This window comes from Staurois parvus, unplaced genomic scaffold, assembly GCF_062004578.1.
Source record: "Staurois parvus isolate SC_StPar_1 unplaced genomic scaffold, SC_StPar_1.0 ptg000454l, whole genome shotgun sequence".
In the NCBI taxonomy this organism is placed as follows: Eukaryota; Metazoa; Chordata; class Amphibia; order Anura; family Ranidae; genus Staurois; species Staurois parvus.
In genome coordinates this window covers 1,099,516-1,171,604 of record NW_028318250.1, presented here as the reverse complement: position 1 = coordinate 1,171,604, position 72,089 = coordinate 1,099,516, and the positions used below count along the sequence as shown (strand labels likewise).

General features: G+C 44.8%; 1 protein-coding gene across 1 annotated transcript; it reads right to left on the bottom strand.

The window, feature by feature from the left end:
* Nucleotides 1–12,911: 12,911 nt before the first annotated feature.
* Nucleotides 12,912–56,915, bottom strand: MYCBP (MYC binding protein). The gene is made up of 5 exons (XM_089688783.1): nucleotides 56,774–56,915; nucleotides 28,256–28,328; nucleotides 24,985–25,033; nucleotides 17,877–18,006; nucleotides 12,912–13,101 (listed from the first exon to the last, which is right to left on the bottom strand). Exons 1-5 carry the CDS (start codon nucleotides 56,786–56,788, stop codon nucleotides 13,057–13,059), a joined length of 312 nt encoding a protein of 103 aa, XP_089544909.1. The 5' UTR covers nucleotides 56,789–56,915; the 3' UTR covers nucleotides 12,912–13,056.
* Between the last annotated feature and the right edge of the window lie 15,174 nt (nucleotides 56,916–72,089).

Here is a 72,089-nt window from a genome sequence, read left to right as displayed (position 1 = left end):
TGGGTGTTGCAATTTTTTACATCGCATAGTATTTGTGCAGCAATTTTTCAAACTCAGATCTTTTGGAAAAAATACACTTTTCTGAATTGTAATGCACAAAAAAACAATATATTGCCCAATTGTTTGATAATGTATAAAATATGATGTTATGCTGAGTAAATAGATACCAAACATGACATGCTTTCAAATTGTGCATGCTCCTGCAATAGTGACAAAGTACATTTAAAAATGTGATTCTTGTGAGCTACTATGGTGTATTTTGTACATATATGTCTTAGTAAAGTGAATCAATAAAATTAAAAAACAATATAAATTTATAAAAATATATATAAAAAAAGGTTAATATTTGCAAAATAAATTGTGCTTGTGTGTAAACTTTAAATATATGTTAATTAAATAAATAATAAAATAAGTGAGTGGGTTCCCTACACCATACACATACTCATATAAGTTTGTCACTATAATCAAATGCAAATGTGTCGTGCTTTAATAGAGTTAAATGTAAAATATGCAAAAAAAAAGGGTATATACATAAATTAAATAAATCAATAAATATAATTGTAAATATTTTTAAATGACATAAGTGAGTCCAACTTTAGTTTGCATTCCTGCTAAAGCTGCGTGCTAATTTCAAATCAACCATGACTTATAGTGTGTATTCCACTAGTGAAAAGTATATAAAACATTTTTTTTAATATATATAAAAGTCCACAAAATCTTTATCTTGAGTGCTCCTTCACCAGTGTGTGCTCACCTGACTTATATGACCAAACCGTTAAGTGAGGTGAAAAACAGCTTGTGTCTCTTTAATTGGACTTGGAGATGAGTGGATATCTGTATCCCTGGCCCAGATGGTTGGATAAATGAGTGGAGTATTTCCTTTTTCCAGCAGGGGGTCTCATTGTTTCCTAGAGACCTATTTCCTGGAGTTGGATGGATGGCGTTATCCCTCTTCCCTCTAGGGCAGCGGTTCTCAACCTGGGGGTCGCGACCCCTTTGGGGGTCGAACGACCATTTCCCAGGGGTCGCCTAAGACCATCGGAAAACACATATTTCCGATGGTCTTAGGAACCGAGACACCGCTGCAGTCTCCGGCGATGTGTGGGCGGGATGATACGCTGCTGTCACCTGGCCACACCTCCGAGATCGCTCAGCAGCTCCGCCTCCTCGCCGCTGATTGGCCACCGGAACTGTAGCTCAGGAGAGGCACACAGGCGGCCAATCACCGGCGAGGAGGTGGAGCTTGGAGAGGAGGAGCCGAGCGGCAGCGCGCGTACATCAAAGAAGACCGAGGGAGCTGCCGGAGCGAGTGAAGAGGAGAGCGGCCAGAGAAGGAAGACAGCTGACAGGTAAGTGAGAGAGCGAGCCCAGGCTGGAGCAGGGGTCAGCAAAGTAAGTATCATTGGTGTCAGTGGGAGGAATAGTGCCCCATCATTTGTGTCACTAATACCAACGATGGGGCACTATTCCTCCCCCCACTGACACCAACGATGGGGCACTATTCCTCCCCCCACTGACACCAACGATGGGGCACTATTCCTCCCCCCACTGACACCAACGATGGGGCACTATTCCTCCCCCCACTGACACCAACGATGGGGCACTATTCCTCCCCCCACTGACACCAACGATGGGGCACTATTCCTCCCCCCACTGACACCAACGATGGGGCACTATTTCCCCCCCCCTGACCCCAATGATGGGGCACTATTCTCCCCTCCACCACACTGACATCAATGATGGGGCACTATTCCTCCCACTGACACCAATGATGGGGCACTATTCCTCCCCCTGACACCAATGATGGGGCACTATTCCTCCCCCCACTGACACCAACGATGGGACACTATTTCCCCCCCCCCCTGACCCCAATGATGGGGCACTATTCTCCCCTCCACTGACACCAATGATGGGGCACTATTCCTCCCACTGACACCAGTGATGGGGCACTACTCCCACTGACACCAGTGATGGGGCACTACTCCCACTGACACCAGTGATGGGGCACTACTCCCCCCACTGACACCAGTGATGGGGCACTATTCCCCCCACTGACACCAATGATGGGGCACTACTCCCCCCACTGACACCAATGATGGGGCACTACTCCCCCCACTGACACCAATGATGGGGCACTATTCCTCCCACTGACACCAATGATGTGGCACTATTCCTCCCACTGACACCAGTGATGGAGCACTACTCCTCCCACTGACACCAGTGATGGGGCACTACTCCCCCCACTGACACCAGTGATGGAGCACTACTCCCCCCACTGACACCAATGATGGGGCACTACTCCCCCCACTGACACCAATGATGGGGCACTACTCCTCCCACTGACACCAATGATGGGGCACTACTCCTCCCACTGACACCAATGATGGGGCACTACTCCTCCCACTGACACCAACGATGGAGCACTATTCCTCCCACTGACACCAACGATGGGGCACTATTCCTCCCACTGACACCAACGATGGGGCACTATTCCTCCCACTGACACCAACGATGGGGCACTATTCCTCCCACTGACACCAGTGATGGGGCACTACTCCCCCCACTGACACCAGTGATGGGGCACTATTCCTCCCACTGACACCAGTGATGGGCACTATTCCTCCCACTGACACCAGTGATGGGGCACTATTCATCCCACTGACATCAGTTATGGGGCACTATTCCTCCCACTGATACCAACGATGGGGCACTATGCATCCCACTGACATCAGTGATGGGGCACTATTCCTCCCACTGATACCAACGATGGGGCACTATGCATCCCACTGACATCAGTGATGGGGCACTATTCCTCCCACTGACACCAGTGATGGGGCAGTATTCATCCCACTGACATCAGTGATGGGGCACTATTCCTCCCACTGATACCAACGATGGGGCACTATTCCTCCCACTGATACCAACGATGGGGCACTATTCCTCCCACTGATACCAACAATGGGGCACTATTCATCCCACTGACATCAGTGATGGGGTACTACTCCTTCCACTGACACCAATGACATGGCACTACTCCTCCCACTGCAAAATTACAGTTATGAAGTAGCAATGAAAATAATTTTATGGTTGGGGGTCACCACAACATGAGGAACTGTATTAAGGGGTCGCGGCATTAGAAAGGTTGAGAACCACTGCTCTAGGGGGTCTCTTCACTCCTTTCTAATTTATCTCTCCATATGCATAAGTGCCATGTAAAAAAAGAGTAAAATATAGTGCCTTATCTTCTTCATAAAGTATTTCTTAAGCCAAAATATAGTGCACTCACATGATATAAATAATAAAATCTCTTTTGTATGCAATATTGTATGATCCTCTATGTGTTTGCCACACTCCTAATACTTGCTGTATATTTTCCTTTAAGCATTGTGACGTCAGAGCCACTACGCGTTACGCCACTGGGTCACATGGCTTCATCAGGGGAAATGATTGGACGACACAATGCTCATTGATTTATAAAGGAACTATGGGCGCCATTTTCTAGTGGACTGCATGGCGGCGGCCATTTTCTTGGGGGCAAATTCCTATTATATTATAAAGATTTTGTGGACTTTTTATAGATAAAAATTTTTTACTTTTCACTAGTGGAATACACACTATAAGTCTCGGTTGATTTGAAATTAGCACACAGCTTTAGCAGGACTGCAAACTAAAGTTAGACTCACTTATGTAATTTAAAAATATTTACAATTATATTTGATTTATTTATGTATATACCTTTTTTTTGCATATTTCACATTTAATGCTATTAGTGGAGCGCGACACGTTTGCATTTGATTTTGATTATAGTGACAAAGTACATACATTTTTAATATCGATAGGCGACGCTTTAAAAGCCTTTACAGGTCACCATTTTATATTTGGACAGGAGGTCTAGTGCTATAATTACTGCCCTCAATCTAACGTTTGCGGTGATACCTCACATGCATGGTGCAATCTCTGTTTACATACCGATACAGGACCAACACCTGCATTCGCCTTTGCGCACGGGAATGGGGGTGAGTTTTGTTTTTTTTTAAACCGTCCTTTTCTTTTTTTTTTTTTTGATCACTTTTATTGAAATATAAATATCCCCTGTGATAGCAATAGGCAAGAATCCAGCGAAACGGAAATGATGAAATGCTCGTAGCTTACGATTTCTTAGACTATAGAGATGATTGGATTCTGGTCTCTGGATGATTGGAGCCATTCTGGTTGTCCTGTTTATAGGTTACATTAAAAGTGGAAAAAATTCTGAAATGATTTATCTTTGTATCATTTTTTTTACATCACAGAAACCTGACATTTTAAAAACACTCTGACTCTGTCAGATTGCAAGGGCATCTCCTGGTCACAGCCCTCTTCAGATCACCCCACAGATTTTTGATTGGATTCAGGTCTGGGCTCTGGCTGAGCCATTCCAAAACTTTAATCTTCTTCTGGTGAAGCCATTCCTTTGTTGATTTGGATGTATGCTTTGGGTCGTTGTCATGCTGAAAGATGAAGTTCCTCTTCATGTTCAGCTTTCTAGCAGAAGCCTGAAGGTTTTCTCCCAATATTGACTGGTATTTGGAACTGTTCATAATTCCCTCTATCTTGACTAGGGCCCCAGTTCCAGCTGAAGAAAAACAGCCCCAAAGCATGATGCTGCCACCACCATGCTTCACTGTGGGTATGGTGTTTTTTTGGTGATGTGCAGAGTTGTTTTTGCGCCAAACATATCATTTGGAATTATGGCCAAAAAGTTCACCCTTGGTTTCTTCAGACCATAACACATATTCCCACATGCTTTTGGGACACTTCAGATGTGGTTTTGCAAAATTTAGTCAGGCTTGGATGTTTTTCTTCGTAAGAAAAGGCTTCCATCTTGCCACTCTTCCCCATAGCCCCGATATATTAAGAATTTGGGAGATTGTTGTCACATGTACCACACAGCCAGTACTTGTCAGATACTCCTTTAGCTCTTTTTTTTGTTGTAGGCCTCTTGGCAGACTCCCAGACCAGTTTTCTTCTCATCTTTTCTTCAATTTTGGAGGGATGTCCAGTTCTTGGTAATGTCACTGTTGCGCCATATTTTCTCCACTTGATGATGACTGTCTTCACTGTGTTCTATGGTATATCTAATGCCTTGGAAATTCTTTTGTACACTTCTCCTGACTGATACCTTTTAACAATGAGATCTCTCTGATGCTTTGGAAGCTCTCTGCGGACCATGGCTTTTGCTGTAGGATGTGACTAAGAAAATGTCAGGAGAGACCTACTAGAATGGCTGAACTTTATTTGGGGTTAATCAGAGGCACTTTAAAATGATGGCAGGTGTGTACTGACTCCTATTTAACCTGATTTTGAAAGTGATTGCTAAATTCTGAACACAGCTACATCCCCAGTTATGAGAGGGTGTGCACACTTACGCAACCACATTATTTTAGTTTTTTATGTTTACTCCCCCCCCAAAAAAAGATTTCAGCTTGTCTTTCAACTGAGTTGTGCAGTTTATAGGTCACATTAAAGGTGGAAAAAGTTCTGAAATTATTTAGCTTTGTCTTATTGTCTTACATCACAGAAACCTGACATTTTAACAGGTGTGTAGACTTTTTATATCCACTGTTTGTGTGTATATAAATATACAGTTGTGTTCAAAATAATAGCAGTGTGTTGAAAAAAAGTGAATAAAGCTCAAAATCCTTCTAATAGCTTTTATTTCCATACACACAAATGCATTGGGAACACTACACATTCTATTCCAAATCAAAACATGAAAAAAAATATATCAAATTTGTGTTCCTCTAAAAAAAAATTGAAGAAAAGTGAATATTAGACTATTAAAAAAAATAGCAGTGTTTGTATTCTTCTTTACAAACTCAAACATTCACTATATAAACTGAAAAATGTTTGAAGATTTTGCTTTCCTTTGAATCACTTAATTAATATTTAGTTGTATAAGCACTGTTTCTGAGAACTGCTATACATCTGTGTTGCATGGAGTCAACCAAATTCTGGCACCTGTGAACAGGTATTCCAGCCCAGGATGATTGGACTACATTCCACATGTTCTCTATTTCTTGGTTTTGCCTCAGAAACTGCATTTTTGATGTCACCCCACAAGTTTTCTATTGGATTAAGATCCGGGGATTGGGCTGGCCACTCCATAACATCAATCTTGTTGGTCTGGAACCAAGATGTTGCACGTTTACTGGTGTGTTTGGGGTCGTTGTCTTGTTGGAACAGCCATTTCAAGGGCATTTCCTCTTAAGCATAAGACAGCATGACCTCTTCAAGTATCCTGATGTATTCAAACTGATCCATGATCCCTGGTATGCGATAAATAGGCCCAACACCGTAGTATGAGAAACATCTCCATATCATGATGCTTGCGCAACCATGCTTCACTGTCTTCACAGTGTACTGTGGCTTGAATTCAGTGTTTGGGGGTCGTCTGACAAACTGTCTCCGGCCACTAGACCCAGAAAGAAGAATCTTACGTTCATCAGTCCACAAAATGTTGCGCCATTTCTCTTTAGGCCAGTCAATGTGCTCTTTGGCAAATTGTAACCTCTTCAGCACGTCTTTTTTTCAACAGTGGGACTTTGCGGGGGCTTCTTGCAGATAGCTTGGCTTCACATAGGCATCTTCTAATTGTAACAGTACTCACAGGTAACTTTAGACCTTCTTTGATCTTCCTGGAGCTGATTGTTGGCTGAGTCCTTGCCATTTTGGCTATTCTTCTATCCATTTGAATGGTAGTTTTTCGCTTTCTTCCACGTCTTTCAGGTTTTGGTTGCCATTTTAAAGCATTTGCGATCATTTTAGCTGAGCAGCCTATCATTTTCTGCACTTCTTTATATGTTTTCCCCTCTCCAATCAACTTTTTAATCATGATACGCTGTTCTTCTGAACAATGTCTGGAACGACCCATTTTCCTCAGAATTTCAGAGAGAATAGCACTGTAACCAGCATGTACAATATTTGCTGCCTTCCTTCCTTAAATAAGGGCAATAATTGCTACCTGTTTTTCAAAGAATGAATGACCTCACTAATAGAACTCCACACTGCTATTATTTTGAACATGCCCCTTTCAATTAGTGATTCAATTACACAGAATCAGCAGCATGCATGTCATGACTGTTGGGTCTGTTGGATTTCTATTACTCTACTACACCTGCTAGTAAATTATTTGCCATGTAGAAATATCATTTCTACCAAAAACAGTGATTGATCAGGTTAGTGATGTCTGACTATTATTTTGAACACAACTGTATATACAGTATCTCACAGAAGTGTGTACACCCCTCGCATTTTTGTAAATATTTTATTCTATCTTTTCATGTAACAACACTGAAGAAATGACACTTCGCTACAATGTGACGTAGTGAGTGTACAGCTTGTATAACAGTGTAAATTTGCTGTCCCCTCAAAATAACTCAACACACAGCCATTAATGTCTAAACTGCTTTATTTTGATATATATATAATTTTATTTTATTTTTTTACACAGGTACCATAGTAACATTGTAATACACTGGGGAAATGATCAAGATTTTTTTTTTTTTTTTTTTTACACATTATGATTGCTTATACCAGTTAATTTCAATGTTATAAGCAACCATTTTTATTGAATGAAATTGATTCATTCAGTGTTTACTATTGTGGTTAGCTGTGATTTATCATTTTTTTTGTAACAGAGCCTTATTTTGGTGGTATTTAATCACCTCTGGGTTTTTTATTTTTTTATTAAACAAACCAAAAATTACTGAAAATTTTGAAGAAAAAAAAAAAAGTTTTAGTTTGTGTTATAAATTTTTGTAAATAAGTGATTTTTCTCCTTCACTGATGTGCGCTAATGATGCTGCAGTGATGGACACTGATAGGTGGCACTGATGGGCATTGACAGGCATCACTGATGGCCACTGATAGGCAGCACTGTTAGGTGGCACTGAAAGGCAGCTCAGATGTGTGCTGGTAGGCACTGATATGTGGCATTGATGGGCACTGACAGGTGGCACTGATGGGTCTACACAGGTCACCAGGGCACACTGATCAGCTGTCAGCGTGACAGCTCGTGAGGAGAGAAATGCCGATAACCATCATTTCCCTATTTACATGCGATCAGCTGTGATTGGACACAGCTGATCACATGACCGAGCCGGCTCTTTCCGTTGATCGGTGATCCGCTGTGTCCAAGGGACACCGCGCACCACAGATCACCACGCTGCGTGCTTAGAATGGACGACATCATATGATGTCCTCCCAGAACGAGAGAACCGCCTTGCGCCCGTCATAACACTATATGGCGGGGGGCGGTTAATCTATTTTTTTTAATGCTTCTTCAATTACTTCTAGGTTTCTTGCCCAGACAAATTATGACATACATCCCAGGAGTCTTCAGGAGGAGGGGTTTTCTCAGCTAGGAATACCTTCCTGTCTGAGCTATAGGCAGTTGGATTCCAGAAAGTAATTGCTACATGAATCATCGGCACATATGCCAGTGTTTTTCACAGTGATTTCACAGCAAAATGAAGCATGGAGACATGGATGGGTAAGTTTGCTTTGAATATTAAAAATAAAATTAATATAATAAAAGCATAAGGTTTTTGTTTCAAAAACAAGCATTCAGCCCGGTAGGTCACGAAAGGAGGGGGACAAGCAAGCACCCCCCCTCCTTCCCCCCTGAACCATTCTAGGCCACATGCCCTGAACATATGGGAGGGGGTGCTTTGAGGCATCCTCCCCCCAAAGCACCTTGTCCCCATGTTGATAGGAACAAGGGCCTCTTCCCCACAACCATGGCCAGTGGTTGTGGGGGTCTGCGGGCAGGGGGCTTATTGGAATTTGGAAGCCACTTTTAACAAGGGGGCCTCCAGATCACACCCCCCAATGTGAAGGAGTATGGGGTACACAAAAAAAAAAAAGTGTAGTGTAAAAATAGACAGTCTTTGACAAGTCCTTTATTAAAAACAAAAATTAAAAAATGGCTGACAGATCTAAAAAAATATTTCTAAAAGGAGAGTCAGGAAGTATACCTACCTGTTTCCACTCCTGCTATATGCTCCAGGATCCTTATCTGTGGCCCACCTCTCAAACTGCAGCCAGACCTTTTGTGCCACCTTGATTATTTATGTACACCACTGATGTGCATCAGCAGGGTGCAGAGAACATCTTCACAGTCAAACAGGGTAACGTCTGTGATGAGAGTCTTACAGCAGAGAGGCAGAAAGGATCTACCCCAAAACACCATCATGACAGATGTCACAACAGCAAGGACACTTTCATTGGTAGCTCAAGGCAGATCACCCTGTCCAAATAAAAGGGAGAGGTGTTCCACTTTGGGTGAGGGGGAAGAGACTGCTTCAAAGGATGACACCAAGGGGTTTATTTACTAAAGCTGGAGAGTCCAAAATCAGACTCACTTCTGCATAGAAACCAATCAGCTTCCAGGTTTCATTGCCAAAGCTTCATTGAACAAGCTGAGGTTAGAAGCTGATTGGTTTCTATGCAGAAGGGAGTCTGATTTTGGACTCTCCAGCTTTAGTAAATAAACCCCCATGAGACAAAGGATGACACCATGTGCCTTTTTGGGGAAGAATTTTCCTTCTGGTCCCAGAAAACAACAACAAGAACTGAGAAGAAATCTCTACAAAGCCAGAATAATTCCTCTCATAGACCTAGGTAAACTGAAGTGTTAAGGAATAAACAATAAAAACCTGACAGCTCCTCACCCTTCTTCACTCTAGCCAAAACTAAAAAAAAAAAACAAAAACAAAAAAAAAAACGTAAGTTTTGGTTTCAAATACACTAGAGAGCCCATATACTTATTGTGGTGCATCGACTGAAGTGCGGTATGTCATGTTTTAATATGCAGTATGTTAGACACCCTAAACAAAATAAATAAGCTGTGAATGCACCCCAATGTCCACAAAATTGCACATGACCCTTTTTTGTAGCACAACACACTAACATACGTTTCGGCAGGCTACAACACAGGTGCAGACAGGAATTTGAAAGTTGTCATTGGAAGTCTTCACTTTGACCTCCAAGTTAAATAACATTATATTGTTTGGGAACGTTAAAAGAGAAGTACGGGCTTTAGAAAAAAAAAAAAAAAAAAATTATACTCACCTAGGCGGATGCTGCATCTGTCCCCACCAGCTCTGCACTGAGAATGAAGCAAACAAACACCGCTGATCGCTCAGTTCTCCCCCTCCACTCTGAGTGAGACTGTCAGTCTCAAGCTCTCTGTTCTACTCCTCTGGGAATGCTGGGCTGTAAAGTAGGTGAGAGGGGCTGACTCAGGCTCTCAACAGCATTCGTAGAAGCTGAGCCAGATGCCGGTCCAGGCTTCTGGGTGAATCCCAACCATATAGTCGGGATCTTTTCAAAGCCTGGACAAGCTCTGTGATGTCAGCGGACAGTAGTCTTTACAAGAACTGCATTCCTGTGATCCATAGAAGTACAGCCAAAAAAGCTTTGGTTATATTTTTTTAAATCTGAAGAAAGCATGGGCTTTAAATGGTAAATACTAGAACAGATCCACGTGCTGTGGTCCTAACACTACTAGTTTGCCTGGTTGTCTCTGTCTTTAATACTCCGAATCATTGATACCGAATATGAATGAAAATTAGGTCAGTGAATTCTAAACTGCTGATGTACATACAGTATTTAATCCGTGTCAGTGCATCAGAAAGCTTCAGATGGAGTGGTCAGCAGCGGCAGTTTTCATATTCGCTTAGTACAGGCTTCCTTCAACCACCTCCTGCTGGTGTCACCGTAATTGGGCACTTAAAAGTGGCCAAGTGTATTGGACAGCAGACACTAGGGTTGATTTACTAAAACTGGAGCGTGCCAAATCTGGTGCAGCTCTACACAGAAAACAATCAGCTACCAGTTTTTTTTTTTTTGTCAAAGCTTAATTGAACAAGCTGAAGATAGAAGCTGATTGACTACCATGCACAGATTTTGCACTCTCCAGTTTAAGTAAATCAACCCCATTGTCAATTGTGGCCTTCAGCTCTGGCTTAGGGTGTGCTGTTATCAGTGTTGTTACCAAGATTGTTTGACCTGACCACTAAGTGAACTTTGCTTTTTCCTGACCTTCTACTGGGAAAGACATTAGCACGGGAGGTAGGTTTAGAGAGAATTGTTACAAAACACGAAGTGCTTTGTAGCAATTATCCTTTGGGAAAAAGTTCACCTTTGGGAACATGTTACATGTTCCACCCATTTTTAAAGGTGGAACATGTAACATGTTCTCATAACCGCAGCAGCTGCCGCCCGCCAACCCCCCTCCCTCTAACAAATAATGCGGGGAGAAGTCTCCCTGCACTGTCAAATTTGAAAACAGTGCAGCTATGCGGGGCTCCATCCACACGGCTGCATCATTCATTCAAAGACTTCCGTGAATTAGTGGCTGTCAGCTTGTAGTTTTCAATTAACTACCACAGCACTGTGGAGCGCCGTGGTAGTTCATTGAAGCTTCCTGTCAGTATATCTGCTTGCTCGTACATCCTGTACAGCAAGCAGATATTCTGACAGGTCTGCTGGAGACCTGCATGGCATCAGCGATCTACTGATCGCTGGTGCAATGCTTTCCAGGCTCCTGTAGACAAAAATAATAAATGCACATTTTTTTACCTGCAAAATAATCTGCATTTATTATGTTTGTCGAAAAGGCGAACTTATCCTTTAAAGTGTTAAACCCAGGACCCTGCATTCACTATATCCAGTCTTCCACAGTACACAAAACATGAAAATGCAATTATTTTAGTAAATATAAACTGCTAAAAATACCTTTTCTCATCAGCAGTATATAGCAATCTTGTGACTTCTAGGACAGTCAGAGAATTAAAACTCCTCCCACAAGGCTGCATGACCCCTGACCCTCTGCCTGGACAGTGCTGATTTGGCCTGTGCCGATCACATACATTCTCCCCCCCAAAAAAAGAAACTCCCTAGCAATACACACCAAACTGAGCATGTGCAGAGTGTCTCCTAGGGCTCTGTACTATCAGCAGATGGATTGGGGAATGTGGAAGAGGAGGATCAGAGAAGACAGGATCAAACAGCCTTTTTACATAATGCATAGGATTAACCCCTTAGGTTCCACTGTGAGTATAACAAACATGCTTTACTACATATACAGACCGATTTTACTTTCGTTACACTTTAAGCTGGCCATACATTATACAATTTTCTTGTTCAATTTGATTTAGATTTATCTTCAACCATGTAGTGCAAGGGCTTTCCTGATTGCAAGTTAAAGGAAAGTTGTACAAGAAAATTGTTTAATCTATTGCCAGTCTTAAAGTGACACATATTGCAACAAGTAACTGCTCACAAGCCTACCCATTGGCTATAGTGCTGGGCTTTCAGGTGCCAGCATAGGATCGAAATTTGTCAGCGTTGAAAGTCCACATAAGAGTCTGGCTGCACACCAAATTATTTAGCGTTTGGAAAAGCTTAATTTTTCCTGAGACATGAACAGAAAGCCCAATCTGGGACCTCCTTCTCTGGTGAATTTTCCCCAAAAACAGTCTTAATGGTAGAAGTCATTAGCAGTACAGGTGGGTTTAATGAGAATTGTAACAAAGTGACAGGTTTACTTTAAAGGGGCAAAGAAGAAGCACCCTGTTACAAAAGGAGGAATAATACCTGTAGAGGAAAGTGTTGGGACACTTACGCTTGTGGTTCCACTTGTTGGTCGCTATATCACTGCAGAACAGTAATGGATATATGGGCAGACTTCAGCAACACAACCTTTCTATACAAAAAAACGGCAACACATAAAACTCTTACTTTTATGACTGTTTAATCTCTTGCTAGTAATGTCTAGGATACAAGATAAAGTATTTATTATCCCACCAAAATAATAGAATCAGTGGCCAAAACATATTTACATGATACAGAAAATGCCAAAACTATAGTTTTTCACAAGTTGTTTATTTAAGGTAATCAAGAAAAATTAAACAAGTGTTCCCAAGTACCAAGAAACAGAATAAATCCTAGGTGTATATATTATTTACAGTTCCAGTGCAGCATTTAAATAAGGGAATTCAAAATAGCTTGTCATTCAGCTCGTTTTTCATCTGTTGGAGGTTCGTGTTGGGCAAGCTGCAAAAATGAACAAAAAAGAATTAGATGGTGTTATATATATATGCACACACTGTATTATACTGTTGATTATATATATATATATATATATATATATATATATAAATAAATAAATAAAAATCAGCAATGAGTACACACTAAGCTAAAAGTGAAGACAGAGTGCACTTATGCTGAGACAATATCATTATACCAACGGCAATGTCAAGCAACAAATTCCATGGTATTGCAATTGATTTGACTGTCATACAATATGCCAAATTTTTCAAATAATCACAAAAATGACCTATCACGTACAGGCTCTAGGCAAGAAAGTTATTTTGTAGTAGTAAAACCACCTCTCCTTCCTGCACAAGCATCATTCTGTGGTCTGAACTGGAGGTGGGTTTACTTTGCTTCTCTAGTAGGAATACAGGCTGGACATCCGACTGGTTCACCATCCACCCTCTATGGTTTCTTCACTTCCTAGTAGTGCACAACATACACACACTGCTCCAACAATACATTGCGTGGGCCAACTGGCCTTGTCATACTGGGGGTATGCATGTGGTTTTGCAAACTAAGTGACTATAATACATTTGCTTTTGCATATTTAAGCTGACATACAGTAGCACTAAATTAGCGATGTCTGCTAATTTGTGAGGGCTGCCTTCCCTTTGCTAAAACACTGCGCTGAATATGGCGGAAAAAAGTGTGTGGGAAAAAGCTAGCTAATTACATTTCCCTTGTTGCTGCCAATGGCACCTAGGCATGGGCTATGTCACCATCCTTTCAGTGAGACCTCAGAGAATTGCAGAGTATCAAAATCTCATGACAGTCTTGCACCGTGCTGGAGCAACATACTGTGAGATTTGGGCTCCTTGGCATTGGCTTGAGATCTCCTTAAAACGATGATGATATCAACTTCCCCCCACAGGAAGCATGGAAGCTGGAGGAAATGAATATTAATCACTGAAAGACTAGCAACGTACTGTACATCGCTGGACTTTGAGTGGTTATAACAGGATGATGCCTGCAGCTGCAGGCATTATCTCGGTGTATATATATTTTTTTTGCTGGCGATCAACTTTCTTGTAAGAGCAATTCTATTGGCTAATTAGCTGCAGGATTGTTTTTGCAAGCAGCAGGAGCAGCCTCCCCCTCCGCGGTTCTCCCATCCCACCTGGAGACCCAAGCTTTCAGCCAACGGGTTCCACTAGCTGACTACAGAGCTAATCAGAAAACAGAATGGCTCTGATCAGCTCTGTGATGCGAAGAGCAATTAATCAGTTCTGGTTTCGCCAGCTGTAAACAAACCCTTAGGGGTTTGAAAAAAAACATCAGATCATACAGTTCTTGGCATGATCCATAGCTTTTAAAGGACAGAGGGGAGATTTGGGCCCTAATAGACCAGAGAGTGCCTGTCACTGCTTCTTGCTATCACAGGGGATATTTATATTCCCTGTGAGAACAATAAAAGTGGAAAAAAAAAACAAAAACAAATTAAAGATTGTGTAAATTAAATGAATAATAAAAAAAACATCTGAAAGCACCCACATCCCCCCCCCCCCCCCCCCCGTGCTCGCACACAAAGGTGAACAGAAGCGTTGTGCGTGAACACATATCTAAACAGCAATTGTACCACACAAGTGAAGTATCACCGTGAACATTAGATTATGGGCACTAGTTCTAGCACCAGACCTCCTGTGTAATTCTAAAGTAGTAACCTGTAAAGGCTTTTAAAGTGCCTATGGATAATAAAATTCCATTTTTCGCTGTTGCACGGGCTTGTGCAACTTTAAAGCATGTTTGGTATCTATTTACGCACCATAACTTCCTTTTATATTTTACAAAACAACTGGGTATTATATTGTGTTTTTGTTTATTAAAATTCCAAAAAGCTTATTTCTTCCAAAAAAACTGCAATTGAAAAACCGCTGAGCGAATACCATGTTACATAAAAAACACCATTTCTCTTGGGCCTCTGCTTAAAAAATATATAATGTTTGAGGGGTCTAAGTAATTTTCTAGCAACAAATACCATTTTGTTACTTGTAAACAAAAGTGTTGTTAAATTAGTAAAGCCCCCCCGATGCCTCAATACAGCCCCCCCCCCCCAAAGCACCTTGTCCCCATGTTGATGGGGCCTCTTCCCCACAACCCTGGCTGGTGGTTGTGGGGGTCTGCGGGCGGGGGGCTTATCAGAATCTGGAAGCCCCCAGGTCCCACCTTCCCATGTAAATGAGTATGGGGTACATGGTACCCCTACTCATTCACGAAAAACAAAAAGTGTAGTGTGAAAAAAGACAGGACACGGTCTTTGACAAGTCCTTTATTAAAAGAATAAAAAAAAGAATGTTCCCCGCAGTAGATCTGCTACTGGACCCTGGCTTGTTCATCTTCTGTTTGGGCTATCCTGAGGACCAAGACCTGGTACTAACACACAGCAAAACCCATCTCCACCATCAGGAGTTCTGGTAAATACTAGCTAGTACTTAGACCCCGCACCTCAGATAGGTTCACATCATCTGCAAGGGTGACCTGCTGGTGTATTTACAGTTGTGTTCAGAATAATAGCAGTCAGACATCACTAACCTGATCAATCACTGTTTTTGGTAGAAATGATATTTCTACATGGCAAATAATTTACTAACAGGTGTAGTAGAGTAATAGAAATCCAACAGACCCAACAGTCATGACATGCATGCTGCTGATTCTGTGTAATTGAATCACTAATTGAAAGGGGCATGTTCAAAATAATAGCAGTGTGGAGTTCTATTAATGAGGTCATTCATTCTTTGAAAAACAGATGGCAATTATTGCCCTTATTTAAGGAAGGAAGGCAGCAAATGTTGTACATGCTGGTTACAGTGCATTGCTCCCTGAAATTCTGAGGAAAATGGGTCGTTCCAGACATTGTTCAGAAGAACAGCGAACCTTGATTAAAAAGTTGATTGGAGAGGGGAAAACATATAAAGAAGTGCAGAAAATGATAGGCTGCTCAGCTAAAATGATTGCAAATGCTTTAAAATGGCAACCAAAACCTGAAAGACGTGGAAGAAAGCAAAACACTACCATTAGAATGGATAGAAGAATAGCCAAAATGGCAAGGACTCAGCCAACAATCAGCTCCAGGAAGATCAAAGAAGGTCTAAAGTTACCTGTGAGTACTGTTACAATTAGAAGACGCCTATGTGAAGCCAAGCTATCTGCAAGAAGCCCCCGCAAAGTCCCACTGTTGAAAAAAAGACGTGCTGAAGAGGTTACAATTTGCCAAAGAGCACACTGGCCTAAAGAGAAATGGCACAACATTTTGTGGACTGATGAAAGATTGTTCTTTTTGGGTCTAGTGGCCGGAGACAGTTTGTCAGACGACCTCCAAACACTGAATTCAAGCCACAGTACACTGTGAAGACAGTGAAGCATGGTGGTGCAAGCATCATGATATGGGGATGTTTCTCATACTACGGTGTTGGGCCTATTTATCACATACCAGGGATCATGGATCAGTTTGAATACATCAGAATACTTGAAGAGGTTATGCTGAAGAGAAAATGCCCTTGAAATGGGTGTTCCAACAAGACAACGACCCCAAACACACCAGTAAACGTGCAACATCTTGGTTCCAGACCAACAAGATTGATGTTATGGAGTGGCCAGCCCAATCCCCGGATCTTAATCCAATAGAAAACTTGTGGGGTGACACCAAAAATGCAGTTTCTGAGGCAAAACCAAGAAATAGAGAAGAACTGTGGAATGTAGTCCAGTCATCCTGGGCTGGAATACCTGTTCACAGGTGCCAGAAGTTGGTTGACTCCATGCAACACAGATGTACAGCAGTTCTCAGGAACAGTGCTTATACAACTAAATATTAATTAAGTGATTCAAAGGAAAGCAGAAAATCTTCAAATATTGTTCAGTTTATATAGTGAATGTTTGAGTTTGTAAAGAAGAATACAAACACTGCTATTTTTTTGAACAGTCTAATATTCACTTTTCTTCAATTTTTTTTAGAGGAACACCACAAATTTGATATATTTTTCTTCATGTTTTGATTTTGAATAGAATGTGTAGTGTTCCCAATGCATTTGTGTGTATGGAAATAAAAGCTATTAGAAGGATTTTGAGCTTTATTCACTTTTTTCAACACACTGCTATTATTTTGAACACAACTCTATCCCCCTGATCAGTGGGAGCCTCTCTACAGCAAGAGCTACTGGTCTCTGAACCTGACCGTGACACTGTGCTTTACTCTAATTCTTTGTTAATTTCCATTGCTGGTCTGTATATGATAGGAGACTATGGGTATTACAGACAGCTCTAATTAAAGATATTTTAAAGCCAATGGTTACTCTAAGTTTTATATGAGAAAAAATATCTGCTTTATTTGGTTAATTCATGTGTGTCAAACTATATTCAAGTAACTGCAGCCTTTATAAAACTTGGAGAACATCTTGGAACTCATTCGATTTAGATCCTTAAACCAGCTGAAGGCCATAAAGAACAAGCAAGAAGGACACATATAGTAAAAAAAAGTGCCAATTTGGCAATAGCAACATAATGCAGCAGAAAGTCTTGTCATACTCAAATATAAAATAAAACAAAGGTCAAATACCATAGGACAGTTATTTTTCCTCTCAGAGTTTTAACTAGCACAAACATATTTTGGCATGTTATAAAAAAAACAAAAAAAAAACAACAACAGTACAGTTTATAAAATGTAGATTAAAACTCAAAAAAGTATAGAACAGCCATAGGAGAAAAGAGAAATGAAGTACTCCAAAAGTAAAAACACAAACCTTTGCTTTCAGTTCTTTATTTTCCTCTAGAACAGCTTCATACTTTTGTTTCAGTTCTGCGACCTCCAAACGCAAAGCTTCCACATCTGGTGTTTCTGGGCCTGCAGCACCTAAGTGCTGTTTTAAAAAGCTGATTATACAGATCAGGAAGAAAACAGTCACTGATCTTGTGACAGTAACATTTCTCAGTCATGAATGTCTTTTAGAGCAGATTGGAGAACTCTAGGATAAAATAGATGGAAGAGAGGTGAGCTTGAGGGGTGCAGAGCAGACAAAGCTGCAGAGCCTGGAATCCCTCAGATTAACAAGTCACCATGCCAGCACAAAGGTAAGCAAGGGCTTTTTCCTTAGGCAGCTCTCAATCCCCTCATCTATTCATCTTGGTGTTCTGTACTTTTGCACTATATTATTATAAAAACATTTCTTCAAGTGGTCCTTTCACCTACATGGGAATCAGAATGAGATGCTGACATAGAATAATATTACACACAATCTGCATCCTATACTATATAAAATATATTTTTATGTCTTAGTGAAGTTTATATTGGCTATATTAAAAATATGAGGTCTGCCTGATCTTTCTCTCAAAATCTACTATCTAGGACAACAGATATGGTCATTTTTTTTATACACTGGGATCCTTTCTTTACATGTATATGAATTTTGAACATCTGGATTTTTATTTATATTTATTCACATTTAGAACATTTGTGCTGAATAGTAGATTTTGGGGGAAAGATATATAGAGTATATAAAGCACTGCACGTTTTGAGGTGTTCTCTTGTATTCTCTAATGATGTAAGAAATTCCCCTTGTCTGAGGGAAGGACACATCTTGTAGATTCCATCTGGAATTTTATACACAAAAAAGTCTGTTTAGGGAAGCTGGAAGTTACTGAAGTAGACACCACTACTTCGGGTGGGGAGGTAGAATGGTAACACGAAGCTCTCCATCTCATTCAAAGAATGATTTGCATTCATTCAGATAATGGATAGCATTTTCAAAATGTGGTGTGTGCTGAGCGGCCAACCTCTTGTATTCACAATGCATCAGGCTGGCCACTCAGCACAGGACCTGGACGCAAGCAGAGATCACTGAAGTAGCATTTCCAGTCTCTCTGGGCATCAGGCAGGCATGGTATACACAGTTACCTTGGTCCAATTTAACTATATAAAAAAATATACCATGCCTGAAATGATTGTTTAAAGCAAAAGCCAGGCCTAAAACTAACTGTGCTTTAAACTATTCCCACCCACCAACTCCTATAATAACTTGTAAAAAAAAAAAAAAAAAAAAAAAAATGTATATACTTACCTATTCTCAGAGCACTCCAGGTCGGTCACAAGACCTCCCTAGTAGCCGGCATCAGAGGAGAGGAGAGAAAGCCGACAACAGATGGAATACCTGGGCAGTGACGTCACCCATAGGCTAACTATGGGGCATCCGTTGTTAGCTGTCCCTTCCCTTCCCTGAAGCTGCTGCTAGCTGAGAAATAAAAAAATAAAGACAGGCTCACGAGACCAAACTGGTGCTCCCTGAGAACAGGCAAGTAAAAGCATCTTAGTAGTTAGTTCATATAGATGTTAGAAGAGGGGGTTGGGAGCAGTTTTAAAGTGGTTGTAAAGGCTGAAGTAAAAACTCTGTTCAGCATCCCCCCCTAATACTCACCTAAGCCCCTCTTGATCCAGTCTCGGTTATTCAGGGATTCCCTCTCATTGGCTCCCGCTGCTGTCAATCACAGCCAGTCAACCAATGAGAAGAGAGAAGGGGCGGGGCCAAGCCACGGCTTCATCTGTGAATAGACACACGGAGCAGCAGCTGGGCAGTGCGCTTGCTCGGGTGCCCCCATAGCAAGCTGCTTGCTGTGGGGGCACCCAACAGGAGGGAGGGGCCAGGAGCACCAGCGGGCGACCCTAGAAGAGGAGGATCCAGGCTGCTCTGTGCAAAACCACAGCAGGCAAGCAATCATTTTTTATTTATTTTTTTTAATTTAAGCCTTTAGAATCACTTTGAGTTTAGTTAGGACTAGCCTGGACTTACTACTTTTAGTAATGGCAACCTCCATATTGTCTCAGTAGAGGTTTCCGTTAACCACTTGCCTAACCAGGCACTTTTACCCTCTTTCTGCCCAGGCCAAATTTCAGCACTGTCTCATTCTCAATGACAATTGCGCGGTCATGGAACACTGTACCCATATGAAGTTATCTTTTTTTTTTTTTCACACAAATAGAGCTGTTTTTGGTGGTATTTAATCACCACTGGGTATTTTATTTTTTGCTAAATAAACGAAAAATTTGGGGGAAAAAAAAAAAAAAAATTTTTTCTTAGCTTCTATTATAAAATTTTGCAAACAGGTAATTTTTCTCCTTCACTGATGTGTGTTGATGAGGCTTATCCTTGAGAAGCAATACTGTACTTTTTAGTGGCAAAGAACACTTCTATAATACGATGTTCTCTCTTTGACCCAATGCTAGTCTAATGTAGCAAATTTAATTTTTGCATTAGGCCTCTTACACACTGCAGCTTGAAAGCAATGTACAGTGGTTTTTCTTTTACTGATGTAAAATGCAGCCCATTGTTTACAATGTGCCTGTACGCACGTGTGTAAACAAGCACTGCATATTCTTGAGTAAAATAAATAAATAAAATGTGCTTTCCCTATCAGAAATTTGTGTCTGTACGTGCCAATACACACATATGAGCATAAATATTTAGAATTTTCATAGATTTTGCCATAGGGAATGTATTGTATACGCGTAAATACATGTAACACACATGCCTGAAATTACATCCAGAAATACTAATGTTCAAACTTCATTACCGTGTGCAACAGCCCTTACAGTCTTCAATCAAGAAAGCATGTCTTAGAGAGAACAAATGTGCTTCTTTGGCATATTTCTATCTAGTGCCCTTTTCTCTAAAATAACTTTACTATCATATTTCCAAAAGCCCCTCGTTAGCCTTCTACACTGTCCCATGAGAAAAAAATCTAATGCTCATTAGTGAGATATTTCTCTCAGAAGCTACAGATACACTAGTTTTCCATTATAAACCCCTCATGGTCAGAAGTAGAACTATATCAGATTAACCCGTATATACTGTCAGGCACTGGCTGGCAGGATTTTGGATGGGTGTGTGTTACTTAGGTTTCTCACCTACAGTTAATGAGGGACTACAAGATTTGTGTCTGTTGAAGAAAACAAATTTTTGTTTGCTCAGAATCTTAAAGTGGAACTTCACTCTCTCAATCAGCATTGACTATTTTTAATCCTTATGCTGCTTGCATTAGTAAATAGATAAGTAATTATGATATACTTTCCTGTTTTAAACTTTTTTTTGTTTTTGTTTTACAATTCTTCAGTTACTTCCTGGTTTCAAGGCCTAGGAAAATGATGTCATACATCCCTATAGTCTTCAGGAGGGTAAGAAGGGTTTTATCAGCTAAGCACACCCTCCTGTCTGCATGCCTGAGCAGATAGATTCAAGGATGTAAATGCTACATGAATCATCTGCCCTTACTCAAGATGGCCACAGCCAGAAATGCTATGGGATGTTTTTCAAAAGCGATTTCTCAGCAGAATAAAGCATGGAGAGCCGGTTCACATATATGCGAATTGGATGCGGTTCAAACCTTATCCAATCTGCATGACATGAAATACCATTGCTTTCTATGGTGCCTGTTCTCATAGGCAGTGTGGATTGAAAAAGAGTCCTGTCCGATTTCTGAGCAGTGCAGTCTGGTTCAGGTGTGGATTACAGGCTCACTGACTTCTATGGGAACTGCTTCTGAATCACACGTCATGAGTTTGCGAACAGAGTTTCAGGTTTTCTCTCCTGATCCTGACATAAACCTGCCCCGAACTGCTGAACAACTACTTTGTCAATTAGCTCTGAAAACGGAGCTTCAATCCGCACAGCACATGTGTGAATCTACAGAGATGGATGGGTTTGCTTTGAATATTAAACATTAAATAGCATTTTTGCTTTTTGGTGCTTAGAAGCAGTGTTTTGGGTCCTGAAGCCCAGAGGATTTATAGATCTTCAGGCTTACATATGGTAGTCACAGCTCATTATCAGTCTCAGTTGTATATAGGCCTTTCAAATATGTGAGTTGACTGATGTCCTGGGTCTCTCTCTCTTAGGGTCGGTTCACACTATAGAAATGCAGTCCGGATGCAATTCTGCGGGTGTTTTTGATGCATTCCAGTGCACTTTTAATGTGTTCCAGTTAATTTTTTCCCCTCTCTTTTTCTTTAATTTAACCACTTGGTAACCACACTATAGCCGAATGACAGCTACAGCGCGGTTACCCAGTTCTGGGAGGATGTCATATAAAGTCCTCCCAGAACACGCCCTCAGGGCCACGCACCCGGCGATCTCCATGATCTCTGTGTCCTATGGACACAGCTGATCATGTGATGAGGTAAAAGGCCAATCACAGCAGCCTTTTACCACGTGATCAGTTGTGTTCAATGACACAGCAGATTACGGAGTAAATACAGTTTCCAGTTATCGGCAGCACTTTCGTCAACTGTCACAGCGTGAGGAAAGTACTGCCAATAACCAGCAGCTGTCACAGAGAAGATCGGCACTGATGATCAATACCCTGATAATCAGTGCCCTGCAGTGCCACCCATCAGTGCTGCCCAGCAGCGCCGCCTATCAGTGCCCATCAGTGCTGCATATCAGTACAGCCTTATCAATGCCCACCAGTGCTGCCTCATCAGTAACACCTCATCAGTTCAGCCTATCAGTGCTGCAAATCCGTGCCACCTCATCAGTGCTGCCCATCAGTGCAGCTTCATCAACGCACATCAGTGAAGGAGAAAAATGACTTGTTTGCAAAATTTTATAATAGCAACTAAGAAAAACTTTTTTTGTTTATAGTACAAAAAATAAAACACCCAGTGGCTATTAAATACCACCAAAAGAAAGCTCCATGTGTGTTAAAAAAAAATTATAAAAATTTCATATTGGTAGTGTTGCATGACCGCGCAATTGTCATTCAAAGTGCGACAGTGCTGAAAGCTGAAAATTGGCCTGGGCAGGAAGGCGGTATAAGTACCCTGTAGGCAAGTGGTTAAATAGGGACATGTGCGTTTTGGTGCATTCCATTACAGTTCTGTGCAGGAAAAATGGAGTCTGTTCTACTTTTTTTTCTGCATCCAGAACTGCAAGCACGGATGTGAATTATGACATTGATAACCTACTTTCTGTGCATTTTGGATGCAGAAAAAAAAAAAGCACACTAAAATGCATGTAGTATGCACTGGCCCTTACTCTTTCAGCTGTGAGAGCCTTCTGTTGCTGGGTGAAAAGGCTGACTGTTGCTAGAATAAAAAGGTATATGCGCTTTGGGAAACCCATTACGGGGCATCCTGCTATTCAGGAACTGACATAAGTTTAGCCAATGACGCGGATTAGCTACTGTTCTGTTTGTTTTATACTATAAACTTACTGTACAAAGCCCTCCTCTTTTGAAACTGTGTCTGTTAGCTGTCTTGCTAAATAAAAGCGCAGGACAAACCTTCTTGGACTGTTCCTGGGTGTCTGTCTCATTCATAGTTTACCAATGTCACTACCTGTTTACACTTGAGCCTATTCCCTTTGCAACACACACACACACACACACACACACACACACACACACACAGATGGTGTCCTGGGGTATTCCTTCCAAATCCAGACCAGGGCATCACTGAGCTCCTAGACAGTCTGAGGTGCAACCTGGCAGCGTCGGATGGACCAAAATATATTGGATTTAGGTTAGGGGAGTGTGGGGGCCATTCAATGGTATCAATTCCTTCATTCTCTACAAACTGCCAGCATACCCCTGCCACATAAGGCCGAGCATGGTCGTGCACCAGGAGGAACCCAGGACCCACTGAACCAGCGTAGGGTCTGACAATGGTTCCAAGGATTTCATCCCGATACCTAATGGCAGTCAGGGTGCCATTGTCTAGCCTGTAGAGGTCTGTGCATCCCTCCATGGATATGCCTTCCCAGGCCATCACTGACCCACCACCAAAACGGTTATTCTGAACGATGTTACAGACAACATAACGTTCTCCACAGCTTCTCCAGACCCTTTCACGTCTGTCACATGTTCTCAGGGTGAACCTGCTCTCATCTTTGAAAAGCACAGGGCACCAGTGGCGGATCTGCCAATTCTGGTGTTCAATGGCAAATGTCAATTGAGCTCTATGGTGCTGGGTAGTGAGCACAGGGTCCACTAGAGGACGTCGGGCCTTCAGGAAATCTGTTTCTGATTGTTTGACCAGACACATTTACACCAGTGGCCTGCTGGAGGTCATTTTGTAGGGCTCTGGCAGTGCTCATCTCTTTCCTCCTTGCACAAAGGATCAGATACTGGTCCTGCTGATGGGTTAAGGACCTTCTATGGCCCTGTCCAGCTCTCCTAGAGTAACTGCCTGTCTCCTTGGAATCTCCTCCATGCTCTTGAGACTCTGCTGAGAGACACAGCAAACTTTCTGGCAATGGCACATATTGATGTTCCATCCTGGAGGAGTCGGACTGCCTCTGCAAACTCTGTAGGGTCCAGGTATCACCTCATGCTACCAGTAGTGACACGAACCCTAGCCAAATGCAAAACTAGTGAAAATCACTCAGGAAAGAGGAGTAGGGAAAAAAAATGTCAATGGTCTCCACCTGTAAAACCGTCCCGGTTTTGGGGGTCATCTCATTGTTGCCCATCTAGTGCACCTGTTAATTTCATTAACACCAAAGCAGCTGAAACTGATTAACAACCCCCTCTGCTACTTAACTGACCAGATCAATATACCAGGAGTTTAATTGACTTGACTCTATACTCTGTATACTGCTCAAGAAAATTAAAGAAACGCTTTTAATTCACACACAAATGCAAGCTAAGGATCAATACCTGCACATTCCTCAACTGATCCCAATTCATCAAGCTTAGCATTACCTAAAATTTTGAAAGACACTCAAGGAAAGGACATGAACTAGAAGATTTTATGTTTTCAGTTCAATTACATAGAATGCCAGGAAAAGTGTGTTTTGCGGCACCTAAATTAATAAAAGGTTTTAATAAATTGAAAAAATTACAATAAATACTTAGAAAGGATACTCCAGTGCATTGTTCGGCTTCTCTGGTTCTTCATACAGCTCTACCAATACTGCAAAAGATAAGAAAATGAAAAATTCACTCATCTAAATCAGTAGCAATCTTCAAAACTTTTTATACATACACTGGAAACTCCAAGTGAAGTTAGCAGGCAGAATTTGGAGGGTAAGTGGACTAGTAAACATTGGCAATACAGTGCAAATTAACAGGTTTGCTGAATCTCCTGGTCTCCGGTACCACATTCTTTTCTTCACTTCCCTGAAGCTCTGTTTATCAGAAAGGAGTCACGGAGCATGTGAGTGATGGACCTGTCACAGCACATCACATGGAGAGAGATCATAGCACTGTGTAAGCTACGACTTCATTTATAGCTCCTGGCAGCTGAAATGAGTGGCAAGAAAAAAAAAAAAAAGTGTGTACTATAAGGAAATTTGCTTTGCCTAAGCACATGTTCACTTTAATGGGTTAGTTCACCTTTACTAAAAAAAAAATGCCTATGCAAGTGAGGGGCGCCTGTAGATAAAAACAAACTGTGCAGCTTTGACTAAAATTGGATAATGCCCTGGTTATAGATGTAGGCCATCTATGTATCTCCTGAAGTCTGGCTGAAGAACTCCACAAGATGGCTTCTTCCATCCTGCCTTGTTGCTAGCACACCCCCACCATCATAGGATTGAGCTCTAAAACCCCTGCACATGTGTGGTCCAGTCTCTCCTCTGTTGCAGCATAGCTGAACTCATTGCTACTGTGACAAGGGAGAGAGCACACATGAGAGAGGGTTTGAATCAGCTAGGAGTATCATAGCAACATCCAAGCAACAAGGCAAGACAAGATGATGCCATCTCTGGGAGTACATAAATAGCCTACTCCTATAGCAAGGGCATTACTGACCTTTCAAAGCTGCACAATTTGTTTTTATCTACAGGCACCCCTTACTTGAATAGGCAATTATTTTTATAAAAGAGTACTAACCCTTGAAATTTCCAATGAGAGTGGCTTCCAAGGCCTTTAGTCACAATCCCTCTTTGCTAGATGTCAGTCCAGAACTGTTAGTGTATGCATGACATCCATAGAGCCAATAGATCACGGATTAGGGGATAAACACATGAAAGGATGTATGAGCTCCTTAATGGCCTGTATAGGTCTGTATGTTGATTTACTCAAACTTTATTATGCTGCTTATTCAATTGAGAATTGTGCAACAACATTTCATATTTTCTTCGGCTACTGCAGGGATCAGCAACCAGTAGATCACGGCCAGGTGACTGGTAGATCGCGGTCTAGGCTTGCTGACCTGCCAGCCCAGAGCATCAAATAGATTGCAATGCAGAAGGACTACTTGTAAAGTTGGAGCTGTAGTAGGGAGCAAGAGCCGCATAAGCCGATGCCTTCTCTGTAGTGCTGGCTCCTGTCCCAACCGCACTCCACCTCTTATCCTGGCTAGCAGTCTTCAAAGTGGTGCCAGCAGCAGGAAAGAAGAGATGTTCAGGTCAGTGTGAAGGAATACACTGAGCATAATAGTATAGGGCTGCTTTCACACTGATTCGCTGCAGTTTACCCACACCACATGTGCAGTGCAGCGTACCTGCAGCTTTCCTATACTTAGCCATAGACTTCTATTATATCCTAGAGGTTTGGTGCACTTTCTGAAAGCACACCAAAACTCTTTAATGCAGGAGGTTTAGTAAGCTTTCAGAAAGTGCACCACACCTGCAGGATATAATAGAAGTCTATGGAAAAGCACAGCTAACCCAGGAAAGTCACAGAAGCAAGTTAACTGCAGCACATCAATGAGAAAGCAGCCTTATAGGCGGCTCACATCAGTAAGAGTTAATTTACATTTGCAGCTTGGGGGGTGGTAAAACCCCATAGTAAAAGGTGTGTTTTTACCACCCTCTGCCCCAACCACACCTCCTTTTGATGCAGGCCAGGGGTGTACACGTTACAGCCACAGCAGGAGATATATGCCCTGTCATGGTTGGTGGGTATAGCACTTGCCAAGTATGACCCATTCAAGTGAGTGAGGTTGCTCTGCAAGTGCCCTGCAACCTTGTTCAGTACAGCAAACAGGGCCTTAAAACAGGCAGTGTTGTGTTTTCTTCTCACCACCTGCTTTAACCCCTCAGACCCCACAGAAACATGCAGTTGCGAGGCGCTTGCAGAATGGCCCCATTTACTTCCTTAAAAAGCTTCCACAAACCCATCAAATCTTCCTAAAGTTGACAGTACATTGATGCATTTTTTCAGCATATGGCATGGATGGATGAATGAATCTCCCACTACAGCTATTGTATTTTGACAGCACGCCCTGCTGGCATCTAAATAAATGCAGCCACTGTTCAGCCGGAGGGATTTTAGGCAAGTGGCAGCCAGCAAGACCACCAACTGAGCAAATTTCAGAAGGTTCTTCAGGAACCTGCCAAAATTCAAACCGCGAATGGCTAGTCTACACAAATCTACCCTTTTCCACTTTATAGAGAGGGAAACATTGCGTTTCTTTGTCACTTCCATCTTTCTCTGCAAAGGGACAGCAAACTTAAAAGGATGAGTTCACCTTTTAGACAAAATAATAAAATGTGCATTTATTTTTGTCTACAGGAGCCTGGAAAGCATTGCACCAGCGATCAGCAGATCGCTGATGCCATGCAGGTCTCCTGCAGACCTGTCAGAATATCTGCTTACTGTACTGGGTGTACGAGCAAGCAGATATTCTGACAGGAACCTTCAATGAACTACCATAGCGCTCCACAGTGTCGTGGTAGTTCACTAAAAGCTACAAGCCGACAGCCACTGTCTGTCTACTATGGGATCATGTTCCACCCTAAAACCGGGTGGAACATGTAACATATTCCCAAAGGTGAACTTATCCTTTAAAGATGGTCTGCAGCTTTGAAAGCAGCTAGCTAAGGCAGTACAAGGGCATGTCAAAGTGGCACAGTGCAAGTCTAATGCCTTCCTGAATACCTGTAGATAATGAGTCATTTTACCAACTTCTTTCAAACTGACGTAGTAGTATCTACTAAAGATTTGTAGTCTAACAATAAAACAAATAAAACCACATAACAATAAAACAAATAAGACCACAAGTCTTTAGTAGCTGCAGCTGATACATAATTTGATAATTTCCCTTTTGACCAGTTGGTGCAGACCTGTTGTGATATTGTTTGTGGCGTAGTAGTATACCAGAGTACAAATCTGACCTAACAGAGAATCGCATTTCTCACTGACCTGTAGAGATATTTTTAGGCAGAACAAAGAATTGTAAAATGCTCACTTTTAGTAAGCGTGTCGAGCACTCCTGCCTTCTCCAAGTATCTTCTAAATTGTTCCCTTTTAGAATCACCAGCCTAAAAATAAAAATATATTAAAAAAAAACAAAACAAAAAAAAAAAAAAAACACAAAACTTCAATAATGAGCAACTTTAATTTATTATAAAGCTGTTTTTCTATGTCAAACCTGATTTCATACATTAAACATGTAGCAATCACAACACAATACAAAAGAATACATGTGTGGCTAATACATACAAAGACATGGGGGTGGGGGGGTAATCAAACAGAGAGCAGAAAATGGAATGACAGATACTTACCGTAATTTTCCTTTCCTAACAAGCTCCGTGTCAGCACAGCTAGGCAAGGGCCCGACCCCATGCTTCCATGGCCTAACTCATAAATTTGAGCCCACCTGCAGCCTCAGTGTTCTGTAACTAGTCGTACCAGGCTGGGTGGGAGTTGTGCTGACATGGAGCTCGTCAGGAAAGGAAAATTACAGTAAGTATCTGTCATTCAATTTTCCGTTTCCTGACAGCTCCATGCCAGCAAAGCTGGGCACTAACTAGCCAAAAAAGGGGAGAGATAATTTAAGAACTGAGCTAACAACTAGCCTGAAGTTATTATGGGAAAAGGTTGTTACTCAATCTAACACACTGTCTGTTGAACATGAGATACGGCCACTAGAGGGCGCCATCCAACAACTTTCTTCCTCATATGAACAATTGAGTACTGTCTGTGATACTTTTTTTATTTGCGCTAACATACAATTTTGAGGACAAGCTTTCGGGGAATGTCCTCTTCTTCAGGTCTAAGCAGTACTGAAAAAAGCTTAGACCTGAAGAAGGGGACACTCCCCGAAAGCTTGTCCTCAAAACTGTATGTTAGTGCAAATAAAAAAACTATCCCGGACAGTACTCAATTGTTCCTGTCACAAATGCACTAATACGGCTACAATCACCTGCCTCATATGAACAAATTCAATAATGTTTTACAGAGTATGCACATGGAAGATTTGTTAAAGGAATTAAACAGCTTCAAGGTTCTTAATCTAGAAAAGAGACAGTTTTACCCAGCAAACCAAATTAAAGGCAGAAGCAAAGATAAAGCTGCTACAAGACACTGCATCTCACAGATCCGTTTCTAAAAGCCATTCTAAAAAGTCCTCTAAATCTAATAGTTCAAGACACTCTGCACCCAGTGAGCGACTTATTAGTGCCTGTGCTGAAGTGGAAGTATATGCAAAAAAGGGAGCAGAGTTAGAAACTCAGTCAGCACACCAAAGAGCAGCAGTAGAAATCTTAAATGAACAGTGTAAACATGATACAGCTATGGCAAAACTAAGGATCCTAGAACAAGCTATCACTGCAGACGGAGGTGCAAGGAGAAAGACAGCATTAACCTAAACATAGCAGATATGGAAGATCCCCTCAAACGCACTACAGACTATGCCATATTGTGAGCTCGAAAGAGCAGGGCCCTCGATCCCCTCATGTTTGCATTGTATTGTTCTGTCACATGTTCTGTCCCCCTTTGTAATGTACAGCGCTGAGCGAACTATTGGCGTTTATAAATACTGTATAATAATAATAATAATGCCATAAGCTACTGCAGTGTACACTCTATCATCTCCAATGCTCCTGACAACACAGAGACTTCTTTTCAGCGTAAAGTTAAAGAGGTTCCAGCAACTTCCTGCATGCAAAAATCACTCCAACACCTTCCCTGCCTATTTACCCAACCTTCCTTCATATGTCACAAGCAAGTCATCAATCTTCTGTCATCAGTACAGCCTCAAATAAACGTACTATTGAAGCAACTGACTTCAAGCAAGAAACTCGCCTGAATGCATCTGCTGCACCATATTTCCTTGTGTCTTATAACAGCTACATCAAAGATAGCACAATCAGCACTGTTCAGCCAACAACATCTTGCATAAAGTCAAAGACAACTAAGACAGCAGAGTTTGTTAGGTACATACTTCGCAGAGAGCTCACAAAAACTGGTCTGTAGTTTTCAAGTTGGTCATCAAAACTTGTAAGAAGTTGGAAATGTGCTTTCAGAACTGCAGTCAATGGTCTTGGTATTACAGCTGCTGAAGAGTTGGATCTGCTGATCAGATGGCTTGGTCCTCTATCTGCTGCACGTGTTAAGCCATTAAGATCAGTTTTCATGGACAATCCTACAGCAGGCCTCACAGCTGCATGGGATCGATTAGAGCAACGTTATGGCAGTCCAGAAGCTATAGAAAGTGCTCTGTCTAGAAACTTTCCCAAAGATATCTGGTAAGGACAACAAGGATTTCCAGGGACTGAGTGACCTTCTCCTTGAGCTTCAGCTAGCCAAGGCAGACCCAAAACTACCTGGACTCAGTTACCTGGACACTGCCAAAGGGGTAAACCCAATCGTCTCCAAGCTTCCATATGGTTTGCAAGAAAAATGCAAGAAAAATGGTCCGCACTAGGGTCATCATACAAAAAACAGAACAAGGTTTCCTTCCCTCCATTCTCTTTCTTCTGCAAATTCATCAGGAACATTGCAGAGACCAAGAGTGACCCATGTTTTTCCTATGCCGAGTACAGTCTCTTTTCATCCTTTCCTAAGAGCACCAGTCTTGAGGCCAACTATAGGAACCGTAGAGGCCCAGTATCCATAAAAAGACTGACATCCTCCCCACTCTCACCACAGTTGTGGCTGCAAAAATAGAGTAGGAAGATTGAAAACCCTGAGAGAGTGTCCCATTCACAAGAAGCCACACTCCCTCAAAAAATGCATCGGCTTTAGGAAAAGGCCTCTAGAAGAGCGTAACAAGCTTTTAAAGACAATCAGGGTATGTTTCAAGTGTTGTGCTTCTACTGAACATTTTGCTAAGGACGATAATATGTCCATCAAGTGCATACAGTGTGGCTCAGAAGAACATTTGCAAGCCCTCCATCAACTTGAGCCCAACTCTGCACAACCTGTTAACTCTCCTCCCAGATCAATGCAAAGCTGGGAGAACACAGATCAAGTGCCTGATTCCACCAGAATTTCTTCATCCTGCACTGAAGTTTGTGATAAGTCGTGTGCTAAGATATGCCTGGTGAACATATATCACGAAAATCAACCAGAAAAGACTCTAAAGGTGTATGCGATCTTAGATGATCAGAGCAGTAGATCACTTGCAAGATCAGAACAGTTTGACCTATTTGAAATAAAGGGTGAAGCTCATCTTTACACCTTGGGTACTTGTAGTGGAACTACAGAGGTTTTTGGAAGAAGGGTTCATGGACTCATGGTATCTCCTCTCAAAGGTAACCTGCAATTATTCCTACCTACACTTGTTGAGTGCAACCAGATACCTGCTAACAGAGAAGAAATCCCTACACCAGCTGCTGCCTTCCAGCACCTTCACCTGAAGGTAATAGCAAATGAGATACCACCGCTTGACAAAGATGCTTAGATCCTTCTTCTGTTAGGAAGAGACATTCTAAGGGTTCACAAGGTACACAGACAAGTCAGTGGAGCCCCAGATGCCCCATCTGCCCAGCACACAGATCTAGGTTGGGTCATCATAGGTAAGCTCTGTACAGGCAAGATGAAGAGACCTAGCAACATTTCATCATTAAAGACAAATATTCTGCCAAATGGCCGAAACACTTACTTTGAGCCATGCCCACATCACTACTGGGTGAAAGAGAAGATAGCTAGCTGCAAATGACGACATAGTGTCTCAGGCAACACAAGCCCTTTCTCTTCCCATGACGATGACCTCGGCTCTACAGTGTTTAATACGGGAATAGTGCCCCATCGTTGGCGTCAGCGGGGGGGAGGAATAGTGCCCCATCGTTGGCGTCAGCGGGGGGGAGGAATAGTGCCCCATCGGTGGCGTCAGCGGGGGGGAGGAATAGTGCCCCATCGGTGGCGTCAGCGGGGGGGAGGAATAGTGCCCCATCGGTGGCGTCAGCGGGGGGGAGGAATAGTGCCCCATCGGTGGCGTCAGCGGGGGGGAGGAATAGTGCCCCATCGGTGGCGTCAGCGGGGAGGAGGAATAGTGCCCCATCGGTGGCGTCAGCGGGGGGGAGGAATAGTGCCCCATCGGTGGCGTCAGCGGGGGGGAGGAATAGTGCCCCATCGGTGGCGTCAGCGGGGGGGGGGGGGGAATAGTGCCCCATCGGTGGCGTCAGCGGGGGGGGGGGGAATAGTGCCCCATCGGTGGCGTCAGCGCGGGGGGGGGGGGAATAGTGCCCCATCGGTGGCGTCAGCGGGGGGGGAGGGAATAGTGCCCCATCGGTGGCGTCAGCGGGGGGGGGGGGGAATAGTGCCCCATCGGTGGCGTCAGCGGGGGGGGGGGGGAATAGTGCCCCATCGGTGGCGTCAGCGGGGGGGGGGGGGAATAGTGCCCCATCGGTGGCGTCAGCGGGGGGGGGGAATAGTGCCCCATCGGTGGCGTCAGCGGGGGGGGGGAATAGTGCCCCATCGGTGGCGTCAGCGGGGGGGGGAATAGTGCCCCATCGGTGGCGTCAGCGGGGGGGGGGGGAATAGTGCCCCATCGGTGGCGTCAGCGGGGGGGGGGGGAATAGTGCCCCATCGGTGGCGTCAGCGGGGGGGGGGGAATAGTGCCCCATCGGTGGCGTCAGCGGGGGGGGGGGAATAGTGCCCCATCGGTGGCGTCAGCGGGGGGGGGGGGAATAGTGCCCCATCGGTGGCGTCAGCGGGGGGGGGGGGGAATAGTGCCCCATCGGTGGCGTCAGCGGGGGGGGGGGGAATAGTGCCCCATCGGTGGCGTCAGCGGGGGGGGGGGGAATAGTGCCCCATCGGTGGCGTCAGCGGGGGGGGGGGGGAATAGTGCCCCATCGGTGGCGTCAGCGGGGGGGGGGGGAATAGTGCCCCATCGGTGGCGTCAGCGGGGGGGGGGGGAATAGTGCCCCATCGGTGGCGTCAGCGGGGGGGGGGGAATAGTGCCCCATCGGTGGCGTCAGCGGGGGGGGGGGGAATAGTGCCCCATCGGTGGCGTCAGCGGGGGGGGGGGGGGGAATAGTGCCCCATCGGTGGCGTCAGCGGGGGAGGGGGGAATAGTGCCCCATCGGTGGCGTCAGCGGGGGGGGGGGGGAATAGTGCCCCATCGGTGGCGTCAGCGGGGGGGGGGGGAATAGTGCCCCATCGGTGGCGTCAGCGGGGGGGGGGGAATAGTGCCCCATCGGTGGCGTCAGCGGGGGGGGGGGGAATAGTGCCCCATCGGTGGCGTCAGCGGGGGGGGAGGAATAGTGCCCCATCGGTGGCGTCAGCGGGGGGGGGGGGAATAGTGCCCCATCGGTGGCGTCAGCGGGGGGGGGGAATAGTGCCCCATCGGTGGCGTCAGCGGGGGGGGGGGGAATAGCGCCCCATCGGTGGCGTCAGCGGGGGGGGAGGAATAGCGCCCCATCGGTGGCGTCAGCGGGGGAGGGGGGAATAGTGCCCCATCGGTGGCGTCAGCGGGGGAGGGGGGAATAGTGCCCCATCGGTGGCGTCAGCGGGGGGGGGGGGAATAGTGCCCCATCGGTGGCGTCAGCGGGGGGGGGGGGAATAGTGCCCCATCGGTGGCGTCAGCGGGGGGGGAGGAATAGTGCCCCATCGGTGGCGTCAGCGGGGGGGGGGGGGGAATAGTGCCCCATCGGTGGCGTCAGCGGGGGGGGGGAATAGTGCCCCATCGGTGGCGTCAGCGGGGGGGGGGGAATAGCGCCCCATCGGTGGCGTCAGCGGGGGGGGAGGAATAGCGCCCCACCGGTGGCGTCAGCGGGGGGGGGGGGAATAGTGCCCCATCGGTGGCGTCAGCGGGGGAGGGGGGAATAGTGCCCCATCGGTGGCGTCAGCGGGGGGGGGGGGAATAGTGCCCCATCGGTGGCGTCAGCGGGGGGGGGGGGAATAGTGCCCCATCGGTGGCGTCAGCGGGGGGGGGGGGAATAGCGCCCCATCGGTGGCGTCAGCGGGGGGGGAGGAATAGCGCCCCATCGGTGGCGTCAGCGGGGGGGGAGGAATAGCGCCCCATCGGTGGCGTCAGCGGGGGGGGAGGAATAGCGCCCCATCGGTGGCGTCAGCGGGGGGGGAGGAATAGCGCCCCATCGGTGGCGTCAGCGGGGGGGGAGGAATAGCGCCCCATCGGTGGCGTCAGCGGGGGGGGAGGAATAGCGCCCCATCGGTGGCGTCAGCGGGGGGGGAGGAATAGCGCCCCATCGGTGGCGTCAGCGGGGGGGGAGGAATAGCGCCCCATCGGTGGCGTCAGCGGGGGGGGAGGAATAGCGCCCCATCGGTGGCGTCAGCGGGGGGGGAGGAATAGCGCCCCATCGGTGGCGTCAGCGGGGGGGGAGGAATAGCGCCCCATCGGTGGCGTCAGCGGGGGGGGAGGAATAGCGCCCCATCGTTGGCGTCAGCGGGGGGGGGAGGAATAGCGCCCCATCGTTGGCGTCAGTGGGGGGGAGGAATAGCGCCCCATCGTTGGCGTCAGTGGGGGGGAGGAATAGCGCCCCATCGTTGGCGTCAGTGGGGGGGAGGAATAGTGCCCCATCGTTGGCGTCAGTGGGGGGGGAGGAATAGTGCCCCATCGTTGGCGTCAGTGGGGGGGGAGGAATAGTGCCCCATCGTTGGCGTCAGTGGGGGGGGAGGAATAGTGCCCCATCGTTGGCGTCAGTGGGGGGGAGGAATAGTGCCCCATCGTTGGTGTCAGTGGGAGGAATAGTGCCCCATCATTGGTATCAGAGGGAGGAATAGTGCTCCATCATTGGTATCAGTGACACCAATGATGGGGCACTATTCCTCCCACTGACACTTGCTGACCCTGTTCTCGTATGGTGCTGCTGCAGCCAGTATATGTGGTTGCAGCAGCACCTCTACACTGAACACTTACCTGCTGGTCCTGCACTCGATTTTCGCGGGGCCGCTCGGCTCCGCCCCCTCGCCTGTGATTGGCCGCCTGTGTGCCTTTCCTGAGCTACAGTTCTGGCGGCCAATCACCGGTGAGGAGGCGGAGCCGAGCAGCCGCGCGAACATCCAGTGGCCGAACTGAAGGAGCAGCCGAGCTTCCTGGACCGGATCGTCGTCGAACCGGAGCCAGGTAAGAAACAGCCCCTGCCCACCCCTGTACTTAGTGTCACTTCCGTTGGAAGGGGGGGGGCGGCGGCAGCACCGCGCCGCCCCCCTAAAAAGTGTCAGTATGACGTATACCGGCGTATAAGACGACCCCCGACTTTTGAGAAGATTTTCAAGGGGTAAAAAGTCGTCTTATACGCCGGCAAATACGGTACATGTCTTCAGTAATAGTCCTTCCCCTGCAGTGGCAACTTACAGGCTAAGGAGAATGGCTCAGGCTGGAGAAAAGAAATATGGGTCTGATGCCCGCCAATTTGTTGAAAAAAAACTTCTACGTTGACAACGCACTCAAATCCTTTCCATCTGCTAAAGAAGCAATCAATCTTCTCACCAGAACAAAGGAAATGCTGTCTGTAGCAAACCTTAAACTTCACAAGATTATATCTAACAACCAGGAACTTACGAATTCTTTTCCCTCTGAGGACTATGCCACTAGTCTAAAAAAAAAAAAAAACACCTTGATTTAGGTACAGATGTGCCTCCCATACAACGAAGTTTGGGTTTGCTGTGGAACATCAAACAAGGCACATTCACCTTTCAAGTGTCAACTTGTGACAAACCCTTCACTAAGAGAGTAGTCTTGTCGGTAGTGAACAGAATCTATGATCCACTGGGTTTCATTGCTCCAGTTAAGATTCAAGGTAAGATCCTGCTAAGACAGTTATCTACTGAGAACATAGACTGGGATACTCCTTTACCTAGTGAGAAACACCACAAGAGGGAAAGGTGGAGATGTTCTTTGAGGTCATTGGAAAAACTTCAGATTTCACGCTGCTATGTTTCCATTTCAACTGCTGACCATAGAGAGATTCATATTTTCTCCAATACATCAGTTGAAGCTATTGCTGCAGTAGCCTATTTAACTGCCTTCCGCCCACCATATAAGGAAATGACAGGCACAAGACGGTTTGCTCGTTCTGGTGCGCCGTGTCCCTGGGAAACAGCCGAAGACGTCGGCTCTGTCATGTGATCAACTGTGTCCAATCACAGCAGATCGCATGTAAATAAGGAAATGACGGTTATTGGCATTTCTCTCCTCACGAGCTGTCATGCTGACAGTTTGTGAGGAGAGGAGAGCCAGTAATCGGCATTACTCAGAGTGGACATGTACACTGATCATCAGGGCACTGATGATCAGTGTAGCCCCAGCAGTGCCACCTGTCAGTGTCCATCAATGCCACATATCAGTGCCCATCTCAGCTGCCTTTCAGTGCGTCAGTGCCACCTATCAATGCCAGTCAGTGCCTATCAGTGCTGCCAATCTGTGCCGCCTAACAGTGCCAGTCAGTGCCACCTATCAGTGCCATATAGGAGTGCTGACTTTCAGTGCCCATCAGTGATGCCTGTCAATGCCCATCAGTGCCACCTACCAGTGCAGCCTATCAGTGCCCATCACTGCAGCCTCATTAGCGAAACATCAGTGAAATAGAAAAATCACTTATTTACAAAGTTTTATAACAGAAACTAAGAAAAAAAAATTTTTTTTCAACATTTTCAGTTGTTTTTGGTTTAGAAAAAAAATAAAAAAAACCTAGAGGTGATTAAATACCACCAAAAGAAAGCTCTGTCTCAAAAAAATGCTAAAAATTTTATATGGGTACAGTGTTGCATGACCGCATAATAGTCATTCAAAGTGCGACAGCTCTGAAAGCTGAAAATTGGCCTGGGCAGGAAGGGGGAATAAGTGCCCGGTAGGCAAGCGATTAAAGACCTCTGGGATTATTGGAGAATCACACTGTAGTTTTGTTCTCCGCAAGGCAAAACTCACTCCCAAACCTGCACATACCATACCAAGACTTGAACTCTGTGTGGCTGTGCTAGCAGTAGAAAATTGCTGAAGTCATACAAAGTGATATGGACACTAGAATTGATTCTTTCACCTTTTATACAGACAGTAAGGTAGTACTTGGTTATATATACAACCAAACAAAAACAGTTTTACATGTACGTCAGCAACAGGATAGAACGTATAAAGAGGTTCTCTCTACCAAGTCAATGGAATCACGTTCCCGCTGTACTCAACCCAGCTGCCTATGGGACCAGAGCCGTGTCATCAGCAGCTCTTCAGAACAGCTTATGGCTTTCCCCTCAAAGGTTTTTGTGTGAGAACTCCAACTCACTCCTTACTGACAACACCTATGGACTAGTAATTCCTGAAGATAAGGAAATAAGAACTGTGAACATCTCACTCCACACTTCTGTGAGTACAAAACACAAACTGCAGTCACACCATTTTGAGCGTTGTTCTACCTGGTCATCTGCTGTAAGAGCTATTGCTCACCTAATTCACATTGCTCATTGCTTTGGGAAGAACTCTACCTCAGAGTGTCAAAGTGGGCACATTTGTTAAGGGTGCCCCACAGCAACAGATATTACACACACAGAAGAGGTAATTATCCATTGTGTGCAAAAAGAGGTACAGTTGTGTTCAAAATAATAGCAGTGTGTTGAAAAAAGTGAATAAAGCTCAAAATCCTTCTAATAGCTTTTTTTTCCATACACACAAATGCATTGGGAACACTACACATTCTATTCAAAATCAAAACATGAAGAAAAATATATCAAATTTGTGTTGTTCCTCTAAAAAAATTGAAGAAAAGTGATTAGACTGTTCAAAAAAATAGCAGTGTTTGTATTCTTTACAAACTCAAACATTCACTATAGAAACTGAAACATGTTTGAAGATTTTGCTTTCCTTTGAATCACTTAATTAATATTTAGTTGTATAAGCACTGTTTCTGAGAACTGCTGTACATCTGTGTTGCATGGAGTCAACCAACTTCTGGCACCTGTGAACAGGTATTCCAGCCCAGGATGATTGGACTACATTCCACAGTTCTTCTCTATTTCTTGGTTTTGCCTCAGAAACTGCATTTTTGATGTCACCCCACAAGTTTTCTATTGGATTAAGATCCAGGAATTGGGCTGGCCACTCCATAACATCAATCTTGTTGGTCTGGAACCAAGATGTTGCATGTTTACTGGTGTGTTTGGGGTCGTTGTCTTGTTGGAACACTCATTTCAAGGGCATTTCCTCTTCAGCATAAGGCAGCATGACCTCTTCAAGTATTCTGATGTATTCAAACTGATCCATGATCCCTAGTATGCGATAAATAGGCCCAACACCGTAGTATGAGAAACATCCCCATATCATGATGCTTGCACAACCATGCTTCACTGTCTTCACAGTGTACTGTGGCTTGAATTCAGTGTTTGGGGGTCGTCTGACAAACTGTCTCCGGCCACTAGACCCAAAAAGAACAATCTTACTTTCATCAGTCCACAAAATGTTGCGCCATTTCTCTTTAGGCCAGTCAATGTGCAAATTGTAACCTCTTCAGCACATGTCTTTTTTTCAACAGTGGGACTTTGCGGGGGCTTCTTGCAGATAGCTTGGCTTCACATAGGCGTCTTCTAATTGTAACAGTACTCGCAGTTAACTTTAGATCTTCTTTGATCTTTCTGGAGCTGATTGTTGGCTGAGTCCTTCCCATTTTGGCTATTCTTCTATCCATTCGAATGGTAGTTTTTCGCTTTCTTCTACGTCTTTCAGGTTTTGGTTGCCATTTTAAAGCATTTGCAATCATTGTAGCTGAGCAGCCTATCATTTTCTGCACTTCTTTATATGTTTTCCCCTTTCCAATCAACTTTTTAATCAAGGTGCACTGTTCTTCTGAACAATGTCTGGAACGACCTATTTTCCTCAGAATTTCAGAGAGAAATGCACTGTAACCAGCATGTACAACATTTGCTGCCTTCCTTCCTTAAATAAGGGCAATAATTGCCACCTCTTTTTCAAAGAATGAATGACCTCACTAATAGAACTCCACACTGCTATTATTTGGAACATGCCCCTTTCAATTAGTTATTCAATTACACAGAATCAGCAGCATGCATGTCAGGACTGTTGGGTCTGTTGGATTTCTATTACTCTACTACACCTGCTAGTAAATTATTTGCCATGTAGAAATATAATTTCTACCAAAAACAGTGATTGATCAGGTTAGTGATGTCTGACTGCTATTATTTTGAACACAACTGTATATCAGGAGGAATTTGAATGAATCAGAAATGAAACTGAATTGTCTAAAAACAGTTCACTCTTCAATCTAAACCCTGTAGTTGACACCAATCAGCTGCTGAGAGTTGGTGGTCATATAGGGAAATCTGACCAATGCAGCAAAGAACAGAATCCTATAATCATACCATGTAAACATCATGTTGCTATTCTTCTGGTTCGTCACCACCATGAACGGGTGCAACACCAAGGCAGTCAGTTTACTGAAGGTGCTATCAGGTCAGCAGGCTTGTGGGTTATTGGTATGAAAAGGTGCGTCTCCCCCCTGCTCTTCAAGTGTGTCAAGTGTCACAAATTAAAAGGAAGACAACAACAGCAACAAATGGCGAGTCTCCCAGCTGATCTCCTAAGTACAGATCCACCCTTCACCTATGTTGGAGATCTCATTCTCCTAAAGACAAGGAAGTTTGTCAGAATGAATGGCCTATGGGTCTTATTACTAAAGTTATGCCCAGTGATGATTACAAGGTCCGTAAGGTAAAGGTCAGGGTAACCAAGGGAGGATCAACACAAACGTTTGCACGACTAATTACAGAGTTAGTACTCCTTTTGCCAGGTGACTGACTTATGCACCCACTCTGCCATGCTATTGCACAGCGGGGAGTACATTGCTGCTAACCATAGGTTTTCTACTTGGAACTTTAATATTCTCTGAAGATGTCCCATGTTGACTTACTACGTGTTCTGCCATCCATTTGAACTTATGTTTATGTTTGCTTGTTGCAGGTTTCTTGTTATTGGTTCCCAGACATTCATCAGAATTGGATTTATTGAATACATATATTTCGAAGTTATGAAATCTAAAGATTTCAGACGGGGAGTGTTATGTTACACTATTTGATTTATTATTTCTCTGAGACCATCACTTGTTCATTATTGCCCAGTGTCTTTAAGCTGTCTAAGCTGAGCTCTCTTACCGTACTTGTGTACACCCCTCCCCCCTGCCTCTTTCTGGCAGTCATTCCACTGAATCCTGTCTAATGTTTTAAGCCTCATGGAAAGATGCATACAGGTAAAGTGTTTCTACCTATGATTATCCTCCATTAAACGGACCATTCGAATGGTTTTCCTCATCTGACTTCCTCAACATGTGAGTTTATTCATTGAGTTAAACTGTCTGACCCGATGCAAGAGTTAGATTCAACACCACGTCGTATAGCTGGAGATAACGTTTATGGTTCTGTAGTTAAGTCAGAACACTGCTTCTATACAGTATTGAGCCATGAACGTATATATTGACCCCCACTTAGCTGTCTTGCAGATAGTGTCTGGGAACACGCAGCCTGCTGCCGCTCACAAAGATCGAGACCATTCGGGTGGACAGTGACGTGATCCCCCTAGCACAACCAACCCTTGCAGGCCAAGGAGATGAACTTCACCAACCAGGAGACAATCTTGTTGGAAGCCATAGAATCATTACCCACTCCACCTGGAATAACAAACAAGTGCTCTGACTTCTAATGCCAGATGTTGCCTTGATGTTAAATTCTAAAGCATGACCCACATCTGATGGGCTAACTTCTTAGGTACTCCCCAAGAGGGACGTAGGAAGGACAACTTTTTGTGTGATATGGAAGGCCACTTATGCACAATCTTGAGCATCAGCATGAGTACCACCCCATCTGGGATGAACATAAGGGTTCTTTAAACCCCAAAGCCGCTAATACATTCTTCTGGTTAATGTAATTGCCACCAGGAAAGTAGTTTTCAGCAAGAAGTACCACAAAAGGCCACTTTGATTGAAGGCATATAATGCAAACAAGTCCAACACCAATGGGAGATCCCACTTCACAAACAATCCCTTAGGTAAGTTTCAACCAACTTGAAGGACAGTAAAATTGAGCGTTGGATGCCCACTATATGCCGGTGATAGCAGAAATGTGGTCCCATAGTGTACTTATGCTTAAACATAAATCAAGCCCCACGTACAGATACTTCAGAATGTGATGGACTTGTGAAGAGCCCAGTGTAAAGACTTGATCAGCAGCAATCCTGTGAATTTGACATATATCAATTATAGGCACGGTTAGTGCTGTTCTTCTTTGCTTTCATAAGAGTATTCACAACCTTTACAGAGCAGCTGAGATCTATTAGCCTCTGCCTCTCAAGACCCAAGTCATGAGCTTTAGTCTCTTAGGTGTTGGACGAATGGGACTTTGTATAATTCAATCTTACCGGCAGAGTAAGTGGATCCTTGGCACTCATTAGGAAGGCAGAGGGTACCAAGGCCCCTTCAACCAATCTGGGATCACCACCAGAACTATCACCTTCCCCTGCCACAGCTTCAGCAGGAAGCTCAGAATCAGGGGAAGAAGCAGAAAGGAATAGGCTGTCCTGGAGATCCACTCTGCAATCAGCACCTCCACCCCAATTGCTTGTGGATGCTGGACCCTGGAATAGAAAGCAACTTGGTGTTGACTGGGGATGTAAACAGGTCTACCTCTGGAAGAGATTACCAAGCCCATTAGTTCTCGAAAGACTGAAAGACTTGCGGCAGTCTGGACCATTCATTGTTGTCCAGGATTGTCCTGGACAAATTGTTTGCCTAAAGATTCTTCCGACCAGGCACATAGGCAGCAGATAGTTGCAGGATATTGACTTGGGCCAACTCTAGAATCTGAGAAACCTCCTTCAGGAGGGAGACACTAACTGCCCCCTTGTTTCCAGATGTAGGCCACAGTTGTGCTAACTTCACCAGGACAGGTCTACCCTGGATGAGGTCACTGAAGGCTAGGAAAGCCTGAAATTCCATTCTTAACTCCTACTTTGCGGGTGTAATGACATTGCAGAAGATTCTGCTTCTCCAACCACAAGTTTTGGCTCACTTTCATACAGGGCGTAATCCATATCTTCTGACCTAGGCCCTCTGACTGCTACCAGTCCAGAAACCCAACTTGATAGAGGGGTGAGAGTTCAACTGAGCCTACCTGACCTACTGGATCTGCGATGTGACAGATGAAAGATCTCCCAAATATCTCCTCAAATGATTTTGGGGGGGCCCCCAGATCCCGACCCCTCCTATGTGAATGAGTATGGGGTACATGGTACCGCTACCGATTCACAAAAAAAAGCTGCAGTGTGAAAAAAGACAGGAAACATTCTTTGACAAGTCCTTTATTAAAAAAAGGAAAATAAAAGAATGTCCCCCGGAGTAGATCCAACGTCAATCACGATGCCGGCCACCGCAGGAAAAAAAAAGGCTCTGCTACCAACGCTGGTCCCCAGCCGTCTGCCTCTGAGCTGGTTTGACAGTTCTTAAATATCTAAGGGGCGGGGACACCCGGTGACATCGACCGGGGCATGCTGGTCACTGAAGTCAGACGGAGCAGGGTCACATACATGATGACCCCGCCCCTTACATATTTAAGAACTTTTTTTTTACATTTTGGCGTGGGGGTTCCCCTCAAAATCAGATCCGAAAGGCTAGGTATGGATGGACCCCACGCCATTTTTTAAATAATTTTTTAATTGCCGGCAATTTTTTTTTTTTTTTTACATTCAGCTGACAGTGGGGAACCTCACTGACAGCTGACAACTAAAAATGGATGAAAAACCGGATGTAAACTCATCCGTTTTTTTCTTTGAAAAAACATGACTGAACTGAAGAAAAAAAAAAAAAAAATGGAACGTCCATGAAAGGACCCATAGTCTAGGTTCACACTTAAGTGTTTTGAGGTGTGTTTTGCATTTTGCCGAAACGCACTACAGTCCATTTAACATGATTTCCTATGGGACACGTTCAAATCTCCGCGTTTTCACTTGGTGCATTTTTTGGAAAGGGTCAGGGACTTTTTTTTTTAATTGCAAAACGTTGCATTTTTTGGTTCAATAGACTTCAATGGAGATGCTACAGAAATGCGTGTAGTGCGTTTTTGACATGTTTTGAGGTTTAATCTGCCCAACAGAAAAAAATGCAAAACACATTAAAATCACGTAAACAACGCATGTGCAAAAACACAATACGCACTGCAAAAAGCACTGCAGAAACGGATCAAACACAAACTGCATAGGTGTGAGCCTAGCCTAGAGGGTTAACAACTGCTAGATTTGACTTGATACTGCAGCCAGATTTCACCAAGTGGTTAATGAAGTAAACTGTGCCTGACCAGAGAGCAAAAGAGAATGAAAATGTTTTGTTAACCACTTTCCCTCCAGAGGATTTACCCCCCTTCCTGACCAGGCAATTTTTAACTGACATTTGCGCGGTCATGCACCCAAATGAAATTTACGTCTTCTTTCCCCCACGAATAGAGATTTCTTTCGGTGGTATCTGTTCGCTTGTTCGCTATAAAAAAAAAAAAAAAAAGACAATTTTGTGAAAAAAATATTTTTGACTTTGGCTATTAAACATGTCTAGTAAAAAAATTTTAAAAATCTAATTTCGTCATAAAATTGAGGCCAAAATGTATTCTGCTACATATCTTTGCTAAAAAAAAATCCTGATACATGTAAATTATTTGGTTTATGTGAAAGTTATAGTGTTTACAAATGGTGGTAAATATACTGGGATTTTTTTATTAATTTTATTTTTACTAGTAATGGCGGCGTTCAGCGACTTATAGCGGGACTGTGGCAGGCATTGACACGGGGGGGAACTGACTTGGTACCACTGACATCCCCAGTGACACCAATACAGTGATCAGTGCTAATAAAAAGCACTGACACTGTACTAATGGCACTGGGCAGGAAGGGATTAACATGTGGGGCGATCAAAGGGTTAACTGTGTGCCGTTTTACATACTGGGCTGTGTGTGTGTTTCTGCTATGCAAAGCAGTGTGCAGGAGCTGGCAGGGGAGAGAACTGTATTGTTTACTTACAGTTCTCTCCCTCGGTCGGTAATGCTCCGCAATCACTGGGTGGCGGCGAGTAATCACCGACCGGGACCTGGTAATTGACAGCTGAGGCCACGAATAGCGGCACCGGTAGAGCTCGTGCGTGCCTCCTACCCGGAAATACAAAATCACGTATATATACACGTGATTTTGTGCACACCTGCCACCCTGTAGCAGTATATCTGCTTTAGGGTGGTGGGAAAGCGGTTAAGAAGAGCAACAAAAAGGTAGAAATCTGCAACAGAATTACAATATTCTGCAATGTACACAAACCATCTAAGGATTTCCTGAGTATTTCAGCCACTCTAATAATACTAAGATCATCCCAATATGGATATCTTTGAATATAGATCTAAGAGATCAGCTATCTCTGATGATATTTTCACTTGTGATAGTGAACCTTATAACCTTCATGGTCTTTTTATCCATCTATCAAACCATATTACATCTGAGATTCGTACGTTGTGGGACATCTCGTTTTTAGAAAAATATATTAAAGAGGGAATGGTACCGAGATCTCTCAGGTGGGAGGTCCCACCAGAAACTGATGATACCAATAGCGAGGCGGATTGGTACATATTTTTTAATATTAAAGGGCTGGAACTTCTTAAATTCCTTATCCTTAGAAAGAGGCTTAAGTTAGCACACCTGGATAAGGAGATTAATAATACTAAGGAAGCACTTGCCCCTTTTATGGATAAAGAGGAATACATATTAGAATCAGATAAGCTGAAGTCCCTTGTGGAAAAAACTGAGAAGGAACAGAAAAATAAAAAAAGAAAGAAATATATAAGGGATTGTAATGACTATAAAGACAAATGCGTCTTTAAATGGGAGGCCAAAAAGTATGACTTTATTACTCCAAATAATATGGACACTGCCCCCACACATCCACCAGTGCGGAATACCAACAATAGGAACGTACCAATAAAAAGCAATCCGGCACCGCACACGCCACTCAATAAGTCTAGGAGGGTTTCATATACCACCCCCAGGCGTGAATCTGGTATTCCTCTTTATAACAGATATGAGGTACCAGACCGGCATGGTAACTCCCATGGTGATAAAAGGAACCACCACTCATCATCCTCACACAGACCTCCCCAGAGGAATGAGACATCTCATAATCACGGACAATACAAACCCTATAACCCTAATTATAAACGCAGGTCACCAACTAAGAACCAGGGTTGAAGGAATTATGATGAGAATGGATATTGTCCTGAGAGACACCAAGAGTATCGCCCCTATGACACTCACACTGAACATTATCAACAAATACCCCCTAGAGATAGGTATTGGAATGACACCCAATATCGTGACAACAGAAATATGCAATATTCCAATTATGATAATCGTAATGCTCCCTCTAATCACTATTACTCACCCAGACCCCAACAACACTATACACCAAATCCTTTTTTAGGGAGAGGTACAGGCAAAAAAAGAAACCTAAGGCAAGAGGAAGACGAGCAGGAAAACGTGTCAATAGACAAAAAGAGAATTTGAATAATGATGGCATCTTTAATATAAGTAGTAGTACTACTCTAACGGACAAGGAACTCAATCTACTAAATAAAGGTTTAAAATATGCCCCACCATCCAAGTTGAATAAATTCAATACATACATTGACATCCATAGGTTTACGAGAAAATTGTCCCTTAAGAGACATTTCCTCAAGAATCCCTTGAATCGAGTCAGTACTATTTCGAATGCTAATACATGTAAGGCCTCCAACTTGAGGAATGCATCCCTTTTCAATCCCCCTGCTCATTCACATGTTAATATCTTCAAAAGTATGGTCCTTAAGGACCTGGAGAATTTAAGGGTTAAGACCAAACGCAACCATCTTAACAATAAGAAACAAATAGACATAATGGTTAAAAGTCTACTAGAAGAAAAGGATCTGGTAATACGGCCAGCTGATAAGGGTGGAGGTGTAGTAGTGATGGACAAAAGCTTCTACCTTCTACAGGTAGGGAATATCATGAAGGACACGAATACCTATAAAGAGTTACCAAATAACCCCCTTATCACTTACAAAAAGATTTTAAAGGTAATATTGAAAAGAGGTTTTGAACAGGGGATTATTAATGGTAAAGAAAAGGACTACCTGTGTCCCGCTGCCCCCCGAATACCGGTCATATACTGTTTACCAAAGGTTCACAAAGATCCTGTGAATCCCCCTGGCCGCCCCATCATTAGTGGAATCGGCTCCTTGTGCTCCCGCGTGGGTGAATTTATTGATTTTTTCCTCCAACCCTTGGTTTGCGCTACCCTGCTTTCCTCAAAGACACAAAACAGGTGTTGGCAGACATTAGAGAAGTCACTTTGAAGCAGCCCACCTTTCTTGTTACCGCTGATGTCGCGGCTTTGTACAGCAACATTAACCATGATGATGGACTAGCCGCTGCTGAATACTATCTTAATACAGCTAACGATATACCAGTCTCACAAAAGGCATTTCTACTAGAACTTATTGACTATACTATGAACCACAATTACTTTTGGTTTAGTAATAAATTCTACTTACAAATCACTGGAGTCGCCATGGGCGCGAAGTTTGCCCCGAGTCTTGCCAACTTATTTATGGCAAGATGGGAGGAGGATCTCATTTATTCCAGAGAGTGGCCACAACTATTGTTTTATCGTCGGTACATCGACGATATTTTACTCCTATGGGAAGGGGATGAATTTACCTTGAACAACTTCTTTACTACATTGAACCTTAATGATATGAATATTAAACTCACCTTTCAATATAGTAATCAGGAAATTAACTTTCTTGATCGGACATTATATATTGAGGGCCCGAAAATTTTATCTAGGAGTTACTTTAAATCAACAGACCGTAATAGCTTTATCCCTAAAGATAGTTGTCATCATCCGAGATGGTTGAGCAACATACCAAGGGGACAGTTTCTTCGGATCTACAGAAATTGTGACAAAAAAGAGGACTATGTCCTCCAATCTGAGATCCTTAAGCGGAGATTCATTGAAAAAGGCTATAACGCGAATATGCTTGAGGTAGAGAGGGACAAGGTGGGGGGCATGAATAGAGATAGTCTCATCATCACTAAGCAAAAGACTAACACTGAGAGATACTGCCCTTTTATCACTGACTTTTCTACTCAATTTAGGGATGTAGCTAGTATTATCAGAAAGAACTGGAGAATTCTTAAAGATGATCCGGTGCTGGGGAGTCATTTACCAGAAGCCCCCGAAATCACTTACCGTAGGGCACCACCTCTGAGAAACACCCTGGCCCCCAACATTGTTAACCCACCAAAACAACTTTCCTTTTTCTTCAGCCGGAAAGGGTTCTTCCCCTGTAATAAATGCATGCTGTGCACTAATAATGGAATTCATAAATATCCAGTAACCACATTCAGTTCCAACACAACTGGTAAAACATATGAAATTCAATCTACCATCACGTGCAATAGTACCCATGTTGTATACTTATTGGAGTGTACATGCGGGAAACAATACGTGGGACGGACTATTAGGAGACTTCGTGATAGATTGAGGGAACACCTTAAGAATATCAACAAGGGGTTCAAGGAGCATTCACTTTCCTTGCATTTCCGTCAAGCACATAATAAGAACCCACATGGCTTGAGATTTATAGGAATTGACACAATACATAAACACTGGAGAGGAGTACACAAGTTAAGAGCAGTTTCGAAACTTGAAACTAAATGGATTTTTTTATTAAGAACACTTGCCCCACATGGGTTAAATATTGATGTGGACATAAATTGTTTCTTGGATACCAGGTAATTCCTTTTGGGTTGTCCTTGCCTCATCTCAGCAAATATCCAGTATGTATGTCTTATCAACATTGATGTATCATTAGGGTCTCCGGGGGAAACTATGGTTCTTTAACATCATTAGCTCACCTCGAGGGGCCTTATTTCCCCTTCTTCCCCCTTCCATTAATTAGCTGGAGTATGAGCTTATTCTTTTTAACATGTACTATTTGCACTGGTTATTATCTAAATTTTTAATTATACCATTGGTACACAAGTTTGATGTGGATATGTTGCACACGGTTAGGTATTGTTAATGCCTCCCAGTGATTCATATGGGGTTGCATTTGTTTTAACCATAGTTTCCTAGGGAAGATCCTAGGGGCTATTTTATTTTATTTCATTTTAACTTCCGTTATGTTTTATGACCATTTATGTTATGTTTATGATCATCATTATTATTTAGATCATATGACTATCATTATTTATATGTCTATTCGTATTTTATATTTTGCACATTACATTGGCTGTGTGTAATCGTGTTTTTAATCACTGTTGGCTTTAATTGTCCTTTTATGACATTTCTGTTGTTTTATGTAGCCTATGCTTTGTTTTAAAAAAACTTATATTGATGGCCCCTGGCATTTTTGCATGAACATAGGGGGCTGGTACTTGTAGTTCTACCACACCATGATTTAATATTTACATCTAGCACCTGGAATGGTTTATCCCTTTGCTTATTAAAGTTATCTCATCACCCTCCCCTAATGATTGCTGTGATGCTGAGATCTTCTAACATTGAAATTTGGGTTAGGTGGGTTCTCTCCCATCACAATCCCCTTTTTCTGGGCTGTGGATCGTTTTTTCTGGCTCTGCATGTCCTGGTCTTCTATAAAATGGCCGCCGGATACGATCTGCGCATGACGCGGGAGGCTTGTATTGCGCATGCGCGGGCGTCTTGGCCTCGCGCATGCGCAGTAGCGGTAAAATGAAGCGAAAATGCGTCTTTTTGAGAATTAGAGGTCCTCTATATATAAGGGACCATGGTTGAGAGGCACATTCCCTTTGATAATGTGCCATTGCCACGAAACGCGTTAGAGATAAGGACACTTCTCATACCATTGATCATCCATTTGTTTCATGCATCTGACTGTCGGCCATCTTTTTGGATTCTATGCATCAGCTTTTTTGTGGACATTACCATGTAAGTGTATTACTTACTTTTTACCCTTGAATAAAAATACTACACTATCAGGATTTCTTTCTTTTGGGTCTTATTGCCGAGCCCCTGAGATGATCTCCTGATATGAAAGCACACCAATCCTGGCGATAGAGGATATTAAGTGATTTCGTGTTACTGGAAAGAAGCGCACTCCCCCTGGTGGGAGGAGACGGCAAGAGTGGTGCACTGGTGTTCCTGAGGGCTTCACGCTGAGGACCATCTGGCTGTGACCAGGAGTAGGTCATTATACTCCAATGCGCATTTACTTGCGCTATCTGGTTAGTGCAATATACAGTTATTCCCTTATCACGGAAGTCACGGATTTGTTTGGATACATCACAGAACTTATGACTTTAACATCCCCACCACTATAGGCACCTTGATTAGTCGGATAGATCGTCATTACTTATCTGATTACTGTTTACATCAATTTAAGAGTGTGGGATCTGGTGCATGTTGAAATATGAATGTTTAACTCTGCTATTTATGCCAATTCCCTGTATTATATACTCAAGCGCTGCAACTTTTTGTATTTGATCATCTAAGGGAATTGTTGACTTCATAAAGACTTTTTTTTTTTTTTTTTTTGAGAAACCTGAGAGCAAACAAACAAAATATAAAAGGATGCCCTATATTCCAGCAGGCAATGCTGGCTACAGTAGTCATCCACAGGCGACTTCTCTACCTTCTCTGGAAATGCTGGTCTTTTGAGGGGTTGGCATAATGGCACAACAATACAGCAAACATGAGAAGCCACCAACAGGTTAATGCCATGTGTGAATAAAGTATTACTTTGTGCACCTGTTATGCAGAATATTATCTGTGGAGGAGCTCATGGTATGCACAGCAGCTGCAGGGAGCAATGCACAAGACCTAGCAATGCAGCATTCATTTGGATACAAAGCATTTTTACATTTAGCTCACCCAACCTCCGCCATCCGACTGTAAACACTGGCACTGCGTGGGTGTGCGTGCACAGGGGAGACTCTGCTGACACTGCTGCCCACTTCACATGGACCCAGCGGACCCCAGACAAGGCTGTTAGCCTTGATAAAAGCCGCCCCAAGGACCAGCAGCGGGGCTCCCTGGATTATGGATCATTTAGCCGGTACACAAGGGACTGCTTCCAGCTGAATCCCACACGCATGGACAGACCAGCCAGGTAGAGGAGCACACCTAGGTCCTGCACATGGGAGGAAAAAAAAGGAACGCTAAGGCTGAAGGTGGGCTCAGATTTGTGAGTTAGGTCCTGGAAGCATTGTGGGGGGGCAGGGCCCTTACCCAGCTGTGCCGACATGGAGCTGTCAGGAAAGAGGCTTTATGCCTTTGCTGCACTTCTAATCTAAGGCACAAGCCCCTTTGTTAATTAGTGTCCTCCTGCCTGTTTTATGCCATGTCTGTGACAGACAGTAGATCAGCTGTGGCTGCACGCTCCAAATTCTTCTGCCCACCCCAAATCTGCTCAACAGAGCAGTTGAGTAATCCTGCAGGCTGTGCTTCTGCAGTGTAATCATGGCACAAGCAGAGAGAGAGAGAGAGAGAGAGAGATGTGAGCTATCTGCAAACAGCTCACAGCCCATATGCAAAGTCTGATCTGGGATTTGACAGGGATCTGTGGCCATTTCCTACATTGAAAACTGCCATATTCTCTTTGTTAATTAGGTGCTGACCCTGTGCCAGCAAGAAAGTTAATTAGTTGTGCAGACAGTGATCAAGAGAAATCGAATCCATTCTACAGACAAAACAGAGGCAGATTTATCAAGCAAAATTAGAAGCACACTGAAAATCAGGTTACCTCTAATTTCACACAATAATCGTGCCTATGATCTGCATGTTTTCACTAAAACAGGGACTGTGTGCTTGAAGAAACAGCTTGTCAAACATTTGGACATTCATTCATTCCATTGGCCAGAATATTAATTTATACCCCACAAATGATTTTTTCTTTCAACCTCTGAACGCTCCTCCTCTAATATGCCTGTAAATGCATATGTGCATATGAACACGTAAGCTAACAGGCCTGTAACAGCGGTGTCCTGTGTGCAGGAGGCCTCATACTTAATCCATTTATCTCATTCCACCTGTTCTGCAGTGCCTTTTTGTGCTATTAAAGTGATAAATCTCCTTCATGCAGGTATTTTAAAAACCAAAGCAAACTACACAGAGAAATTTTGGCTCATTGGCAGCTTTTTTTTGTTTTTTTTTTAAGAATATACCCCTGCATACACAGAGACTAGACTCATGTTTTATACAATTCTCCACAGAAGAACAGGTGAAGTGATTAAAAGGCTTAAATTACACCTGTCTCATGGATCAATTCACCAGGAGAAAAATCTTCACATTCAAAAATTGACAGCTGAGTCCAACGAAAATTGTTATTATAGCCACATGGCTAAAATGAAGATCCTTATCCTTTGTTAAAGCCTAACTCCAGCTTTGCTGTAAATAGTTTGGGCCAAGTTGGCTTTTCTAACACAGGTGGCCATTGTTAGTGCTGTGTAAACTGTAAATAGCATGACCATACTGAAAGCATACTATCAGAGTCCAAGGACGATCATTCACAGGCAATCATTGCATGAGCAATAACATGCAATCAGCCGTGAATAACTGCATCTGAACACTTTTTTTTTTTTTAAGTATTTTCTGTAAACCCGCATGCAGGGTTAGGCAACATGTTCCCTCACTCCCTGGTACTCCACTCAGCCTCTGGAAGCAAGGAAAGGAACAGAATTAAAGAGTGGTGCAGGCTTTGCCCCTGCGCCACTGCTCTAACCTGAGGGAAAACCTTTGTTGATTAGGAGCAATCTGCTCCTGGTTCAGCTGGAGGTGCATACTCTGATCCACCACCCGTCCCTCCATTCAGCTAAATGCGGGAGGGAAGAAGTCTGTTACCTCTGCAGGCCCTCCTCACTGTACAAGCAAAGAAAGGGATGTGGGTTGCTTGCTGACAGTTCACATCCTGTACTTCAGGTCCAACCTGATGTTGATCTGTGGCAGTTTTCTATATTGAAAACTGTTGTTAGGTCCTTTGTTAGGCTCCATGCACACTGGTGTTTTAATAACGCTGGTAATGTTAGCTGTGTAGAGTCACATTAAAAATGTGCGTTTTTCAGCGGTTTTTAGTGTTTTTGGCGTTTAGCAGTGTACTGCTGCGTTTATTTTTGCTGAAATAAAATGTCCAAAAAAACGCCGGTTTGCTGTGTTTTTCAGCATTAGAGCGTTTTAACAGCCAAAAAACTCCTCTACAAACCCACTAGTTCTGGGGGGTTTTTCCAGCCTAAAAACCCTGATTACAGTCTATGTGTGCATGGACACATAGGATAACATGCTGGGGAGTTTACTGGCTGTAGAAAAAAAAAACGCCAAAAAAGGCCGCTGTAAAAATGTCCAGTGTGCATGAGGACTTAAAGTTGAAGTTTAGGTGTGACAATTTTTACAGACTTACAAGTACAGTATCTCACAGAAGTACAGCCCTTACATTTTTGTAAATATTTTTTTTAGATCTTTTCATGTGACAGCATGTGTTGAGTTATTTTGAGGGGACATCAAATTTACACTGTTATACAAGCTGTACACTCACTACTTTACATTGTAGCAAAGTGTCATTAATACAGTGTTGTCACATGAAAAGATAGAATAAAATATTTACAAAAATGTGAGGGGTGTACTCACTTCTGGGAGATACTGTATGTATGTGCCATACCTGTGGAATCGCTCTGTAAGCTGGAAATCACTGTAGTAGGCACCTCTACTACAGTGATCTCCACTAGCTTCTGGGTCCTGTGCCAAACAGCTGCCCTGCTGCACTGTGAACACAGGAGGTCACTCATTCAGCATGGGCACCATTCGGAGGGAACTTTGCTTTTTTTCCATCAATTCAAAGCATTCTCCAATTGGACAACCATGCCATGATCTCCACATTACCCAGAGAACACATATGGGGTGATAAACTAAAACTGGAGAGTGCAAAATCTGGTGTAGCTGTGCATGGTAGCCAACCAGCTTCTAACTTTATCTTGTTCAATTTAGCTTTGACAAACAAACCTGGAAGCTGGTTTCTATTCAGAGCTGAACCAGATTTTGCACTTTCCAGTTTTGTGTTTTTAAAAAAGTGCAAAGTGTTCTCTAAATGGCACCCGCGTCAGGCAAGCGGCCTCCTGTGTTCAATAGGCAGCACAGCAGCTGCTTGACACAGGAACAGTGCCTACTGCACTGATTTCCAGCTTACAAAGGGATCTCACAGATATGCCACATGCATATCTACACTGCTCCAAAAAATTAAAGGAACATTTTATTTAGAGTACAGCATTAAGTCTTAAACTCCTGGGATGTTGATCTGGTCAGTTAAGTAGCAGAGGGGGTTATTAGTCAGTTTCAGCTGCTTTGGTGTTAATGAAATTAACAACAGATGCACTAGATGGGCAACAATGAGACGACCCCCAAAACAGGAATAGTTGGAATAGGTGGAAGCCACTGACATTTTTTTTCCCTACTCATCTTTTCTGACTGTTTTTCACTAGTTTTGTATTTGACTAGGGTCAGTGTAACTACTGGTAGCATGAGGCGATACCTCAACCCTACAGAGTTTGCACAGGCAGTCCAACTTCTCCAGGATGGCATATCAATACGTACCATTGCCACAAGGTTTGCTGTGTCTCCCAGCACAGTCTCAAGAGCATGGAAGAGACACCAGGAGACAGGCAGTTACTCTAGGAGAAAAGTTAAATAACAGCAAACAAATTGCAGCGCTATCTATACATGCATCTTAATGGTATAGCAAAAAAAGATTAATAAATGCACATAAGTGGCAGCAAAGTCCATACGGGATTCACATATGCAGGCAGAAGCTGGTGCATAAAGAAAAAAGCCAGATCCAGAAAGAAGACCATCATCTTCCACCAAAAATAATTGGCCTCTTAGAAGGTTTGACTGCCCAAAGGATCAGCCAAAATATGCAGCAAGTATATCCAACTGATACAGCACAAGGTCCTCAGTGCAGACTGCTCCCGGTATAATCACAGACACTTCTCCAGGTTATAGATACTCAGTAGCAAACTGCTGTGTCTAGCTGCTCTCCTTTCCTCTTCAGTCTGTGAGCTGTCTCTACTCCCTTCTACACTCATTGAATCTGGCTGTCAAACCCCAGTGTGATGTCATGCTTGTGACTCTAGGAGAGCTGGACAGGGACGTAGAAGGTCCTTAACCCATCAGCAGGACCGGTATCTGCTCCTTTGTGCAAGAAAGAACAGGATAAGCCACTGCCAGAGCCTTACAAAATGACCTCCAGCAGACCACTGGTGTGAATGTCTCTGACCAAACAATCAGAAACAGACTTCATGAGGGTGACCTGAGGGCCCGACATCCTCTAATGGGCCCTGTGCTCATTGCAAGGAACCATAGAGCTCAATTGGCATTTGCCATGGAACACCAAAATTGGCAGGTCCGCCACTGGCGACCTGTGCGTTTCACAGATGAGAGCAGGTTCACCCTGAGAACATGTGACGGACATGAAAGGGTGTGGAGAAGCCGTGGAGAACGTATGCTGCCTGTAACATCGTTGAGCATAACCGCTTTGGTGGTGGGTCAGTGATGGTCTGGGGAGGCATATCCATGGAAGGACAAACAGACCTCTACAATGGCACCCTGACTGCCATTAGGTATCGGGATGAAATCCATGGACCCATTGTCAGACCCTACACTGGTGCAGTGGGTCCTGGGTTCCTCCTGGTGTATGACAATGCCTGGCCTCATGTAGCTAGAGTATGCAGGCAGTTCCTGGAGGATGAAGGAATTGAAACCATTGAATGACCCCCACGTTCACCTGACCTAAATCCAATAGAACACCTCTGGGATATCATGTTTCAGTCCATCCGACGTCGCCAGGTTGCACCTCAGACTGTCCAGGAGCACAGTGATGCCCTGCTCCAGATCTGGGAGTAAATACCACAGGACACCATTCGCCGTCTCATTAGGAGCATTCCCCAACGTTGTCAGGCATGCATACAAGCACATGGGGGCCATACAAGCTACTGAGTACCATTTTGAGTTGCAATGAAGCTTCAGCAAACTGAACTAGCCTGCTGCATAATTTTTTCACTTTGATTTTCAAGGTGTCTCTGAATTCAGGCTCCCACCAAAAAATTAAAGTCAGCGGCTACAAATACTGTAGCTGCTGACTTTTAATATAAGGACATTTACCTTACCAGGGATACAGCGATGTCTACACTCGAGCCAATTCTTAAATCAGCTTCAGATGCAGGAGCTGACACCTTGAGTAAGGGAAACCGGAAGTGAAGCCTTGCAGCTGCATGTCCAGGTTCCTAGTGCGCTGCACTTTGTGAATGGTCCTGCAGTCTTCTGGAACCTGTGAAGTGTCCCAGAGGCTGTGGGGGAAAGGGGAGGGACAAAATTCTGCCATAGATTGCTGAGGCGCATGTGACCGGAAGTGGGAGCGGTACCTGTCAAAACCAAATTCCTGCTCTCTTTCTCCCCCCTAAACATACCAAATATGGCGGGGGGGTGGGGGATGCAAACAAGCAGACCTTCCCCTTTTGGGTGAAGTTCTGCTTTAATGTGGCAGGTCACTTGCACCCGTTTCTTTTGTTGTTCTAATGGTGCAAAAAAATTTAATTAAAGCGGATCTTTACCCTCTTAAAGTTCCCTCCACTCCTCCTCTACATGAATAGCACTGTATTTGTTTTGTTTGTTTTTTTTAAAGAAAAGTGTCCAGCCCTGCCCCCCATGCATGTCACTCGCCTAGGCAAATTATGTGCACAGTGCTCATTGGTTCATGCACTTCATATATTCCAGGACGCATAGTGTTTAATTTACAAAGGAGGAGTGGCACATCATAGAGAGGCCCGCCCACTGAACCTGGAAGAGTCAGTGGGCCTCTCAATGATGTCACAAACAACATGGCGGCAAGGGACACAGCGGTGGCAGAAGATGAGGAGATCTCAGTGGGACAACGCAGGATTTGCTGGCTGGGTGAGTATTTCAAATGTGTAGAACCCACCCAGTAAGCAGGGGTAAAAAAAAATGTGGGGGTGAGGTGTTCAGGCAAAGATTCGCTCTTATTGCCCAGCTTGTATATAAGCTCCGAATCCTTCTAATCAGAGCTTACACAGGGCTGAGGACTCTTATCTAACCCCACGTGGCACTGCTGGATAATTAGTCCAGGGAACAGGAGTGAGTTACATGACCCCCATACCTGTGCCAACTATTGGGGGGGGGGGGGGCTCTGTTGCTGTGCTCTCCTCAGCCACATGCACGATCTGTAGCAATGTAGAGCATGGCTATGCACACGTGAGGTGTGGACTTCCACGGTAAACCCCCTACAAGCCAGCTATGACAAACATGGTGACTGCAATGTAGACTGAGGTAGGACAGTGTCACAGCACGCCTTATGTGTCATACTTGCCGTAAAGCCAACATACAAGTTTTTGCAGCCTCTGCCCGTCCAGGACTAAACCCCACAATAATGTTCTATATAACAGACCACACATGCCCGTGTCAGGTGTAGCTCGCCTCACCTTGTAGCTCGCCATCCTCTTCCTGACTTCCTCAGCGGCTTCTGGTTTGTTAGCCAACAATCTCCCCAGTAACGCGCACCCACAGCCTCGTACATGCGCAGTAACCAGCGGCCGAGCATGCGCAGCTCTCACGCCTGCACGAGTGATCATATTCTGCGCATGCGTAAAATTTCCACTGTCGCTCTACAGAGAGCTGAGTGCGGTGGAGGTGTGTTTGCGTTATTCGTAGTGATTACCTCTTACTGCTTGGGGGGCTTTAAAATCGCTAAGGACTGAGAGCGATAGTGTAAAGTGAGAGGCTGGTGACTGTTCAGAATCTACTTATTAACCACTTGATCTGGGAGGATTACCCAAGGAAACCATTCGTGGTCTCATTGGGAGCATGCCTGACGTTGTCATGCAAGCACGTGGGGGGCTATACACATGTACTTTTTAACCACTTGATCTGGGAGGAAACACCCCCAGGACACCATTCGTGGTGTCATTAGGAGCATGCCTCAACGTTGTCATGCAAGCACGTGGGGGCCATACACGTGTACTTTTTAACCACTTGATCTGGGAGGAAATACTCCAGGACACCATTTGTCGTCTCATTAGGAGCATGCCTCGACATTGTCATGCAAGCACGTGGGGGCCATACACGTGTACTTTTTCAGAAGTTTGGAGGTCTTTAGCTATTCACTCTGGACAGTTGGGGACTTCTGTGTGCTTCAGCATGCGCTGACCCCGCTGTCATTTTACGGGACCTACCACTTCATGGCCGTGTTGCTGCTGTCCTCAGTTGCTTCCACTGAGTTATAATACCACTAACCGTTGACTGGAATATTTAGTAGCAAGGAAATTGCACGGATGGGCTTATTGCACAGGTGGCAATCTATCGCAGTCAGGTGCATATTTACTGCGAGACAAAAAAGGCATTTGCCTAGGGTGGCATTTTTAATGGGGGTGGCGCCACCCCTACCCTGGAGGAAGGGACTAATGTAGCAAGTGGCCAGCGCCAGGGCTGATCTTCAGGGAGAGTCCACCTGGAGGGAGACAGGGCAGGCAGCCAGGCAAGGGGTGATCATCTGATAGCAGACAGCTGACCAGAGCAGGGAGCGGAGAGAGCTCATTTGCACACATTGGTGAAGTGCGGGATCTCCAGCACACAATATCTGCTGATCTCTCCCCAATCTTTTGCTTATACCTCCACTGACAACCGCCCAGCTGTCACTTGTCCTCCATTCCTTTCATTCCTTTCCCTGGGTGATCCGTGATTTTTTTTTTTTTCCCCCATGGCCGCCCCATGCTCCAGCCCCGCCCCACCTCCCTCCTGGGTCTTCTTGCAGCGAGATCACCAAGGAGCCGGAGAGCAGACATCCGGGCACAGCTCCTATGACAGGAGTTTAAGAGGCTGCAGCTGATGGCGTGGATCCTGGCAGCTCATCCTCTCTGACTGCCAGGTGAGGGTAATAATCATACAAGCTCTCTCTTCCCCCCCCCTTCTTTCCTTCTCCCTTTCTTTCCTTTCTTCTCTCTCATGTTTGATTTTATACACCTGTGGCCATGGAGGTAACTGGAACAGCTGAATCCAATGATTTGGAAGGGTGTCCCAATACTTTTGGCATTATAGTGTATATCTGAAAATCAATCAGTCCAGATGTACTGAGGGCCTATCTCATTTTTTTGAGGCCCAAAAATGTCAGGACAGTACAAATGACCCCTTTTTGGAAAGTAGATACACTGCGGTATTTAGTAAGAGGCATGACAAGTTTTTTGAAATTGTAAATTGTTTGTCATTTTTTGGAAAATAAAGAAATTTAAAAAAAATGTTCTCACCATTTTTTTATTTTAACATACTGTCATCAGTGCAGTACAGCATCATAACTGGTGTGGTGGTGATCATGGACAATATGAACATTTTTTTAAAATTATTTTTTATTCCATTTTTCTCTCTTTTTTTTTTTTTTTTTTTTTTTTTTTTTTAAAGATTTTTTTTAAATAAAACACGGTTGTCAGAGTAATCTAATGTTAGAATAGTAACATTGTACTACTCTGGGGAAGTAAACCATTTCAATTACTCCACGCTATATTTTATTTATTTCAGGTACTTATATAGCGCTGTCAATTTACGCAGCGCTTTACAGATATTGTACATTCACATTAGTCCCTAACCCTCAAGGGGCGTACAATCTAAGGTCCCTAACTTACATTCATACATACACATAGTAGGGCCAATTTAGACAGGAGCCAATTCACCTACCAGCATGTCTTTGGAGTGTGGGAGGAAACTGGAGTACACAGAGGAAACCCACGCAGGCACAGGGAGAACATGCAAACACCAGGCAGGTGGTGCTGTGGCTGGGATTTGAACCAATGACCTAGTACTGCCAGGCAGAAATGCTAACCATTTAGCCACTGTGCTGCCCAGCTATATGTGATAAAATACCACTCAATTTAAAATTAAAGCAGCCAGCACAGTAATGCAGGTTTCAATACATAAACTAAATAAACAAAAATGTGCAGCGCTATATAAAAATGCTAATATCCATAGAATTAATACATAAAAATTATAATGTCCAATAATGAGCAAAAAAACTATAATAATGAACAAAAAGTCTTTAGTGCAAATGAAAGTTCAAAAGAATATACTTAAAAAAGTTGATGTGATTCCAAAAAATTATAAAACAAAAGAAACCTTCTTGAGAATCCACCATCACCAGCACCTCAAAAAATACTGCCGCTTATCAGACATATATGACCCCACAATTAAGTGATGGTCAAAAAAGCATGTATGGATACCCAATTGGGATGACGAACTCCGTTAATGCTGACTTTGTAGCGATATGGTGCACTCCATACACTGGATGTAATTGGACGTCAATAGAATCACCCTCATTGAATTCCCAAATCAAGGCATAAGCTCCCAAAACGATACTCCATTTAATGGCCAAATATAAACCTAAAATAATGAATTATCCTCAAAGAGGACAAAGTCATCCAAAGAGCAAAATAATCCTCATGGTATAGTACAGGGGTGGCGAACAAGTTATTATTATTATACAGTATTTATAAAGCGCCAATAGTTCGCTCAGCGCTGTACATTACAAAGGGAGACAGAACATGTGACAGAACAATACCAATACAATGCAAAACATGAGGGGATCAAGGGCCCTGCTCTTTCGAGCTTACAATCTAGGAGGGAGGGGGTGGTGGCACAGGAGGAGATAGCTGTGGGGGATGGAGTGGTAGGAAGAGTGGAGGAGGGAGGCAAGTTAGCAGGGGGTGGGGTAGGCTTCCCTGAAGAGATGGGTTTTCAGGGTGCGCCTAAAGGAGAGGAGAGTAGGTGATAATCTGATGGGTTGGGGCAGGGAGTTCCAGAGGATAGGTGACACCCTGGAGAAGTCCTGGAGGCGGGCATGGGAGGAGGAGACCAGGGAACTAGAGAGAAGGAGGTCTTGTGAGGAGCGGAGTGTGCGTGCTGGGCGGTACTTGGATATTAGGTCAGTGATGTAGTTCGGGGCAGTATGGTGGACAGCTTTGTACGTCAGCGTTAGGATTTTGAATTTGATCCGTTGCGCAATCGGAAGCCAGTGGAGGGATTGGCAGAGGGGGGTGGCGGAGACAGAGCGGTTGGAAAGGTGAATGAGTCTGGCAGCCGTGTTCAGGATGGACTGAAGAGGGGATAGCCAGCGGCGAGGCAGGCCAGTGAGGAGGGAGTTGCAGTAGTCGAGTCGTGATATGATGAGGGAGTGGATGAGCTGTTTAGTGGTTTCTGGGGTTAGGAACGTGCGGATTTTGGCGATGTTGCGGAGGTGGAGTCTGCACGAGTTTGTTAAAGATTGGACTTGGGGCTGGAAGGATAGGTTGGAGTCCAGAATGACACCCAGTACTCTGGCCTGCAGGGCGGGTTTGATGGTAGCGTTGTTGGATGTGACGGAGAAATCAATGGGGGTTGGTGTCCGGGCTGGGGGGAAGACAAGAAACTCGGTTTTGGAGAGGTTCAATTTAAGGAAGTGGAGCAACATCCAGTCTGATATGTCGCTCAGTAGGTGTGTGATTCGGGCTGAGACCAAGGGGGTGAGGTGGGGGGTTGAGAGATAGATTTGTGTGTCGTCGGCATAGAGGTGGTAGTTGAAGCCGTGAGAGTGTATGAGTTGGCCAAGGGAGGAGGTATAGATGGAGAAGAGAAGGGGCCCGAGGACAGAGCCTTGAGGGACCCCAACAGAGAGGGGGAGTGAGGGGGAGGTGGTAGCATTATAGGTAACGCTGAAAGAGCGTTGTGACAGGTAGGATGAGATCCAGGAGAGAGCAGAATCTCTGAGGCCGAGGGAGTGTATTTTTTTGAGGAGGAGGGGGTGGTCGACTGTGTCGAAGGCCGCAGAGAGGTCAAGGAGTAGGAGCACTGAATAGTGTCCATTAGCTTTGGCGGTTAGCAGGTCGTTGGAGAGTTTGAGTAAGGCAGTTTCGGTGGAGTGTAGGGGACGGAAGCCGGACTGTAGGGGATCGAGGAGGTTGTTGTCGTTGAGGTGAGAGCATAGGCGGGTGTAGACTAGGCGCTCGAGGAGTTTAGATGTAAATGGGAGCAGGGAGATGGGTCTGAGGTTGTTCGGGTCATTGGGGTCCAGGGAGGGCTTTTTAAGTATGGGGGTGATGTGTGCATGTTTCAGAGGGGAGGGGAAAGTGCCTGAGGAGAGGGAGAGATTGAAGATGTGGGTGAGGGAGCGTAGGATGGAGGAGGAGGAAGGTCGTAGGAGTTGTGAGGGGATAGGGTCGAGGGGGCAGGTGGTGAGGCGGGCATCAGAGAGGGTCTTGGAGACTTCCTCGATGGTAGTAAGGTCAAAGGTGTGGAGTGTTGGGGGAGCTTCAGTATGAGGAATGTAGGGTGGGGTGGAAGAGGAGGTCAGAGCAGTGGTGGGGCCGTTAGAGAGAGGGGTGATGAGGGGGTAGCTGAGTGAGGGTGAAGGGGGTTGGAGAGAGTTTGAGCAGCGACGAAGTCCCTGCGGGTTATGTCGAGGGGGAGGGGGGATAAGGGGGTAGCTGTGTGAGAGGGGACAGGTTGAGAGGGCGTGTGAGTTGCGACAGGTTGAGAGGGCGTGTGAGTTGCGGCAATGTCCTTGCGAATTGTGTCAATTTTGTTTTTGAAGTGATTGGCAATCTCAAGGGCAGTGAGTGAGGTGCTGGGTGGAGGTGGGGGTGGAGAGAGTAGAGAGTTGAAGGCAGAGAAGAGTCGGCGAGGATTGGAGGAGAGGGCCTTGATGAGGGTCAAGAAGTAGGCCTGTTTGGCAGCATGGAGGGAGGAGGTGTAGGTGCGGAAGGCAGATTTGTAGCGGGTGAAGGCTTGTTTGGATTTGGTTTTGCGCCATAGTCGCTCTAGGGCACGACTTTGTCGTTTGAGGGTTTTGGTGTGATCAGTCTGCCAGGGCTGGAGCGGTCGGGGTCTGGTGTTGCGTGTGGTTAAAGGCGCTAGTGAGTCAAGGGCTGTTGAGAGCGCATTGTTGTAGGCGGTCAAAGCCAAGTCGGGGCAGGACAGGGGGAGGATGCGGTCGTGGAGTTGATCAGCTGCAGAGTGGAGGGAGGCAGGGTTAAGGTTGCGGAGGTTACGGCTGGTAGTAGTGTGACATTTGGAGGGGTAGGCGTTGGAGGACGAGGAGATAGAGAAGGTGATCAGGTTGTGGTCAGAGAGAGGGAAGGGGGTGTTAGTGAGGTTGTGGGGAGCGCATCGGTTGGAGAAGACAAGATCAAGGATATTTCCGTCGGAGTGGGTGGTTGATTGTATGCACTGTGCAAGTGCAAAGGAGGAGGTTAGGTGGAGGAGACGGGCTGTGTCCGGGTTGTCGAGGTTGACAGGGATGTTAAAATCCCCAAGAATTATGGTGGGTAGCTCAGAGGAGAGGAAGAAGGGTAGCCAGGAGGAGAAGTCATCCAGGAAGCGGGGTATGGATCCAGGAGGCCGGTATATCACAGCAATCTTCAGGGGGGTTGGGGAGAATAGTCGGACGCAGTGGGCCTCGAAAGAGGAGAAGGATAGGGAGGGGGGGTTTGGGAGGACTCGGAAGGTGCTCTGCGGTGACAGGAGCAGACCAACCCCACCACCTTTACGACCGTTAGGCCTGGGTGAGTGGGTCCAGGTGAGACCTCCATAGGAGAGTGCAGCAGGGGAGGTAGAGTCAGTGGGCTGGATCCAGGTTTCCGTGATCGCCAGGAGGTTGAGGGAGCGGGAAACAAAGAGGTCGTGGATGGCGGTAAGCTTGTTGCACACCGAACGGGCGTTCAGGAGTGCACATGAAAACGGGGGGGAGATTTTAGGGAGCAGGGAGACAGATACTAAGTTGCGGGGGTTGCAGTAGGACGTGGAAGTGGGAGGGTGTTGAGCGGGTGAGGGAGGTGGAGGGCCAGGATTCGGGGAGATGTCCCCCGCGGCTAGGAGGAGGAGAAGGGTGAGAAAGGTGGCATGGGATCGGGATGTGCAGGAGTGTGAGAAACTCCTAGTGGAGGTGTTGGGGTCAGTGGGAGAGCGGAGTAATAGGAGGAGGTGGTGGGTGCCATAGAGGGGTGAGGGAAGCAGTGAGGACACGATATACAAATGTTTGGGAGGGGCAGAGGGATATAGTGAATGGAATTTGGGAACAGAGGAGAGGAAAATGAGAAGGAGGAGTGGAAGAGACATTTTGGGGAGGTGAAGAGAGCAGTAGTAGGGAGATGATAGCAGGGAGGGGGAGATGTACAGGTTGTGGGGTGGAGCAGAGGGGTAGAGAAATGAGATTTGGGAACGGAGGGTAGTAATATGATGAGAAGAGGGGGCGTATTATATAAAGGTACACAGAGTGGGTCTCAGGCATGTAAGAGGTTTCCCAGGGTGTTTGCTTGCAGTCTTCCAGCATGCAGTAGAGCTTCTTACTGTTGTTGTGTCTTCCTGCTGCTTGAGTTCTCCTGCTTGAGTTCAACTGCTGCGTTTAACTGCTTCTTCTATGCACTCGTTCGAAGCCGCACTCAATCTGAAGCAGCACCCCATCAGAGACTGTGCCCCCCATCAGAGATCTCCCCCATGAGCTGATCTAAATTTATAGGGAGATGCTCAAATGAGCATTCAACTCCACCCCAATTAGAAGCTGATAAAGATCACATGAGGAGTGGGGGATGATTCTCTCAGGAAACAGACACCGATCGTAAAACGGGTGCAGCTAAAGGTGAGAACTGGTCAACATATACAAAAATATAAATACACCATTTGTTCTGAATATAGCAGGAGTCAATGCGTTTTGGAGTTAAGAGTGGAGGTAGGTGAAAGGAGCATTTACCTGTGAAAGTAGAGTTAGACACAAAGAGCCAAAATTTTAAACTGAAAGTCAGAGAGCCACACCACGCAGTGACCTGCTAAAACAGATAAACACTCACACAAAAACACATAATTAAAACCATATTATTCACCATAACACTTTCTTCCCCTTACAAAACAACAATGTGTTCATTTCAAGGTAAGTGTCCACCCTCAACACACACATCAAATGCAACTTAGCCAGAGTTAAAACATCAACTACCCTGGAGGTTGCTGTGGCACCTGTCTCTCTCTCTCTTTCTTCTCTCTCTCACTCTAACACACAAGTATACAAAAAATAATTCTGAACTAATGGACTGCAGACACAGTACAGGAGATGACCAGAGACTGCGGACAGCACAGGGATGACCAGAGACTGCGGACAGTACAGAAGACTGCTGACCTTTGGGGAGGTGGGGAGCGGGTACCTGAATTTGACAGGTACCCGCTCTTACTTCCGCAGAGTTTTTGTTTGATCTTACCTATTCCTCGATCCAGCCGCGCGCTGTCTTCCCGGCTTCTGTAATGGCGCTCGGCATGACAGCCGGGTGCCCAGTGCACATGAGCGAGAAGCACTTGCACTTTGTGATTGGTCCGGCGGCTTCTGGGATCTGTCATGTGTCCCAGGTACCGCCTTACCATTCACAAAAAGCACCGCTTCTTGCGCATGCGCACTTGGCACCCGGCTGTCATGCCCAGTGCCCACACTACAGAAGCCCTAAGACAGCGCGCCGCTGGATAGAGGAACAGGTAAAAATAAGAGAAACCTGAAACTTGGCAAAGAGCCACAGTATACAAAATATGATAAGAGGCAAAGAGCCGCATTCATTTTGGCCGGGAGCCGCGTGTTCGCCACCCCTGGTATAGTATAATAAGCAGGATTTATTGCCTTACAACGTAGTATTATACGTACATCAAGATAAATTTAGAACAGCATGTTACCATATAACCTCCTCCTTTGCATTTGCACAGTGCATACAATCCACCACCCACTCCGACGGTAATATCCTTGATCTTCTCTTCTACAACCGCTGCACTCCCCACAACCTCACTAACACCCCCTGCCCTCTCTCTGACCACAACCTGATTACCTTCTCTATCTCCTCGTCCTCCAACGTCTACCCCTCCAAATGTCACACTACTACCAGCCGTAACCTCGGCAACCTTAACCCTGCCCCCTCCACTCTGCAGCTGATCAACTCCATGACCGCATCCTCCCCCTGTCCTGCCCCGACTTGGCTATGACTGCCTACAACAACGCGCTGTCAGCAGCCCTTGACTCACTTGTGCCTTTAACCACACGCAACATCAGACCCTGGCCGCTCCACCCCTGGCAGACTGATCACACCAAAACCCTCAAACGACGCAGTCGTGCCCTGGAGCGACTATGGTGCAAAACCAAATCCCAACAAGCCTTCACCCACTACAAATCTGCCTCCCACACCTATACATCCTCCCTCCACACAGCCAAACAAGCCTACTTCCTGACCCTCATCAAGGCCCTCTCCTCCAATCCTCGCCGAATCTTCTCCACCTTCAACTCTCTACTCTCGCCACCCCCACCTCCACCCAGCACCTCACTCACTGCCCTTGAGATTGCCAATCACTTCAAAAACAAGATTGACACAATTCGAAAGGACATCGCCACAACTCACACGCCCTCTCAACCCGTCCCCTCTCACACAGCTACCCCCTCATTCCCCCTCTCCCTCAACATAACCCGCAGGGACTTCGTCGCTGCTCAAACTCCCTCCAACCCCGATCCCCCTCACTCAGCTACCCCCTCATCATCCCTCTCCCATGGCCCCACCACTGCTTTGACACCCACTTCCACCCCACTCTACATTCCTCATACTGAAGCCCCCCCAACACTCCGCACCTTTGACCTTACTACCATCGAGGAAGTCTCCAAGATCCTCTCTGATGCCCGCCTCACCACCTGCCCCCTCGACCCTATCCCCTCACAACTCCTACGACCTCCCTCCCCCTCCATCCTACGCTCCCTTACCCACATCTTTAATCTCTCCCTCTCCTCCAGCACTTTCCCCTCCCCTCTGAAACATGCACACATCACCCCCATACTTAAAAAGCCCTCCCTGGACCCCAATGACCCGAACAACCTCAGACCCATCTCCCTGCTCCCATTTACATCTAAACTCCTCGAGTGCCTAGTCTACACCCGCCTAAGCTCTCACCTCAACGACAAAAACCTCCTCGATCCCCTACAGTCCGGCTTCCGTCCCCTACACTCCACCGAAACTGCCTTACTCAAACTCTCCAACGACCTGCTAACCACCAAAGCTAATGGCCACTATTCAGTGCTCCTACTCCTTGACCTCTCTGCAGCCTTCGACACAGTCGACCACCCCCTCCTCCTCAAAAAACGACACTCCCTCGGCCTCAGAGATTCTGCTCTCTCCTGGCTCTCATCCTACCTGTCACAACGCTCTTTCAGCGTTACCTATAATGCTACCACCTCACTCCCCCTCTCTGTTGGGGTCCCTCAAGGCTCTGTCCTCAGGCCCCTTCTCTTCTCCATCTACACCTCCTCCCTTGGCCAACTCATACACTATCACGGCTTCAACTACCACCTCTATGCCGACGACACACAAATCTATCTCTCAACCCCCCACCTCACCCCCTCGGTCTCCGCCCGAATCACGCACCTACTGAGCGACATATCAGACTGGATGTCGCTCCACTTCCTTAAACTGAACCTCTCCAAAACCGAGTTTCTTGTCTTCCCCCCAGCCCGGACACCACCCCCCATTGACTTCTCCATCACATCCAACAACGCCACCATCAAACCCGCCCCGCAGGCCAGAGTACTTGGTGTCATCCACTCCCTCATCATATCACGACTCGACTACTGCAACTCCCTCCTCACTGGCCTGCCTCGCCGCTGGCTATCCCCGCTTCAGTCGATCCTGAATACGGCTGCCAGACTCATTCACCTTTCCAACCGCTCCATTTCCGCCACCCCACTCTGCCAATCCCCCTTTGTAATGTACAGCACTAAGCGAACCATTGGCGCTTTATAAATACTGTATAATAATAATAATAACCAAATGGTAAGTTTCTAACCAATAAGATGGCTGCCGCTATCCGGCGCATGCTGACATCACACGTTCTGACTCCTCCCAACACGTTTCGTCATCTATGACGTCTTCAGGGACGTGGCCAGCGTACAAGCATGACGCCTTTATATAGGGAGGAGGGAGCCCAACTTCTCCCCTATACAATCAAAGCAAATACCGGAACGGGAAATGGGACAGATCCAGCTTAAAGACAGACTTGCTCTTTTACTCTGCCAGGGAAGTGATCAGTATTTTTTTTTACACATTATGATTGCCTATAGCAGTGAATTTCACTGGTATAGGCAAGCATTTAACTTAATTAAATCAATTCATTCAGTGTTCTTTGTTGTAATTAGATGTGATTGGCCACAACTAATCATATGACACAGATGGGCTGTGATTGGCCCAGTCTGTACCATGTGATTACTGTAAACAATCACCACTAGCAGCACATTTGTACACAATGGATGGCATGAAAAGAAGCCATCCATTGTGTCACAGCAACAGCCAGGACTGGCTGGGGAGACTGGAGTGCCATCCATCAGCTCTGGGAACCTTGGGTCGGTGTACTGCTGTTTTTGGATTCCACTGTGACATGTGACTTCCATCAAACCATCTACTGTACACAGAGTTGAGCAAATGGAAAGCATTACAGGAGTCTTTTCTATTCCCTATGATAACCATGAATGATCATTACTGGGGGATCATGTCCGCAGGTTCTGACTATCTCCTGAATTCCGTCTGCAGTCTCTGACCATCTCCTGTATCCTGTCCACAGTCTCTGATCATCTCCTTCATCTTGTCTGCAGTCTCTGACCATCTCCTGTATCCTGTCTGCAGTCTCTGACCAACTCCTGTATCATGTCCACAGTCTCTGGCCAACTCTTGTACCATGTCCACAGTCTCTGACCAATGCCTGTACCATGTCCGCAGTCTCTGACCAACACCTGTATTATGTCCATAATGTTTCCTACACCTTGTTGAATCTTTTTTTATAAGTATTCACATACAGATGAAATCCGAAAAATTAGAATATCGTGCAAAAGTTCATTTATTTCAGTAATGCAACTTAAAAGGTGAAACTAATATATGAGATACTCATTACATCCAAAGCAAGGTAGTTCAAACCATGATTTGTCATAATTGTGATGATTATGGCTTACAGCTCATGAAAACCCCAAATCCACAATCTCAGAAAATTAGAATATTACATGCAATCAATAAAACAAGGACTGTACATAGAACAATATCGGACCTCTGAAAAGTATAAGCATGCATATGTACTCAGTACTTGGTTTGGGCCCCTTTTGCAGCAATTACTGCCTCAATGCAGCGTGGCATGGAAGCTCTCAGCCTGTGGCACTGCTGAGGTGTTATGAAAGACCAGGATGCTTCAAAAGCGGCCTTCAGCTCTTCTGCATTGTTCGATCTCATGTCTCTCATCTTTCTCTTGGCAATGCCCCATAGATTCTCTATGGGGTTCAGGTCAGGCGAGTTTGCTGGCCAATTAAGCACAGTAATCCCACGGTCATTGAACCAGGTTTTGGTGCTTTTGGAAGTGTGGGCAGGTGCCAAGTCCTGCTGGAAAATGAAGTCAGCATCCCCATAAAGCTCGCCTGCGGAAGGAAGCATGAAGTGCTCCAAAATCTCCTGGTAGACGGCTGCATTGACCCTGGACTTAATGAAGCACAATGGGCCAACACCAGCAGATGACATGGCTCCCCAAATCAACACAGACTGTGGAAATTTCACACTGGACTTCAAGCATCTTGCAGTGTGTGCCTCTCCATTCTTCTTCCATACTCTGGGTCCTTGGTTTCCAAATGAGATGCAAAAGTTGCTCTCATCAGAAAAGAGGACTTTGGACCACTGAGCAACACATCAGGTCTGTTTTTCTTTAGCCCAGGTAAGACGCTTCTGACATTGTTGTTCAGGAGCAGCTTGACAAGAGGAATACGACATTTGAAGCCCATGTCCAGGATCCGTCTGTGTGTATTGGCTCTTGATGCACTGACTCCAGCCTCAGTCCACTCCTTGTGAAAGTCCCCAACACTTTTGAATGGCCTTTTCCTGACAATCCTCTGCGGTCATCCCTGCTGCTTGGGCACCTTTTTCTTCCACACTTTTCCCCTCCACATAACTTTCTTTTAATGTGCTTTGATACAACATCCAACTTCTTTTGCAATTCCCTTTTGAGGCTTTCCTTCCTTATGGAGGGTGTCAATGATGGTTTTCTGCACAACTGTCAGGTCAACAGTCTTTCCCATGATTGTGATTCCTACTGAACCAGACTGAGAGACCATTTAAAGGCTCAGGAACCCTTTGCAGGTGTTATGGCTTAATTAGCTGATTAGAGTGGGACACTTTGAGCCTAGAATATGGCACCTTTTCACAATATTCTCATTTTATGAGATTGTGGATTTGGGGTTTTCATGAGCTGTAAGCCATAATCATTACAATTATGACAAATCAGGGCTTGAACTATCTTGCTTTGCATGTAATGAGTCTATCTCATATATTAGTTTCACCTTTTAAGTTGCATTACTGAAATAAATGAACTTTTGCACAATATTCTAATTTTTCGAGTTTCACCTGTAATAAGAGGCTTAGAGAGGTGTGGGTGGAGGCCACAAAGGGATGTGTCAGCAGGAAGCAGAGAAACCGCAGTATACTGAGCTTCCCAAAAAAGCTGTAGAGGGGGGGGCATGCCAGCACAAGTCTGACCCCTGGAGTACAGGCAGGCAGTGCTCCCAGTAGGGGTGTCACCTCATTCCTTTATAACCGAACACATATTAATTACACAGGTTCTCTGGTTGATAAAGGTGTTAATTAAACTCACCTAGTGCCTTATCTGCTTTAAATTTGCCTCAGAACCTGTGTAATTAATATGTGTTCAGTTTTAAAGGGATGAGGTGGCAACCCTAACTCCCATGTAGGATGCACATAAGCTGACCACGCTGTGATGAATCTGCTTCCATGCCCTGGCATGGTCAGTGAGAAAAGGAAAGCAGGGGGACTGGCAGGATCACCAGGTATTTCACATAGGTTTTTCCAACCCCATGCCCAATCGCTGACTACCGCACACAGGTTCCACCTCCGCAACATCTCCAAAATACGCTCGTTCCTAACCCCAGACACTACTAAACAACTTGTTCACTCCTATATTATCTCACGCCTGAACTACTGCAACTCCCTTCTCACTGGCCTACCCCAAAACAAGCTATCCCCGCTCCAGTCTATCCTGAACTCAGCGGCCAGACTCATCCACCTTACCAACCGATCCACTTCATACCACCCCCCTCTGTCATTCCCTCCACTGGCTCCCGATTGCCCAACTCATTAAATTCAAACTACTAACACTGACATACAAAGCCATTCATAACGCTGCCCCAAACTACCTCACCGACCTGATACCTAAATACCACCCTACCCATAATCTTCGCTCCTTGCAAGACCTCCTACTCTCTAGCTCCCTGGTCTCCACCTCCCACGCCTGACTGCAGGACTTCTCCAGAGCTTCCCCCATCCTCTGGAACTCACTTCCCCAATCCATCAGATTGTCCCCTACCCTCCTCACCTTTAGGCCACCCTGAAAACCCATCTCTTCAGGGAAGCCTACCCCACCCTCACCTAACAGCCGATCCCCTCCACTCCCCACAGCTATCTCCTCCTGTATCACCATCCCCTCCCTCCTAGACTGTAAGCTCGAAAGGGCAGGGCCCTCTAACCCTCATGTACTGTATTGTCTCATGTGTTGTCCCCCATTCTAATGTACAGCGCTGAGCAAACCCTTTGGCGCTATATAAATACTCTATAATAATAATAATAATAATGCCCTGGCATGGTCAGTGAGAAAAAGGAAAGCAGGGGGACTGGCAGGATCACCAGGTATTTCACATAGGTTTCACACAACATTCACTCAAGAGTCACACATTTGTCCTTCATTGTAGCTGTGACAGAAAGTATCAGAATATATACCCTACTCCACCCGTCTAGAAGTTATGAAAATGCCTTAGCTGAATAATTAATTCATATCTGGCGTGGTATGTTTTTATATAGCAAAATATCCAGAAAATATAAATATGTATTTTAACTTTTAGGGCTCCATGTACACTGCAGCTGATAAACTCACGTTTAGGAGCTGTTCAGCGGGGTTTTTTTTAGCAGCCCCTGAACTCTCCCTAATGTTTTCCTGTGTCCATGTACACTATGTCGTTTACAGGCAGTTGAGTTTACAGTCGTTTTTTTGAACGCGGAAAACTTGGAGTAGATTTTATCAGCGTTTCAAGCGCGTGTAAATGCGGCTAACCGCGTTTATAAGCGTTTGCGTTTGAAATTTTTTTTAACTCTTTCATTTCCAGATGCTGTCCAGAGTCTTTTTTCATCATGAAAAATGCATGCAAAGCGTTTTCCCAGTACTCAAATGGATCTGGCACATCATACAGGTTTTATGAAAGAAAATATGTTAGACACTGCTGCAATAATTTCTGCACAGAAATGAGCTGGAACACATCCAAACACCACAAAAAAAAAAAAAATAGACAGCTAATCTCAACAAATACTGCTCTCTCTGCTTCTGCTCTCTCTATTTCTCTCAAAATGCTCTAAAATAGTTAATTTTTTACTGTTTTTCAGTGCATTCTGGGCATTTTGAAAAGTTTCCTGAGGTTATCTTTAAACGATTCTAAAAGCAAATGCTCATAAACGTGGTATGCAAACGCGGCTAAACAGACATTTTTTAACCTACGTTTTCCAGCAGTCAGTTTCCATCGTTCAGAATTGTCCCATGTACATGGGGCCTTAATAACTTGCCTTTTTTTATTGTATATTACAAAGAAACACTAGGTGGCAGCCAACTGCAAAAAAAAGTGTATCTAGTTTGAACCTGTAGGACGTGATGATAGTATCCCAAAACATGCAATTCACACAACAGATAAAAAGA

Excerpts from the sequence above, each read along its gene's own strand:
- MYCBP (XM_089688783.1), bottom strand. Across the intron at positions 25,034-28,255 it reads GCTCGACACGCTTACTAAAA|TATTGGTAGAGCTGTATGAA; the intron begins GTGAGCATTTTA and ends TATCTTTTGCAG. Across the intron at positions 13,102-17,876 it reads ATAAAGAACTGAAAGCAAAG|CTTGCCCAACACGAACCTCC; the intron begins GTTTGTGTTTTT and ends TCATTTTTGCAG.